This window comes from Apium graveolens, chromosome 2 (assembly GCF_009905375.1).
Source record: "Apium graveolens cultivar Ventura chromosome 2, ASM990537v1, whole genome shotgun sequence".
NCBI lineage: Eukaryota > Viridiplantae > Streptophyta > Magnoliopsida > Apiales > Apiaceae > Apium > Apium graveolens.
In genome coordinates, this window is record NC_133648.1 from 11203434 (window position 1) to 11275522 (window position 72089).

At 34.0% G+C, this 72089-nt stretch overlaps 5 protein-coding genes across 8 annotated transcripts; 3 read left to right on the plus strand and 2 right to left on the minus strand.

Annotated features, from left to right (window-relative positions):
• Window positions 1-9965: 9965 nt before the first annotated feature.
• LOC141706946 (homeotic protein knotted-1-like) lies at window positions 9966-14883 on the plus strand. Its single transcript, XM_074509851.1, has 5 exons — window positions 9966-10536; window positions 10685-10807; window positions 10913-11048; window positions 13974-14227; window positions 14450-14883. Exons 1-5 carry the CDS (start codon window positions 10201-10203, stop codon window positions 14651-14653), a joined length of 1053 nt encoding a protein of 350 aa, XP_074365952.1. The 5' UTR covers window positions 9966-10200; the 3' UTR covers window positions 14654-14883.
• Window positions 14598-20394, minus strand: LOC141706945 (endo-1,4-beta-xylanase 1-like). 2 transcript variants are annotated; one of them, XM_074509850.1, is made up of 8 exons: window positions 20265-20394; window positions 19169-19231; window positions 18284-18654; window positions 18048-18207; window positions 17528-17880; window positions 17107-17284; window positions 16475-17011; window positions 14598-16372 (listed from the first exon to the last, which is right to left on the minus strand). In XM_074509850.1, exons 2-8 carry the CDS (start codon window positions 19214-19216, stop codon window positions 15251-15253), a joined length of 2769 nt encoding a protein of 922 aa, XP_074365951.1. In that variant the 5' UTR covers window positions 19217-19231; window positions 20265-20394; the 3' UTR covers window positions 14598-15250. The 2 variants fall into 2 exon arrangements, with proteins under 2 accessions (XP_074365951.1, XP_074365950.1); XM_074509849.1 differs by lacking the exon at window positions 20265-20394 and adding an exon at window positions 19320-19453.
• LOC141685428 (endo-1,4-beta-xylanase 1-like) lies at window positions 19552-21792 on the minus strand. The gene is made up of 4 exons (XM_074490530.1): window positions 21735-21792; window positions 20717-21069; window positions 20265-20442; window positions 19552-19578 (listed from the first exon to the last, which is right to left on the minus strand). Exons 1-4 carry the CDS (start codon window positions 21783-21785, stop codon window positions 19552-19554), a joined length of 609 nt encoding a protein of 202 aa, XP_074346631.1. The 5' UTR covers window positions 21786-21792.
• Window positions 21793-28563: 6771 nt separating this feature from the next.
• On the plus strand, window positions 28564-33763 carry LOC141706947 (putative lipase C4A8.10). 3 transcript variants are annotated; one of them, XM_074509852.1, is made up of 10 exons: window positions 28568-28979; window positions 29543-29610; window positions 30294-30364; window positions 30520-30783; window positions 31827-31987; window positions 32085-32140; window positions 32483-32535; window positions 32607-32724; window positions 33276-33373; window positions 33505-33763. In XM_074509852.1, exons 1-10 carry the CDS (start codon window positions 28711-28713, stop codon window positions 33574-33576), a joined length of 1230 nt encoding a protein of 409 aa, XP_074365953.1. In that variant the 5' UTR covers window positions 28568-28710; the 3' UTR covers window positions 33577-33763. The 3 variants fall into 3 exon arrangements, 2 of the variants coding, with proteins under 2 accessions (XP_074365953.1, XP_074365955.1); XM_074509854.1 differs by having other exon boundaries at window positions 28823-28979; window positions 29536-29610; XR_012568935.1 differs by lacking the exon at window positions 33505-33763 and having other exon boundaries at window positions 28564-28979; window positions 32617-32724.
• Window positions 33764-34405: 642 nt separating this feature from the next.
• Window positions 34406-39012, plus strand: LOC141706948 (LOB domain-containing protein 23-like). The gene is made up of 3 exons (XM_074509855.1): window positions 34406-34589; window positions 35938-37595; window positions 38293-39012. The coding sequence occupies exons 2-3, from the start codon at window positions 37431-37433 to the stop codon at window positions 38527-38529; spliced, it is 402 nt and encodes a 133-aa protein (XP_074365956.1). The 5' UTR covers window positions 34406-34589; window positions 35938-37430; the 3' UTR covers window positions 38530-39012.
• The last annotated feature ends 33077 nt before the right edge of the window (window positions 39013-72089 follow it).

The window sequence follows — 72089 nt, forward strand, 5'->3', positions numbered from 1 at the left end:
CTTCTAGGTAGCTTGCTTTCTTGCAACAACGTCCTTGCTGTTTCTTGCAATGACCTATTCTTTCTTTCTACCACACCATTTTGTTGTAGGTCCTTGGAGCCGAGAATTCGTGTGATATTCCTCTTTCTTCACAATAAGTAATAAAGTCTTTTTGGAATTCACCACCTCGATCACTCCTTATACCTACAAGCTTTGTATTGAGCTTATTCTCAAGTAACTTAATTAGTTTCTCAAACTCAATAAAAGCAACATCTTTAGTACGAAGAAACAATACCCATGTAAAACGAGAATAATCATCAACAATTACAAAACCATATTACTTACCTCCAATACTTTTAAAAGCTTCTGAACCACATAAGTCTAAATGTAAAAGTTCTAAGGGTTTAGAAGTAGATACCATCTTCTTTGCTTTGTGAGTACTTCTAATTTTCTTGCCTAATTGGCATGCCGAACACACCTCTGTCTTGACATACTTGATTTTGGGTAACCCTCTGACTAGCTTCTTCTTTGAAAGCTTATTAAGCAAGTCCATGTGAGAATGACTTAATCTTAAATGCCAAACATAAGGATCCGTGTCTATTGCAGCAAGACAGCAAGCTATTTTCTGCAACTCAAAGTCCAAAATATATATATTTCCTTCCCTTCTAACAACTAGGGTGACTTTGTTAGTACCAATAGTAATAATACACTTCTCAATACCAAAATAAACCTTATGACCATCATCATATAATTGACTTATACTAAGCAGATTATATTTTAGACTTTTAACATATTGAACTTTATTAGTTGAAATGTGTTTATTACCTATTTTACCTTTTCCAAGGATTTAAAGAGTTTTGCTATCAACAATAGTCACTTTTCCACCCATTTTCATCTGAAGACTCAAGAATTGTGCTTTGTCTCCACTCATATGTCTAGTACATCCGCTATCCAAGATCCATTGAGTTGATTTGACTCGAGCGGCAAGACACATCTACAAAAAAAATAAAACAACTCAACCTTTTGGTACCCAAAGTTTGTTGGGTCCAACATGGTTAGTAGATAAAACATATAAAACATGTAAATCAGATTTCTTTATTTATTTTTTAAAAAAATCTGGGTGATTTAACTTTGCTAGCCTGATGATAGTAAGCTGTCTTTGTTCTGCCATTCTAACCATAGTAAGTTGTTTTCTGTTTATTTCCTCCATGATATGATTTCTGTCCATTCTGAACTCTGCAATGTTTTTCCAGATGCCCTTTCTTTCCACATATGTCGCATATCTTCCAAGGCATAGCATAATCATAGGGTATGTCATGTTTTCCTTCATATCTTAGAGCTTTGTCCTTCTTGTTGGCATTCATTCCAATTCCTTCTATGACCAATGGAATATTTGTCTTGTTCATCATTGATTTGAGACTCTCTTCTCCTTGAACAGAAGATCCCATGCCCATTTTCAGATCCTCAACTTCCTTTGTGAGCAAATCAATCTTTTCAGCTTGCTGACTTATGATTTCAGCTTGCTAAGATGGTTTTCTGCTTGATTTGTAGGTTCTGCATTGATTGATTCTTTGAGTTTGAACAGCTCCAAACATTCATTCCTTGCTTCAATCTCCTTCTTTAGCTCTGTGATCTCCATTAATTGAGTCTTGTTTCTTTTGAGGAGAATTTTGTTGAAGTTTCACATGACTGACTTTAGCTTGAAGATCCTTGATTTCAGCCTCTTTGTCAGCTTGTGTAGGTACCTTCTTGTCAATCCGAGTATCCACTTTGCTCATCAAATCTTGAACCATGGTCTTGAGATACTTATTCTTCTCTTTTATCTTGCTATTTTCATCTCTAAGAGAATAATATTCTCCCATAGATACATCCTTACATTCCTGCATGGTTAGTCGTTCCAAAACAATATTTTTAGAAGATAAAATATATTTACAAGAGTTAACCTCACTCTTATCTTCTTCTGAATCACTTTCTATGTAGCCACTTTCTGAATTTCCTCGAACAGAATCATCATCAAGTCCAACTAGGGCAAGATTAACCATGTCTCCACTTGAATCATCACTGGAAATTGAGTCATCATCACTTCAAGTCATTAGAGCTTTAGCTTTCTTCTTATCCTTGAAGAGAGTTTGTTGTTTTGACTTCAATTTGTAGCAGTCCCGCTTATAATGGCCTGGCTTTCCACTTTCAAAGCATGTCTGATCTTTGGAATCCTTGTTGGCCTTCTTGTTGTTGAAAAATCTGCCTTTATCTCTTTTCAACTTGTTCTTCTTCTCGATCATCTTTCTGATCTTCCTGGATATTAAAGTTAATTCTTCATCTGACTCATCTTCAGATTCCAATAAGCTGTCATTAGTGTGAAGAGCTAATTGCTTCATTTGAGCAACTGGAGCTTGCATAGAACTTAATTGGCTTTCCTTGATTTTTCCAATTCTGCAAAAACAGCCAATTGATCCATAATATCTATAGTTGGAGAGGATTCCAAAGATGTTACCTTTGGTTCATAGATAAATAGCACAACACTAAGTATCTTCATGCTAATTTCCTCTTGAGGGATATGTTTGCCAAGTTGCTTTAAGGCATTCAGATTTGTCTGGAATCTAGTTTGACTTTCTCGAAGAGTTTCTCCATCTCGAAGCTTGAAATTTCCAAACTCATTCATTAGTTTGCTCAATTTCACCTTCTTTAAGCTCTTGGATCCTTCGTGATACAATTCCAGAGTATCTCATATTTCTTTAGCTAATTTGCATGAAGAGACTTTATCACGTTCACTTGGACATAATCCATTCATGAGAGAATTCCTAGCCTTTCCATTGAAACTGTATTTGACTAGTTCAGCCTCCATGAGATCATCAATGTCTTTCACTTTACCTTCTTTCTCATTGAACTCAAATGGACCCTTCTGAACGACTCTCAATGTTAGTGGCTTTCTGGATAGGTAGACTTCCATGCGACCTTTCCACCAGTTATAGTTTTCTGTACCAAGCAAGAGAGGTGCTCGGTAATCCGAGGTTCCTTCGCGATATTTGTCAGCCATTTCGATCAAATACTATTCCTATTACAGAAAGATTAGTATACCAAAGCTCTGATACCAACTGAAAATACACCTAGATGTGGGTGAATATGTGATTATGGCTAACTAAGATTAGTTTTAAAATTTACCCGATAATAGCTTACTGAGATTTTATAAACAGTTTAATAATCTAACAATGATGGTAAGCTGAGATGACTAAATGCAGTGCAGAAAATAATATGCAAAAAAGTAATAAGAACACACAAAAATTTTAGCCAGGTTCGACCCATAATCCCCTATGATCTACGTCCTGGTCCCTTACCAACTTGGTAAGAGAATATATTATTGAATCACAATAAGTTTACAACTACAAGATACAATAATATATCTCCCTTTATCCCAACTGCTGATAATGCCTTGCTGAAACCCTGTTTCTGAACCTGCCCTCTAAGTACTATACTACCCCGTAGTACAAACTTCTCTAGCACTAGTTCACCAAACTCTTATTTCCCTTAGCCAACTATCCAGCAACTACACAATACAAATTGAAAAATACAAATCGAATAATAAAGAGATTACAAATCAAACTATAGACTCTCTAAGATATAACGTGTATATATAATTAAGAGCTCGAGAGTATTTTGGAATCAATAAAGTTCAGCGAGTTGTGAGTATTCTTGCTGCAATTAGTTGAACTTAAAAACTGCAAGAAACCTCATATATAAACATACACTAACGTTCAAAACAATCTCAACAACTTACAACGGTTAGAATCCAATTCTAACGTTTAAATTAGTTAGGATGGTTTTCAACGTTTATGTATCCGTTTGATAGAAGAGAGAAAGAAAGTTTAACGATCAGTAAAAGCCTCTTCTATTTTGTATGAGTATAAAACATTTTAATCAAGTTTGTAGTAGATAGAGTTTGAAGATAAAACAAACTCCTACAAATTAGGAACTGTTTTAAAGATTGAAAACATTTAAAATCTAAACTCTATTATATATAAAACACGTATAATATAATAGAGAAGTCCTTACAATTTACCAAAAGAAGTTCCTGAATTTTCTCCTTTAAAATCGACTTTCATGTTGATTCTGGACTGTCCATCTTGACTTGCTATTATTCTGAAAAATGTGATCATAACTTGCTGAAGTAGATCACTGTCTCATGACAGCTTGTTGTCATGATACTTAAACAACAATGTCATTAAGCTGATATATCCTGCAAACATTCTCAAATAACAACATAATGGCTTGCTGTGTTGTGATCATCAAAACTAAGGAGTTACATGACTTTTACAAATAAATATTTATGCACACCTAAAATTTATTTATATACATCTTTTATATGTTTTAGACTAAAATATCACTCACTTCTTATATTTGCTTACAAACGAAATTTTATTAATTTTTTGAATAACATTGATATTTATGTTAAAATACAAACATGAGTTATCTTTCTTAAATTATTTTTTGGATTTAAAATGCATAAAAAATTAAATTTGGTATAAATAATAGTTTAAAAATTAAACCTTAATTACAAAAAGAAATAATAAATACTAATTTTGTATTGAGAAAACTATCGTAACTGGAAATTATCAAAAAAAATGTTTTTTTTTAAGTTAGGTTTTTTCTATTTTGTAGTCTTCGAAAATCCAATTTGCGTCCTGGTGCAAATTCTTAAAAGAAGATTCATTTTTTATGGATCATAATTATTTTTGGTTGAAATTATTAGTATATATATTTTGTAATTAAAATTTAATGTTTAGACTTTTATTTACAAATAAATTTATGAAAAGAATAATTTAAGAGATAAAAGGCGGACTTGCACTTTATGATAAATTTCAATAATTTTTTTAAAATTAACAAATATTCATTTTTAATATCAAAAGGAGAATTGAAAGGCATTTTAGTCTAAAACATGCGAAGGGTGTGCCATAAAAAATACTTTCTCCATTTTAAAAAGTGGTTGAAACTCTTCTTTTTACATGTATTTTAAGACCAATAGTTAAGGTATTTAAAATAATATATTTTAATTTGTTTTATCCTATAATATATGAACTTTATATTTTTATAAAAATATGTAAAAAATACAATTTTTATAAGTACCTCGTACAAAGACATTGAAATGCGTAAAAAAATAAAAAATTTAATCATTTTAGAACAAAGAGAGTTAAATGTTTTATTTAAGAATATTTTTGGGATATAGAAATAGATAGCATTGCTGTTTTTTTACAGCCTGGACTATGACGATGAATTCAAACAGAAAAGAAAAACTTAAAGACTATCATTTCAATGCCTGACCAAACTATTCAAGAACCGAAACTAAGTTAAAAATTTAGTTATAATGAAAAATATCATATGAACCTTTTTATTTTAACTCACATATATGCAATGTACTTTAAAATAGTGCACACAATTAAAGTGTAAAAATATTTAAAAACTGAAAGCAGATTGGCTATAAAGATGTACGTGTGGTAAACGAATGCTTGAAATGAGTCCCTATCTTTAAGATATATACCTAAAACTCGTGCGATAAGGTTGTTTAAAATAATTGTTATTTTATTAGTTTAATTTTTACTATTTTGTTAATTATATATATTGGTTAAAAGAGTAAGCATGTTTGTTGAATATTTTTTTATTATATTATAATAACTATTTACAATAATTGAATTTTAAAAAAAATATGTTCATAACCTGAGGTTCTTAAAAATGTATACCCAGACCCGTTAAATTGTTTAAGTGTTAAATTGCAATATTTCATTTAAAATTATTTAGGTTATTGATAAGATTCAAATCATGGACTATTTTTTATAATGACTATTACTATTAAATCTAATAATAAATTTAATTTAAAAATTTAACAATTAGAATTTAAGCAACGAAACTACAACTGAGTTTCCCGGAAATTGAAGTTGTTTTTTATTAATGGTTTAACTTGAGAGATATTAGCGCGTTAGTGTTATATAATATATATCTTATTAGAAATTTCAGGTTCGGTGTCAACTTTAAAAAGGACAACGCGAATCGGGATATATATAATCTATATTAACTTAGGCGGTTACTGTTTTACTTAATAATGGAAGTGTGGGTTCATATCTAACTATATTCTCAGAACTTTTAGGATATAAATATTATTTTTAATATTATATAAATTTTTTTAAAAAAATATTTTGAATTAAAAATTTTAAGATATGAAATTTGTCATTTAGAAAATTTAATGATATGATTTGATAATTTTAATAATATATATTAGTGACACTCACATACACATATATGTTAGTGGCATCTTTTGAATAAGAGATATTTTATAAAAAATAATAATATTTTTTTAGAATTATAGGTATTTATACAAATGATAATTGTATTCTAGATTAAAAGATAAATCGAAGCGTAAATCAATAGTGCGCATAATTCTTATTTTGAATTTAGTCTTGTTTTTGCCCACATCAATTATACTTGTTATTTTTTTTTGGCCTAAAACTCCTACCAACTCCAACTAATTATATTCAGCATTAATTTTATTTCTTTAAACTCGAATATATAATATAATTTCATATTTTCCCTGATAAAAGTATGTTTTATTTTTTTAAGCTAGTTTAAATATGTTTTAATATTAATTATATTTTATCTTGCATTAATTGTATAATTTTTTTAATCCCTAGTGAATCATATATATTATTTTATTTTATTTCGACACTATTATACATAATGAAAAATTATCTCTAGAACGTTTTAATAAGATAGTATTGATATTATTAATATAAAAAATCCGTTATTATATAAACCCGTTAAGAAATTTTTTAGATAGGGCAGTTTGTAATCTTAGATCATCTAAGTTAGATGGTCCATCTTAGTGTTGGTGGGTTAATTCGTACGAATTTAAGAGTATTTCAATTTCATCGAAATATGTTTCCGATGTGCTTGATTTTCCAATTTGTGCTTGTTTGTATAGATTGATATCAAGGGTATGTGATATTTTATATTATACTATTTTTCTTGCTTTTCCAAAAAAAGCGTAATAGAAGAGGTAAATATACGAATGAGAGTTATTAATTGTTTGAATCTAAAGTGATATAAAAAATTTAATCGAATATAAATATTATAACATCTTAGAGCAGAGAAAAAACTAATAAGAAAAAAGATTTCACTGCAGATCAAGAATCGCAGATTTTATAATCAGCATATATTAAAAGGTCAAAACATGCGACAACAGCAATTTACATGAATTACAAACTATTATTTATGCCCATGTGGTTTTCCTTCGATATAAATTATATTTAGTAAAAATAGTATAATAATTAAGTGAATGTAATTAAGTAATTTCAGCAGGTACCGAGCGACCGCCTACCAAACTTTTAATATTTCGTCTATTATTATATAGTATAAATGGTGAAGGAAAAAAATAATATAAATATTCAAATCACCACTAATTATACATAACGATAAAATTGATTAGAACAATGTGTGATATTTGAATTTAATTTGAATTTATCTTCAAATGCATGCAAATCAATAATATTCTTCTCCTCTTATGTGATGCCTTGGACATTTGCCTTATTTTTTTTTTTATCGTAGGTAACCCGCAGCCGCTACCATTCGGATGCGCATTGGTAAACCCTACGGGTTCACGTAATAGCCTGCAAACCACGTGAATCAAGGTAAACCGCATTTAAGCGACAGGCTCCGACTCAGGAAGGACATTTGCCTTATTCACTTTAACTAAAGACGACTCCCTCCGTTCTGAGTACTCCCTCCGTTCTGCTGAGTTGTTAACATTTGAAATTAAGGTTGTATACATATTTTAAGACTCTTTTATCTAGTATAATTTCATAATTTATTTTTAAAATTTATTTATTGAATAAAACTTAAATATTTAATTTTTATTCCAACAAAATAATTTTTTAAATAATATATATAATTATACTAGATAAGAGTCTTAAATTACATATCTAACACTCTATTTCAAATGTTAATAATTCTTTAGAACGGAGGCTAACATTCATTTCAAACTATTGTACCTACTAGTAATCAGAAACTCTCTTTCATTTGCAGACGAGAAGAAGAAAGATCCAAAAACAAATTTGACAAAAATACATTGATCTGACTTGGAAATATATACGGGAATGATTAAGCAAATGGGTAAAGTTGGTTAATTTGTAGAGACTTGAGAGAGAAAGAGAGATGCATGCATGTGGTTTTACTGAAAAACGACTTAAATCAAAGAAGCAGAGGCCATTGAGTCATGAACTCATAGTTATTTGTCATTCATAGATGATCAGTTTATAGCACACTGTTAACCGTTGAAATTTCGTACATTTTCTTTCTCTGGAACCTACGTACCTGAACAGACGTATCACTTCTTCAACTATCTATCACTCTGTCTTTCACTCACATCACAATCACTCTTCTATTTACGTGATCATCACCTTTTTAATTCATTTATTGTTATTTATGGGAAAGATTAACCCTTATTTATTTTATTTTTGTTTTAAGTGGGGTATAATCGAGGCGAGCGGCTTGAGTTCGATTAAAATAGTACGGACTCGAGCTCGAATTCAAGTTCGATCGACACTTTAATTTCAAACTCGAAACTCGGCTCATAAACAGTTCGATAGGCTCGAAAACTCGAATTGATTTCAGCAAATACTAACAAAAACTCAAAATATTATAGGTTCAGCTTGAGTTCAATTCGATTATATAGAAAAATTTATAAATAAAATATTATATATTTATATTAATAAATATTTATAATAAAAAATATAAAAATAATATAGATTCGATAAGGCTCGCGAACCATACGAGCCGATTAATTTGAAGTTCGAGCTTGATTCAATTATTACCGAATCAAATTCGAATATTTAACTAGCTGAGTTCGAGCAGGTCACGAACGAGTCAAAGCCCCTAATTTTAACCATTTTTCATGTGGGTTTTTTACACATCCACTCACTAAATGCCTTTCATATCTTCCCCGCTACCTTTTGCTATCTTCCTTCATTTACATTCACCTATTTTATTCTATTTTCTCATCAAACACAATATTAGTATTTACGTGAATATTGGTTCGATTTAATCTCACTTTATGCTTTGTTTTTATTTTTGAGTCATTAAATTAGTTATTAAAGACACCTTCTAGTGATTAAAAAGATAATTAACAATTAATCATAAGAATTAATTAGAAAATTAATCGAATATAATTGAAATATAGTATAATATTAACTTATTAAATTTGATATTTTAATCCAAGAGATATATGCAAGAATTAAACGAATTATAAAAATCAAAATCGGAAGGTATGTTATAACAATTAATTAGACGACTATAAAATCGATTTTTTCTAAAATCACGACTAAAATTCGATTAATACGTCTATTGATCCATTTATTAGGACCAATGACTAATTGAGTCGGAGAGCATACCTCCGTGCGACATAGAGATATAACTAAATATCGTGCTTAAAACATGTTGCGTAAAGAATAAGACGTATGCATCCTTATCCTCATTTCAGAAAATGAAAAAAAAAGTTTGTGTGTACATTTAAAATACTTAAAATGTGAAAAGTATCATGCATAAAATATGAAAGAGCAAATATCAAACTTCAAACAAAAGAAAAATCTAATCAATTAATTTGAAAAGTATTCTAAATAAAAGTTTAGCTCATGATATTGTTCACACAACTTACTTAAATTTGTGTATAATGAATGATGAAGAGAGAGTTACTATAAATAAGCCCCAAGAACAAGGAGGACCAACGATAGAAGGCAAGAACAAACAGTGTTGACCCACAGAGTACAAATACGAGTAATATATATAGTAGTAGTAATTGTTCTCTACCTGTCACATTTATTCGGAATTTAATTCTATGTTGCTGCACCATACACATGTACATATACACAATAACAAAAGATAAATTCCAACTGGCTTAACACTACATGCCCTTTTTACATTATCACCAAAACTCATCAAACAATCTGCACATTGCTTTTATATATACCATCCAGTCTTAGTAATAAATAAATAATATCCACACACCTATTTCTTTATTCTTCAACAAAAGCAACTGTTTTTTTGTCACTCACGCAGCCTCCTCTACCGGAAAACCCCCTCATTTCTTGCATAAAATCATTCCTAAACACCCATATAATTAACAACCCTTTTGATTTTTTTTATTTAGCGCTATATGAAAAAATAAGAGTGAAATTATTATAAATGGAGGGATATAGAGAAAATAATAGCAAGATTACAATATCTGATAATTCAAGAGGAGGAGCTAGTAGTTTCTTGTACGGAATTGGAAACAGTAGTTCATCTTCTCATCATCAGGTTATGAATGGATTAAATTTCCAAAATGATGATGAATCAAATAGGTTTCATCAACATCATCATCCAATGGTGAAAATGGAAGCTGGTAGTAATAACTCTTTGCACCACAGATTTCAATACCCATACTCATATGAAGCTGCTGCAGCTGAAGCTATTAAAGCTAAGATCATTGCTCATCCTCAATATTCTAGTCTTCTTCAAGCTTACTTGGATTGTCAAAAGGTTTGTTTTATTATATTACTCGATCTAACTTCATAATTCAAAAGGCATGCGTGTATATTTAAATTTCTGTAATTGACCAGAACGGAAAAACTTCTTAATTAATTATACTTTTATAAGCTAGTATGTACTTATTTGGATATATAATTAGGTTGGAGCTCCGGCAGAAGTGATGGCAAAGCTCGCCACTATTCGGCAAGAGTTCGAAGCTAGGCAGCAAGCTTCAATAAGTTGTGGAGAAACATCTAAAGATCCGGAGCTTGATCAATTTATGGTGTGTTAATTTTTCTTATTTTTGTTCCTTCACTTGATAAGTTTATTTTGGATTTGATTCAATGAATCTTATTGGTAATATGTGTGTGCGTGTGTGTAATATTAGGAGGCTTATTACGACATGTTAGTGAAGTATCGTGAGGAGCTAACGAGACCATTACAAGAGGCTATGGAGTTCATGCAAAGGATAGAAACTCAGCTTAATATGCTTACAACTGGTCCACGTCAGATCTTTAACTCCGGTACTTTTCTCCTTCAACATATGTATATGTATAGCAAAGTTAAGATATTTATTATGATAACCAAAAACAATGAGAATTGATCTTGAAATGAGAATTGTTAGAACTTAAACTGTTTTATATACAAAAATAACCATTTTTTATATAAAATTCTGAAATTTTAGTCATTTATTCAAAAAACTTTAGATGGTTTTTTTGGTTGCCAGTATTCTCATCTTAATTTGGCTGCCATTGAATTATAGCCCTAAATGATTATGTATGTGTGTCTGTATATAGGGGTGGAAAGACAGAAGTTATTATAAGTTTGTGTTCCAGTGATTTGTGTATATTTGGGGGTATATGTTTGGTTTAAACTGGCAGTTGAAGTAAAGAAAACTGGGAGATAGATTGAAATGTAGGCCTGTCTGCTTCTATATTTGATTGATTGTCATTCATGTCATTCACCCGGAAACCCAAACTTTGACTGATAAAAATAAAATAAGCAGTGGCTTGACTGGAGTTTGTGTGTCTTTTTGAAGAAACTTTACATTTTCACACCAATTTTTTTTGAAACCCTAATCACAGCAAAAGGACATAATATAACTTATTATTAAAAAAATATACACACACCAAACAATTGTAGGGAATATAAGAAAAACAGAATCAATCTTTTAAGTACTAATCTCATTGATTAATGCTTCTCTAATCATCTGATACCCTCATTCTTAACTAGGGTTTTGTTCCCCTAGCTACTTAATTTAAAACACAGTCTTTTTGTCAGTCTACTTAATCTATGAAATACTACAGTTTGTACAGATTATGTCTTGTTGGGATACTGAATGGTGTGCAGTTATTTTTATTAGTTTCTTACATTCCCGAGTAGGCTTTGGTGCATAGTTTTTTGTACTGGTGCCGTGGAGTGAGTGGCTTTGAAAAATGAAGAAACATAGGATGCTGTTTCACATCAGACCTAGCACTTCTAGCCTGTGTACAACTTTTCCTGCTTTTATTTTCTTGTTTACTCCCTAACTTTTGGTTTTATTTTAATTTAAGTGCCAATTGTATTTACTTTCTGTCTTTTCACTGCAGTAATGAATAGGACTGGTTCATGCATACAGCATACACATACTGTAATTTGACAATTTCTGTGTGTTATCTCTAGCTGACCTGTAATGTTGATTTTAACTGAAGACTAAAGACCAAAGAGTACTTAAATTATTGTCTTAGCAGTTTATATGTTTCTTGGAATTCAATAGGAATACGAGTTCTGTAAGTGTTAGGAATACGCTACTATTTTTTCTAATGTGTGCCTAAATTACACACAATAGGCATATATAAACTTTCACAAGTGTCGTGTTTTTTGATTGTCTTCTAATTATTAAATTATGATCTCATGCATTCATACTAAAAATTCTTATTTACACATGATATGAATACGCTTGCTGGAGACAGTCCCCATTATGGTTTAGTATTCTGATTAATTTAATTAATATGATCAATTAATCATGAGGAAAATGTACATGCTTATTGGAAAAAGGTTCATGTTTATTTGATTAATTTTCTGTTTTCAGTGTGCAAGTTAATCATAATTTTATACTTTCACACCTGGTAAAAGATGTTGTGAAAATGCCAAGCTATATTCAGGCTTTTGCCTCAATTGCAACAATTGATTCCAGTCCTATCTATACAATGAGAGAGAAGTAGCTCACCCGCAGGTGGTACATATATAGGATACAATTTTGCCAAGTAAATTTCCACCTGGCCCAAGTAACAAAAGTTAAAAATAAGATAACATCCTTCTAAAAGAAAAAAGAATTTTGTGGTTGCTAAGAGAACTCCGTTGCTCGAATTTAAGGAACAAATGTCAAACAAACACAGAGAGTGTTTGAGTTAAAAATTAGCAATGTGTGAAACATGTTCTTGTTTTAGACACCGTTGTGCGAAAACCTTACAAAATTTGATAAAATTTAACGTTGGATAAGATAATTCTAGCAATGCTCGGACAAATTTCCAAATTCACATGATTTTGTAAAGGTGTTTGGGAATTATGCATAATTTTTTCTTAAACCTATTACGGATTGAAGTGGTTTGAAATCAAGTTCCATAAATACATTGTTTTCTTTCATTGAGAGAGACGAGTCCTTCACTAATGTAACAAACTGCTCATGTTTGTAGTGAATATAACACTTGATTACAAAAAATAGTTCACTTAAATCTTTACTGATTGGAGTTAATGGTAACTTGGAGAGTCCTAGGTCTTACACTTATGAAACAAGAAAAGTGCACCTTCCCTTACTTGAATTGACCCGTTGATGACGTTATATTTATTACTTGTTTGCGCTAGCTTGCTGAATATACTGAACTCAGCTTTCAATTACCTCGACCCCTGGAGGTTTGCTTTCTACCAATTAAGTTGAATGGTGATTTCTACCGAACGGATTTTGCTTAAACCACAAAGTTTGATTTTGATATACGCTAGTTCAATACTAGTCTAGTTGTTCTTGATGAGTTGTATGGTTCTTTTCATAGCCTGAAAGAGAGAGTTTAAGAATCTAATTAAACTTTACTTGTGCTTTGACTGATCATCTAGGTCCTTTGCTGTTCCTCGTTATATCTCAGGTTTGATAAACTTCTATAAATTTATTCTTGTTTGGCTCTTCCTCGGTTATACAGAAGTCAAGTGGAACACATGAGTGAGTCTTTTATGAAATTAGCCTGTATCGGTTAAAATGTCATATTCATGGTTATTTTTTCATGATTACGTGAACTGGAGTTGCATTTTACAGTTATTTTTACATATTTACATGAAGTGATAGCTATTTCTATGAAATTTGTATATTCTTCTTAGTCTGCTGTACTAATATAGTACATTGTAAATTTGTAATGCTTGTACTGAAGTGAAAGATATACTCTTGTTTCCAAAGGTCTTACTACTCTTTGTATAACTAGATGAGAAATGTGAAGTTATTGGTTCGTCGGAAGAGGATCAAGACAATAGCGGTGGAGAGACAGAACTTCCGCAGATTGATCCACGTGCTGAAGATAGGGAGCTGAAGAACCACCTCTTGAGAAAATATAGTGGTTACTTGAGTAGTCTCAAACAAGAACTCTCCAAGAAAAAGAAGAAAGGAAAACTACCCAAAGATGCCCGCCAGAAGTTACTAAGTTGGTGGGACTTGCACTACAAATGGCCCTATCCTTCTGTAAGTAAATTTTCTTAAACATATCTGCATGCTAATGTATGATACAGGACTAAGGTCCACGACAGATGATCGTTAGCAGGCTCCCTGTATTTACATAAAAAAAAGAGTATTGCTCCTTACCGCTGTTAATTAACAAGTGCGGTAAGGTAAAAGATAGCTTAGATTACTCAAGATATCTATGTAATTAAATGGAAGGTGTTTATTATATATGACGACATGCAGGAGACAGAGAAAGTAGCGTTGGCAGAATCAACAGGGTTGGACCAGAAACAGATAAATAATTGGTTCATCAATCAAAGAAAACGACACTGGAAGCCTTCGGAGGATATGCAATTCATGGTGATGGATGGACTTCATCCTCAAAATGCAGCTCTATACATGGAGGGACACTATGTTGGCGAAGGTCCTTATCGATTGGGACCGTGAATTATAAACGTGGCCCGGGGTTTAAAAGACAATAAGGAGTGATTGTTCAGCTGTCATAAGTCTATGAATACTATGGTTGTTGAGAGTTGGGTTATGTTTGTGGGACTGTTATGTATTTTTGGCTGAACAACTTTTGCTGTCAAAAGCTCTTGGAGTAAGTTGTAACATCGAACGGGTGTACTTGTATGATCATATTGTAATTTTTATATACATATTAATGTTAAATGAGAGATGGTAAGGAGCAATATTTTATTATCATACCATGAAAAGTTTATGCGGTATGTGTAATATATGAAAATTTTCTGTGATACGGTATATTGCAACAACTGATTGCTCAAATCAGCCTCCAAGGCCAAAGTAAAATTGGTAAATATACAGTACGACCGAGCATTCTGATTTCAACTGCATATTGATCATTATTCTGATTTCAACTGACAGAGAATGTCTTCTATCCTTTTTTTTTAATGTTACAATAAAACACCAACTTAAACCATTTATAATTACAACAAGAACCATGTAAACAATCAGCAAAAGACATCAACTGCACATATGTAGCACAATGTTCTGATTCCATAGCAATGCCACCACCAGGGAACGTTATAAATTGATTGATACTTCAATTGGAGACTCACCTTTATCGACAACAAATGTCTTGAGAATTTTCTTTCTTTGAGAGAAGTTGTGAAGTTCCACTTCATAGGTTCCCTGGAAGCCTCTGAATTTAAATTGTTGTTGTTCATCAATATGTCCATGTGCATTTGTTAGCCACTCTTGCTTAAGGTCAAGGTATCGTTTACCAGCTTCGTTGATATCGCCTTCTGCATTTACCAAATGTGAATTGTCTCGAGCCATAAAAAACTCCCAGAATCCCCACAACATTATTCCATCTACAGCTGGATGAGCAAAACATTCTCGAAGCATAACTTCTAAGTCATCGGCTCTGACATGCTCGTTGACGGAAGACACGTCTACTTCTGTGAACCAGATTGGAAGACCAAGAGTACCTAATGTGTCTAGAGCAGAACAAACAATAGGCCCAACTGGATTGTCTATATGTCCTTGAATTCCAATTCCTCCAACAGGTGCACCTTGTTCTTGCAAATCAAGAATTTGCTCAATGTACTTTTCTGGGGATGACCTAGTGTCACATCCATCCTCAATATGATAATCGTTTACAAATAGAGTAGGTGAAGGATCTAGTTGGCTGGCATTCTTAAACATGTTGGCCCGGATATCTTTACCTAATCGATCTTGATAAAATGATCCATGCAGCATCTCATTATTAACGTCATAGTGCTTGAACTTACCTTTGTAGCGGCTGAGAAGGCCTGTAAGACGATTTTGAACTGCAGTCAGTAAGTCGGTTTTGTTAAGAGCCTTCAACCAAGGCTGAACTGTGTTCTCAGCTTCCCAGAAGATGCAATGACCGCGGGTCTGAATATTGTTGGCATCACACAAGGTTAAAAGGTCATCAGCATCTTTGTAGTTCAATTTTCCCTGTTGTGACTCTGTCCAATACCACTTCAACTCATTTGCAAATACAGACCAGTTAAAATTTTTCGTGAAGAAGCTGACAAAATCTTCATTGTCTATGTTTGATCTGCTAATACATGTACCAAATGGGAAACTGTTATGAGTTTGTCTAACTTTTACAAAGGTCCCAAACAGCATGCTCGAATCTGATCCAGAGAATTTTAGAATGACATCACGTTTACGAGTCTGCAAACAAATAAAATGAAAATTATATCATTTCCTAAGAATGTTACTTCCATATCATTCAAATGATATTATAAAAAAGGATATTTATACTTAACAACATACCTGATCAGTTTGCCTTTTTAAGTGCCTAAACCTTGCTTGGCGGTCAACAGGAAAAATCTGTAGTCCAGCAACCATGAAGTCAATACCTGAAGCAGGGCCTTGAATGTAAACCATCACCTTAGCTGCCTCTTTCTCAATTCTAAAAGAACCACCAATTTCATGCCAACGAGCATCGTTAATCTCAGCTTGGCCGCCATTCACCCATTGGGTGTCCACACCAACTGCAACATTCACATTCTGAGGACCAGCTGCCTTGGAAACAATTCTAACCCAAGCAGACACTTGATATGTCAGATAGAGTTTAATTTTATCTGTGATCATTTGAGCAGGTCCCATCCAGGTTTGAGTTCGATTAGACACAAGTATGCAGCGACCACTTAATGGTGCATGCTGTCCTAGGCTATCTCTTGCCATTGGCGGAAGTACACGGGGTGAACCATTTGCAATGCTCAAGGTGCAATTACCCAGAGAAAACCATCCATTGCTGCCATCATTAAGGTTGCTGTTTGCAATTACATTTACCCCGTAATTTGGATTCTGCAATACAAATACAGAGTTTTGCAATAGATTAAACTTTGTGAGCTAAAATCCCTATGTGATTGAGCAATTCCTAATTCCCTAAATTCAACTACCTCTATAAGTGGTGCAGGTAATGGAGGGATCTTTTCTGCATGCTTCAAGGATAAACTGTTGAGCAGAATATCAGTGCCTGAAGGCGGACCTTCTAGATATACAACTACCTTTGATGGGTTGCTATTGAGAAGAAATTTACCCTGCAGCTGTACCCAATCTTTATCTGTTGCCTGCATACTTTAGGAAGAAAATTATCGAGCAGGTTAATAAGTAAATTTTGAGGGATGCGAAGGGAATTCACTGCAGAGCTACTGCATATGAATGAAGAAAGAATAATATCTGATGAAATGGTAAAGAAAGCTATCAAACAATGTAACTTAGATGTTGTGCATGTCCAATAAGTCAGTATTTCCAGCTACCATGTCTTTGTGCTAAATCAATTATATTACTAATAACATCGATGAGATAGAAAAAACTAACCTGGAAATGCCTATGTACTGCTCGCGGAGATCTGTTGTCTGGACCCACAATGTAGCCTGTACATTAGCGCTTGTAACATTGTTACCATATATCCGGACAACAGCAGATAACTCATAAACAAGCTTTCGCTGAACCCTTCCGGTTATATCCTGCTGAATTCCATTCCAGTTTTGGGTGCGTTCTGTTGCAGATGCGAAATGTTTTCCAGACATGGGTAAAACTTTTCCATCTGCCATGGAGTCGTGAACCAGAATTTTGCAGCCTCTTCCGGACCAATTATTAATACCATCATCAAATGTAGGATTCAATATTATGTTATCATTTTCAGCAGGAATATCTCCAGTGCCATTAATCTGTCAAATTGCATAATAAGTTTAACATCCAAAATTTTTATATAACACATCTTTTTTGTTTCAAACATTGACCACTACCTTCAAACCATTGAGAAATTAGACTTATCAATCCTTCATGCTCTTCGTACTTAAGCACAATGAACAATTAGATGTTACATTAAACTTACGCTGACATTGCCGGGTTTTGTACATGATATCACTACTGATTTTATGTGTAGGTCTATTCCAGGAGACGGCCCTTCCAAATAAAATACAACTCGGTTGGGCATAGTTGACAATGAAAATGTTCCTTCCAAATTCTCCCACCTTTCTTTACCAACCGAGGTTCTGCATGTAGTGAGACCATTAGGATAAGTTCATTCTTAAGATACAGAAAACACAAAATCAAAGGAGAAATCAGTACCTTGATATGAACGAATATTTTGTTGTTCCATCTTCGTGATCTAGCTTAAGTGTAGCCAATACATCAGCCAATCCCTGCACAGGCCCTGCTACTTTGACATTAGCAGAAACTGTATAAGTAGAACCAGGGGAAACTCTACTTGTGATGTCTTGTTCCAACCCTTGCCAACACTCCTCGCGATTAGAAACAACGGCATAATGACTGCCTGAATTTGCAAATGCTCCTTCACTGTGACCACAACTTGCAGAAGCTACAAAGCTTTTGCAGCAATTTGGATGCCACGATTGCAACCCTTCAGAGAAGTCATAATTTTGTATAATATTACCAGATAAATTGTTCTCGTGGCCCTCCATTGGACACTTTTCTGAATTCTGCTTGAAAAACAAAAGTTGAAGTGGACTTAGTTACATGATCAAGATGAAATAGACATGTTAACTTCAGGAACACCGAGGATAAATAATTAGTTAATAACACAAAATAGATACGTTCATGTCTAGAATTCAAACTTCGAAGTACTTGATAGAACAACATAGCGCTGATAACATTATTAGAGACAAGCAAATGAATCTCAAGACAAAGAAGGTGTATGATTACACATTTTTTTGAAACAAAGAGCTAGCGACCAACAAGCTGCATCACTAGCTCTTTCTAAAAGGCAAAATCAATCTGCTTAACAGATTCATAGCATTACTATGCAATACTTTTGGTGGACTTCTTTGGAAGCTACCTAGTTTTTGGTGCTAGAAAACCAAAAATGTTAAACACAAATGGCACAAAAGTGTTCATGCACGTTTTCTCGTGTTTGAAGTCACTTTAGCTGAGACATATTTGAGAGCAACCAGGATGAACCTTAAACTGCGAAACATGATTGAATTAAAATAGTACCTCAGAGTAACATGCATTCTGGACATTGCTTGCTGATGGGGTCTCCATAGTTTCTTTGGATTCCTACGACAAACAAAAACATTAGTCAAAGCATTTCTTGATTTACTGGAAACAACTCTACAAAAATACAAGATAGATTACCAAACAATACCTCTGAATATATTTTCTTTCGATTAGCCTTAGATACTGAGTTCATAAAGAAGCTTTTCAGTACCCTCCTCATTATATACAAGAAAATATCAATGAACTGTTGATTTAAAATATTAAAAGAATTACTTATGCAAAAAGCATGGACCAGAACCAACTAGAAATAAATTTCTAGTCCGGTAAATGAATTTTTAAAATTAAAATAGATGAGAGAGAGAGAGAGAGTTTCTGATTTCTTAAGCTTCAAATTTGATCCACTCTTTCTGGGCAATCCAAATTGTTAGATTGAGTAAAGATTAAAGCATTCACTTTTCTTTCTTTACTATATTGATTTGTTGGTTGATGTATTAACTTGGCCTTGCAGATTGGAAATGCTTGAAGTAAAATAGAAGGATAGCTAGTTGATTTTCTAATTATATGCTTTGTCTTAATTATGCTCATAACTTTATAAATATCATTTATTTTCAGAAGAAAAGTTTTGTCGAATCTTTTGCTTATTGGCATACAAGGAATATATAATAATCATAACATAGCACGTAATTCATACATAAATTGTCAAATAAAGAGGAGTATGATTAGCCTCTTTCTATATTTATTTATATAATACAACAGCATGTGTATAGAATTTTGGTTTGATTGCTGTTCAGTTGTAACTTGGACGTGATATTTGCATGCATAATAGAAACATTGTTATGTGCATTAAAACAAGAAAAAACAGAATGATTTAAAGCTTTTTGTTCGATTTTTTGGCAAGGAAAATTATATAATCATAGGCTATTGATCTAGACGATCGATAGGAGTTTGTTTACCAGATCAGTTTGGCTTTTTAAGAGACAAAACTTTTTTACCAGTAAACAAGAAAAGAGTAGCGCAATAGATTAAACTATAATTAGTGAAATTTGCACGGTAATGAAGCAAAAACAAGTACTGAATCCCTATATTTACTTACCTCTGTACCTGGTGCAGGTAATGGAAGGATCTTTTCTGCATGCTTCAGTGATAAACTATCGAGGAGAATATCAGTGCCTCTAGGTGGACCTTCTAGATAAACAACTACCTTTGATGGGTTGCAATTTAGAAGAAATTCACCCTGTAACTGTCCCCAATTTTTATCTGTTGCCTGCATACTAGAAGAAGAAGAAATGTAGAGTAGGTTATGTAAAGTAATGCTCGAGGGACTAGAGGGGAAGACACCGCGGAGCTACTGCCTATGAATGAAGAAAAAAGTTATATCTGACGAAATGAGGAAGGAAGCTATTAAACTATGAAACTCAGATGTTGTGCATTTCCAAATAAGTTAGTACTGCAACTACTGTATCTTTGAGCAAAATCAATAATATCATTAGTAACATTGTTAGCTCATTTTAGTTCTAAAAGCTGTATGAGATAGGAAAAACTAACTTGGCAATGCATATGTACTGCTCGTAGAGATCTGGTGTTTGGACCCACAACGTAGCCTGTACATTAGCGCTTGTAGCATTTTTACCATGTATCCGAACTACAGCAGATAACTGATAAGAAAGCTTTTGCTGAACCCGTCCGGTTATATCCTGCTGAATACCATTCCAACTTTCAGTGCGGTCTGTTGCAGATGCAAAATGTTTTCCAGACTTGGGTAAAACAGTTCCATCTGCTGTGGAGTCTTGAACAAGAATTTTGCAGCCTCTTCCGGACCAATTATTAACACCATCATTGAATGTAGGATTCAATATTATATTCTCATTTTCAGCAGGAACATCACCAGTGCCTTTAATCTGCACAAAAGTTCAATTGTACTCAAGATGAGATACAAATATTTATTGCACAAACACCAGGGATAATTAACTAGGAAACAAAAAAATATACAGAACAAATAGGATCATATCGAGAATTGGGAGTACTTTTTAAAACAACAAAATGCAGATAACATTACTAGGAACAAGCAAATGTATCTCAAGACACTTCCATTACTCCTTATTCCTTATTGTACTATATACTTCTTAACTTTCTACTTCAGCTTGAGGCTTGTTCTGCTAAATAAAAAAGGATCGAAAAGGCGTATGATTACATGTTTTTCATAAGAAAGGGCTAGTGGCCACTGGCTCTTTCAGAATTGCGAATCAATCCTCTCAGGCAGGGGCGGAACTAGGGGGACCGGAGAGAGCCCCGGTCCCTGCCAACGGTCAAACATTAACGGTCTAAATTTACAGAAATTTTAGTGTAAAATTTGAAAAAATAAGAAATAATTTAGTTCGGTCCCCCTTAAACTATATTTCTAGTTCCGCCCCTGCTCTCACAGAGTAATAACATTACTACTATACATGCCATGCTGGCCTACTGATGCTAGTTTTCTCATGTTTAAGGAATAGTCACTATGCATACATCTTTGAGAGCAAACCTTAAACTGAGTAAACACTTGAAAGGCTTAAAATTGCAGTACCTGAGAGTGACATGCATTTTGGACATTGCTCTTTGATGGAGTCGTCCCCATAGTTTCTTTAAATTCCTATGAGAATCAAAAACATAAGTCAAAGCAATTCTAGATGAACTTAAAACAACTCTGCAAAAAAGAAAAAAAGATCGATTATCAAATCATACCTCTAAATATTTATCTTTTAATTATGCTTTGAATAATGAGTTTATGAAGAAGCTGTCCCGTACCCTCCTCGTTTATATACAGAAAACTTCAGATTCCTCAAGCCTGTCTTTAAAATATGTTTATTATTAATTTATTGTTACTTTATAAATGTCATTTATTTTCACAAGAAATGTTATGTCTAAATTTATTTATTTACGTAATACATAAATTCCAAATAAAAAGAAGAGAATGTTTTGTTGCCTCTTTTTAACTTGATTTATGTAATAGTCCCATCTGCATGTGCAGAGAACTTTAAATTTTTTGTTGTAACTTGGACGTTGTGTGTGCTTACATGCTTTGTTGCACTTGGATGATTAGATATTGAGGGACTATCAGATTGAGTTAAGCAAATGCTAATAGATTAGGTGCTTTACAACATTTCAAATATTTCGTCTAATAAATACAATTTCCATAATTAAGCTCTTACAACTGACAAAAAGTAATCAAGGTAGCATGTATGAAAGTTATTGGGATAGCTAGCCTTGTAAACATCATCTTTAAACTACCAAGGAGTAGGTGCAAGTTTAATTCAAAAAGAAAGTATGCGAGTAGGCTGTATGTTAAGTATAAACTTTTTAAGAATTTATTTGTTAGTAACAATGTTTATTTATACTAAAATACTAAAATATAAAAAGGAAATTCTTCACGTACCCTCCTGTTTTTGGCTTTTCTAAGTTGTGTCATTTCTAATTTTTTTATTTTTTTTGAAATGCTAATTTATTGATAGATAAGAAAAGGAGTACAAAGAGAAGCGGGGAACACGGCATCGGTCAATCCTAACAAGACAAACAGATAAACTAGGATGGATCTAAAACAGAGAGACTCAACATGAAAAAACATCAAAGATAAATACTAAGGGAAGTTAAAATATAAACTTACTAGTTATCCACTTATTACCCAAACTTTAGTTAAAATATAAAGTTACCACACATGAAAGTCAAAAAACAATGATATTCCTTGAAAAAAAAATAATTTTGAAGTTTTCAACTATATTTGGATGATTGTATTTCTAATTATTATAGATTATAATAGTGTTGAAAATGCAAAAAAAAAAAAATTGAAGCATTAATGAGTTATTTACAGAGTAATTTATTTATAAATAAGATGGATTCCTTGTTTTCGGAACCATTTTTTTTATTTTTAGACTAAAATAGTGTGTAATTATTAAATTACTCTCGTCTCAACTTTTTCAAGAGTTTTTTTGTTGTGAACGAGGGGTAGTTTAGTCTTTTTCACTCTTTCGTTACTCCCAAAATAAGAAATTAGCTCTGAAAATAAAAAAAAAAAAAAATCATACTAAACTACCCCTCGTTATTTAAGTTAGGTGAGTCCAAAGATTTTTTAACATTAATGTTCGAAGGTCCCGTAATTACACAACTTTGTTAAAAATTTACTAATTTTATTCTTAAAATACACTATAGATGTACTCATATAACTTTCCAATTAGGGGTATTTTTCTCTAAAAAAATTAAAAAATATTTTGGGTATGTAAAATTGTGCAAGCATATAAGAGAAAGTACTAGTCCCCTCCAATTTTATTTTCTCTTTTGAACGTTGCTAGTAATTTTAGATATTTCAAAATTAGTAAAATTTTAAAATATAAAATTTAACCAAATTCATTCAAATTTATTACTTTCATCTGCAATACTTACTTTATACATTTAATATTAACTAACATAACTGGTTTGAAAAACCTCCCTTTCTTTTCAATTATAAACGATGGAATCGCACGAGTCATTTTCTAGATTTTTTTTGTACACCATACAAGTATATTAGTAAAATTATTGATCGTTTTTTTATCGACAAATATTGTATAATATCTAAAACATATCAAATACAAGTTGAGTATTTATCATTGTGTATGATTTTCATGTAAAATATTAATAACTTTCATAACGTTTTTAATATATCTCATTAATTATTATAAATATTTTCTTATTTGTGTCGTGTAATTTGTATTTACTAAATGAATACAAGCAGGTAGTCATTGTTCGTGTAAAAGGAAAAAATTGAAGTTAATACATCAAATATTATCAATATGTTTATAAAAAGAACTAAAAATTAACATATATTCAACTACCGTGGTAGAGTCGAGTAAATTTTTTGAGTTTTGGTCAAATAAACTCGGAGTAATGAGATATTTTATTACTTAAGTCATTACTAATTTACAATTACCTTGCTTAATTTAAAATGATTAGTAATGCATAATTAAAGTGGTCAGGACCTCCAATCGTAATATTCAACAAAGTAGAATTTACACTACAATTAATATAAGTTTGTTTTTTAAAAAAATGTTATTTTTTTATTTCAACGTTTATGTTGATTTAATATCATTGCTAATGTCATAATTCATTAACTAAATTTGATCTCGGCCGTGTACTTAGCTTTTAATCATCTCTATTACACAAAATTCATTTTATAAGATGTCACGTAATTATCAATTCATAAATTAAAATTGACATAATCTATTTAGTTTTTAACACGTTGAAAAAAACCTAAATTTAATTGATCATTCTTATTTTCAGAACATAAAAGACTTTTGTTATTTTCTTCTAGTATATATATCAATAACTCTGAAATACACCATTAAAATTGAATCTTCTAATATTGGTAAAGATAAAATCACATGTGTGTCTATGTATGTAAATTATTATTTATTATATTTTCGAGTAAATTATGTTGGTCTCGTTTATTTATATGTTAGATATCTTGATCATGTATATATCTAATTGTTATTGAGTAAATTACCCAAATAACATGTATTTATGATTATTCAAAAATTATAATTATCTAATAAATAAATTACAATTATCATATATCGTAGTCGTAGTAGCAGTGACAATCAAACAATATCTATTTTTACTCAACAGAGGACGTGACATCAAAATAATTCATATATCGTAAACACTAACTACTGATATTTTTTTTAAGAATTTGAATATAAATTTGTACTAATATCATCATTCAAATCATTTTGAAGTTTCTTTCATTTATGATTATAATATTTCTTTTAATAGTAACTTGATAACATTGTATATTATTTTTCTAAAATTAAATATTTTCAATTTAATAATTTTTTAAAAATATTAGTTGAACTTGTTAATCCTTTCAAAATATCAAATAATAATAGATTTTTTTTTATTTAGATAACATAACATGGATTAAATCAAATAGTATAATACATTATAGTTTTAACTTTTTTTAAAATGATTCAAAATAGTTGAACAATATTTTTCAACACTAAATATTTTTTTGTAAATTTATTATTACTAATTTTAAATATACTTTTTTCAAAATATTGAATTCTATAATTTTTCAAGTTTCTTATATATATATGAGTTAAGTTCTATTGAGTCCTTATTTTTAGTTGAGTACGGGGAGTTCATATATGTTCTGCAAGTAAAATAGTATAATATTTTTTGTAAAACTATTATAATGTGAATTATATTCTACAAATATCACTAATTTAATAAATATCTTGCAAATCTCATACATTTGACAAATTAAATATTGCAGAACATATGATTTTATAGAACATAGTCAGTTTGAAGAACATACGTATTCACGTTGTAGAACACGTAAATATTCAATTTGTTGAACATTAATAATATAACATCATAACACACATTTATATCATGTAGTTATTTGTTTAAGTTTTTTAAATTATTAGAAACATAAAACATCAACCATTAGATTGGATTGTAATATAAATTTAGGATTTTGGACTTCAGAAATCCACAAAAAATAGGAACTTTATGTATATGATTACTTATAATAACCATATCAAATTGAATAATATAAAATTTAGGATTTGTCTCACAAATATTTGAATATAAATACATTTTTAATTAAATAATACAATAAATAAACTATTTTTTTTATAAAAAACATCAAATGTCTTACCATTTTTCAAATAACATGTTAATGGAAATTATTAATTTTACTTTATAGTTGTAGTTTAATTTTTTCTAAAAATAATGAAAAAATAGGACTTTAGGAGCATCTCTTTATAAATTCACCATCATTGAATAATATTTTAATCCCTAATTTTTTAAAAGTGAAACATTAATAAATAAATCGATTTAGTATATCTTCGTAGTTTTAACAGAGTTTATGATATCTCATGTCAAATTTTGAAAATATTTAAATATTTGATCAAATTCTAGATGTAACAATGTAAAACCAGTTAGTTAGTAATTTTGATACATAATATCAATTGACTTGATCGTATAAAAATCTCAAAAATATTAATTTTTATTAATATAAGATATTATAAAATTTATCCTTATTGGTAAGATATTCTCGTCGAGCTCGTAATTTAAATTTATTAAACCTAGATAGTGATGATGTATTTTCGGCTGGGTCATGTAGTCAAATTTCGAGTATTTTTTCAAAATGGGTAAAATTCTGATTTTGAAGTTAGTAATTTTGATACATATTATCAATTAACTTGATTCTATAAAGATCTCAAAGATATTAATTTTTACCAACATAAGATATCACAAAACTTTTCTTTGTGGGTAAAATTTTCTAGTCGAACTCGTAATTTAAATTAAATCTAGGTAGCGACCTGGTATTTACGGGCATGTCATTTAGTTAAATTTCGAGTATTTTTTGAAAAATGGGTGAAGTTCTAATTTTAAATTCGAAATAAATCAAAATACGCTAATTATAACTTATCTAAATATGTAATACACATATATGTAATTTGTATAAGTGTACCTTTTTTCAACATATAAAAAAATTTATTATATGTACAATTTATTTTTTTATTAAAAAAATATATTAAAAATGTATGAGACATACTTTTCAAATTAAAAATTATTTAATAAATAAGGGAATGCTCCGTTTATATACTATGCTTAACTTTATATCTCAAATTCAATTGTTCAAAACTAACTCTACAAATATTTTAGTAATCATGTTTAAAGTTAAACATATTATGTGTCTGATAAAAATTTAAGTAACAGTGTGGTGTAGTGGTAAGGTGAGGTGATACTTTGTGAATGTAAAGACTCGGGTTAAATTTCTCCCATTGATCTAACCATTTTATCCATTTTTTGTACTTTTTCTCACTAAACTATTATTTTTCTTATCATTCGTGTCACGCTTATATTATTCAACGAGATGTAGGGAGTAATTTTTTTGAAGTTTTTTTTTTATTTTAATATCTTCTGAAAATATTTGCAAAAATACGGTTCAACCAAAATCGACCAGAGTTGCGTCAAATTTTTTTTATTTACATTTTCTTATCATTCGTGTCACACTTATATTATTCAACGAGATGTAGGGAGTAATTTTTTTGAAGTTTTTTTTTTTGATTTTAATATCTTCTGAAAATATTTGTAAAAATACGGTTGAACCAAAATCGACAAGAGTTGCGTCAATTTTTTTTATTTACATTTGAACTTATATCGAGTTGCAAAAAATTATCGAGTTTGCATTTAGTTATATCAAGTTGTAGTAAACCATATTTTTGTAAAAAAAGTTGAAAAATAGCATTTTTATAAAGAAAAAAGTATTTTAACAAATTTTCATTACATTTTTTTTGGGAATTTGACAAATATTCTGATTTTGGAAATTTATTTGCAACTCTATTACCTTACTTAAAATCTTGCAAATTTACTATTTTTTTAAACATATAAACAATTAAATTGCAAAAATACCATCTTCATCTTCTCATTGAATTTTTAAATCTCTGCCCCTTTCTCTCACTCTCCTGTCACTACCTCTCTCTCCTCCTCATTACACATCCTCCCCCCGCAATTTCATCAATGACCACCTCCTCCGCCACCACTTACCTCCGATAACCACCCCAAACCACCGCACTCAATTCACTCCCTTATAATTACACAACCTCAATTTCAAATCTCCGTATTCTCGCTACCGCTCTCCACATTCCATCGCCGCTACGATGAGCTCCAACAACACCTCGATTTTATCCAATCCACTATCCCTTCCAAATTACCCGACCCGTCTATAATCCCACCCGCTCCATTTACAAATAAAAATAAAGCCCCTAAATTACCCCGGGTGATGCTGGACTGGAACCTAAAATTAAAATTATAACAGATTTTCCTTCCACAATTGAAATTTCGAGTATTGAAAAATCGAAAGAAGTGATCGAATCGAAAGAAAATTTAATGGCGTGTTTGGATGGAAAAAAGATAAAATTGATTGTTAGATTGAAATTTTTGGTAAGTGAGTTTGATTGTTTTTAGTTGATTTTGGGTTTTTTTTTGACGTTTTTAGTTGATTTTATGTTTATTTTTGTGGTATTAGTATTGACCCCGCACGGGTATTCATTTTTCGATATTTGCAACCCCTGAACAACTTATTTTGCAATTTAATGTAATTTTCAACATATTTTTTCAAATTTGTATTTGTGGTTGCATATATGGTTACTAGTAGTTGTAGATATGGTTGTAAATGTAACCCCGTATTTTTATAAATATTTTTTCAAAGATAATATTTTTACAATTTGTTTAAAAAAATGACAGTATTTTTAAAAAAAGTTTGTAAAAGTTGGGGATTTATGAAAAGCGCTTTGGAAAGCCCTGTAATTGAAAACAGAAAGCTGTAGCCACGGTGGCAACAACTCATGTACAAGTAGAAAGTCTACTAATCATGCGCCGTCATGTCCCTTTATTACATACTCACACCCTCCAACTGTCCTTGCAGGCCCCAAACTCACACCCTCCAACTGTCCTTGCAGGCCCCAAACTAACAACCCATTCTTCCAATACACACAAAACATCCTTCATGTATATTTCACTTCATGGGTTTTGCAATGGAGTCTGATACAAAAAGTATAGAACAATTTGAAGTAATGGGTCAAGAGAATAAGAAGAAAAAACCCAAAAAGATCAAGTCTTTATCTTCATCTTCTTCATCCTTAATTGGGTGTTTTAAATCAGACCTTGGCTATCCAACTGTTGAAGAATCAGATGATCTTGGCAATTTTGATATTAAATCTGCACTTACAGATTCATTCTTGAATTCTAGCCCTACCCATCTTGTTGTTACTGTTAATGGTATCATTGGCAGGTTTGTTCATCAAGATTTTACTCTTATTGCAATTTCTGTTTTTTTTTGTTAAAGAAAGAAAGATTATTTGCATGGTATGTTTTGCAAGTTGCAATTTTTAAGTTTGTTATATGGGAATTGTGAGAAATTGATACTATGATTGCAATTTTAGGATTGTAGATATTGAATAGATGGTTTAGATGTTTAATTTTTTATGTGATGTAGTAGACCATATCTTAAAATGTGCTATTTTTATGTGCTTAAGCGGGCTGATTTAAGAAAAAGTTAGAGTTTGTTTCTTGATTATGTTGATGGTGATAAAGGTATAATCTTTTCTATATATGCAACTTAACATGATTATGGTTATGGAATATAGTTGTGATCATGCTTCCACCGAGGCTTCAACCATGTAGCTTTTATTCCCGAGAGAAGAGGGGTATCTGCTAGGCTATAAGCCAAAGAATGTCTAAAGACAGTGCTGCTCTTGATTAGATTTATAATTTATTGAGTTTACATTGTGCATTTTGGACATTTTCACTGGTTTACGAGTTGGTATTAAGTTGGCGTATGTTTTAAGTGTGCAGTGCTCATGATTGGAGATATGCTGCAAAGCAATTTTTGAGTCGGTACCCTGAGGATGTAATAGTTCACTGTAAGTTTTGCTTTGACGACCCTTGCGGTTTTTATTCGATTTATTAATGTTCTTGTAATAATTTTTCTTTAGATGTTATTTGGAAGTGGTGTAGCTGCGTAGGTGATTCATACAGTGTGCACTTGTACAACAATCGTTCCTTTAATCCCACTCGTGTTGAATGGCGATCATAATAAAATAACAAAGGTTTAAACAAGAATTTTAGTTATGATTGTACATGATGTGAATGTTGTCAGAGAAACAAGAGAAGTTGTATAATATGCTTTGAGTACGATTGCACAGCATTATCTATTGACTTGATACTGTATATGGACATGTTGCATAGGCTGTTACTTTTATTAGGGAAATTAAAGAGAGAATTTTAGTTTCTGATGGAATGCTTTTAACATTTAATCTGTTAACTACATAGCCGTCAGGTTTTGCTTTTTAGTGCTCTTCCAGTATTTATCCTTGCTTTAAACTAATTCAAGTTGAAATATTATGAAGTCAGTGTGTCGATGTTAGTGCTTCTTAATACTTTCTAACTTATTACTGACAAGATCTTATGTGAACAACTTAAAAGAATATTTTTAAGTACCTATAATTGGTGATAAGTTTTCTTCTGTTTTTCTCATTCGCTATTTTATTCCACATTAACCCCAATTTTTTTAACATAATTACATTTACCATATGTTTATGTCCAGGCAGCGAATGTAATTATTCAATGCTTACTTTTGATGGAATCGATGTAATGGGAAGCAGATTAGCCGATGAGGTGTGTACTGACGTTTGTAGGTGACTTTATTTTTGTTTCCTTACAAGTGAGACTAATATTTCTTTCATATAAATTAGTACTATATAAATAAAGTTTCGAAGTTTCTGTTCCATGATATGATGTCAGGCTATAATTTGAGTTTCTACTTTTCTCAGGTGGTATCTGTTGTAAAACGTTATCCTGACCTTCAAAAGATTTCTTTTATAGGCCACTCGCTTGGTGGCCTGATAGCTAGATATGCTATTGCAAAACTCTACTCGGAAGATTTCAAAAAGCCAACATCTCAAGATAACGGAGAACCAGATAGATTCGAAAAGCCGTTTAGGGATGAAAAAACTGAAGGGAAAATTGCTGGACTGGAGCCTGTAAACTTCATAACCTCTGCAACCCCACATCTTGGTTTGAGAGGGCATAAACAGGTGTTAATTGATACTCTTCATGGTTACCTCTTTATTTTCACTATATGGGGAGTCATTATTTTGTAGATTTTATTTTCTTATAAGTGAAGTTGTACGAATAATTTGTCGTGCATGTTGCTGAATTTTGTTAAATGAGGAGTTCCCTAAATTAACACCTAAATGAAGTTATTTCTTTTAAAAATAAACTTGTACTTTAATTTGTCATCCATGTCGCTGAATTTTGTTAAATATGGAGCTCTGCATATAATATGAGTTCGGTTGTTTAGCAGAAATTAAAAAGTACGAATTCAGACCAATGAAAAAGTCATGTTTGCTTCTTAAAACTTATTAGCAAGTAATATGGTAAGATAGTTCTGTACAGTTTATAACTGTCATAATAGTGACTCTGATCACAGTTGTCGGTTGTCAGCGACTAGCAATAATTTATTTTATATTTATAGAATGGACCTCTAAAGTTTTCCAATAAATTGCCACTTACATATGGACTCAAGTAATATGTATATAGAAAAACATGAAGTTCTTAATTCTTATTGGTAGCAGATTGCTATTGATTTTACTTGCACCACAAAACTATTCAGGAAAATTTGAACATGATGGCATATCATCATTTGCAGTCTGTGTCTTTTAAACATATTATAGGCAAATTTAAAAGCTTTTACACTAATTTGATGAAAATATAAGAAATCCACAGATTGCCATATCAATAGTGTAAAAATCTGTTAGGATATTCTACCAAAAATGACGTTAGTCTTTTCTATATCCATCACATCCAAGGTACTTAATTCCGACTGCTAAAAGGTTAAAACAGTTCTCGTACTTTCTATTCCACAGCCATGGTTATTAACACATGTAACTGAATGTGTGCTTCCCCTCTTTCTTTTGAAGTCTATACTACCTCTTTATTATTATATATTACAGGAAAAATTTACTGCCAGGATTTTCTCTCCCCCCCACCACCCCAAAAAAATAAGTTTTTTTTGTTATGCTTTACTGGCTTCTCCTGGTTGTTTTATTTGCAAAGTACAAACTCATTGCAATTCCAGGTTCCTTTGTTCTGTGGGATTCAGTACTTGGAGAAGTTAGCGCTGTATATATCATGGTTACTTGGAAGAACCGGGAAACACCAGTTTCTAGCTGATACAGAAGATGAAAAACCTCCTCTTCTGCTTCAGATGACCCAAGATTGTGAAGATCTTAAATTTATGTAAGCTCTCCTGGGAAATTTAATTGGGACCTGGAACCTTCTGCTTCACTGTTAACTGCGATTCTGGTCTTAATTTTAACCTTGCTTATCACTGCAGATCTGCTTTGCAGTCCTTCAAACACTGTGTTGCCTACTCAAATACATGTTATGATTGTATGTTTTCACACTTGAGCCTGTCCTACTTTTAACTTGTTTGACTAGCCTCTCACAAAACATATAAATGAAAGAATTTAGTTAGTTTCCATAATATATTTGCAAAATAAATGTCAAAGTTCTTATTGAGAAAGAATATGGTGCTTGTTTATAAAAAAAACCATTAAACGTTTATGTAAATTAAAACTTTCCGTTTTCTATCTAATTTCTGCGTGACTTGAGCGAGCATTATGTATATAGTTTTCTGATTTCTTAAGCTCAGACACGTTTAGAAAATAGAATGAACCCGCAAATCACTAAATCATGATCTCTTGATTGTTCATATAACATTTATGTTGACAGATGTTGTTGGATGGAGAACGTCGTCCATTCGCCGTCAAAATGAGCTCCCAAAGGTAATTTTAAAACATTTATTGGTGTTGGTTAAAGTCAGAAGTATCTCACTTACTTTGATTTTTACCATCAGCATCTTTCAGCAAATAACAGATACCCCCATATTGTAAATGAAGAAACTGCAAAGATAAATGGCTCTAATGTAGAACCACAAGTCAATGGTTCCATAACTGATGACATTGAACTGGAAGGTAAATACCTGGTTTATTGTTCGCCAATCTCTGACTTGCATGATTATGTTACAACATTTTTGTTGTTAAAATTCCTAAATTGGAACATTATCATGCACTTTTGTCTATTATGACAGCTTTAATCAGCAAAAAACATTTCTTAGCCATGATTAAGTATTGGAATCATCTGATAAATTTAATAAAATTTAGAAATCCCTCCCTTCCCCCCTTCGATGTTCCTTCTTTAATAGATAATTCCCTTCATTGTACTTACTCTGTAGTAAATTGTAATTGCAAGTTTGCAACATTCATAACTCCTTCCATTTCACATTTTGTGATAAGACTACCTGGCACAGTATAATATTTTTCTTGTCTAGTGCCTTCAACACAATACTTGGAAAAACTTAAAACACATGGTATCTCCAGTATTATATCAATGAACACCTTAATTCAGCTCGACTACCTGTTCACTAGATATTGCTTAAATTGCTTTTAATAGTTAGTTATCCTGATTTTATTTACTGTAACACATCTTGTGTATTAATTGTTTTGATCCGTGTTAACAAGTTCAGAGGCAATGATAGAAGGTCTAAACAAAGTAAGCTGGGAACGGGTTGACGTCAGCTTCAGTGGAAGTAAACAAAGATTTTTTGCTCACAGTACAATCCAGGCAAGTACCTTTCTTAACTTATGCCTTATCAATGCATCTTTGTAGAGTTTTACGCACTGACTTTGCTTGTCGAATAAAGAAGAATGGAATGCTACTACTATCTGTAACCTACCCCTTTTCTTGATTTTCAGGTGAAAACTCCATCTATTCATTCAGATGGAGCTGATGTTATACAACATATGGTTGACAAGTTTCTTTTATAAATTTATAAGTTTTAGCTTCAGAAATATTCAATTATTCATACCCGGGGAGAGAAGGAAGAAGATGCATCTAAAACTGACAGATGTAATATATATTGTGAAATGCAACATTGTGAAAAAGTAGTAGTAAAATTAGTTTGCAGTGTAATTTTGTATTTATCTGTTAATATTTTTATATTTTTCTATACAACATTTTTTTTTTGGAATTAAGTTATTGATGTTAAACATGGTTTACGAAAATATGAATTGGAATTCCTGTTGGGCGCAGCTCATGAAGGCCTACCGCTGGATTACAAATTTTCTTTATTTTGATTCATATGGACAATCAGGATATTCTCAACGGTGCTCTTCTAGTTTTGATTTTTCCAAATTGTACTGTTAATTTACAAAATTTTATTGGTTTTTGTATGAAATACATGACTAAAATCATATTAAATTGACTGTTACAGTTTTACTGTTTAAGAAACTAAATAATTTATAATGTTGTAAACCAGTAAAGTGAGAAATTAAGAAAAAGCACCCACCAATGAAGGCAAAGTATCAAAGTTTTACTTTGATTTTACCCTCTAACTGCCTAGTAAAGTAGAAGGATTCGCAAAATCACACTTTTACATTGTGGATCCTAAACAAAGAAAATAAGATATAGGTGGGTCAAAAATAATTTGGTGAAAGTGATGAACATAACATGGTAAGAGGCAAGTGAATCAAGAAGTTTGGAAAATATGTTAAGATGAAAGTTGATGGGGACTAACCGACAGACACAGGTCCAACATAAAATATAGTAGGATGACTACTCTTACACTCTTGAGTATTTATCATCTAACTACTTGTATGTTTAACACTCTACCTCATTTCCCACCTCTTCTTTTTTCCTTTCCTCACTCTCTACTGCCTCTGCTTCTGTTATTAATTCTTCATGTATGCTCTTTCTTTATTTATATCACAAACACACAACAAAAAAACACACTCTGCCTCTGACACAAGCTTCTTCATACATGCTTCCAATCTCTCTGCTGGTTAGTCTCTCTCTCTCTCTCTCACTCTCTCCATACATGCTTCCAATCTCTCTGCTGGTTAGTCTCTCTCTCTCTCTCTCTCTCTCTCTACACACACACACACACTCATGTTACATATTTATTAATGCATTAGATTTTTGAATTTATGGGAGGGGGGATTGATGGTTTGTACAATCATACTCATGACCTTTGCTGAGGGAAGTTGGCTTTGCCACTAGGCTATCAACCAATCATCGCGGGACTATGATAGTAAGACAAATATTGATTTATGACACTTGGAAGCTAACTTTTCTACCTTGTTTTTAAGTTGAGCAAAGAGTGTGATATGTAGGTCAGGCTCATTTTCTTAAAGATTTTTGATTATGCATATCATAATCATTTTTTTGTCGGCATAAGCATAACATGAGAATACTAACTCCAACTTTCGGCTCACAGTTCAATTTCTTGTTTGGCGTACAGAAGAAATTCTTTATCTGTTCAAGACTTTAAGTACATGAAGTTTTCTGATTTTAAGATGATGAATTACCTAATATATCAATACATATTGCATGGAGTATGTTGATGATCATCGTTCAAGATCTAGCTGACAAGTTTAGTTACCTTTAAGATTAGTAGTTGATTACACACCTATACTCTCCCCTACTAAAATTTTGATCTTAATCATCTACAACTACATTTATAGACATAGGACGGTGGCTAGAGAGAAGCCAACTCAATCGACAATCATCCACCGGACACTATATGTTACACAGACCTTCTATACGCTCTATTCAAAGTTCCCCTCTACTAATAGTCACCTTCATTGACTTGTTTTTTGATTTTAAATACGATTTGTTTGTGCATTTCGGTTAGCTATAGAAAGAGGTGGAAGTGATAATGAAAGATGAAGGCCAAACGCCAATAGATATCTGTTTCTAGGAAACAATGGGATTAGCATATGGTGTAGGATATAATTTATTCTTAAGTCATGTTAATGTTTGTGATTAAAAATTCTCCAGGCTCAAAAAATTATATAGGTTAGGAGTTCCCCGGAAAGAGCCTATCTACTCTTGGGAGTTGGGAGCAGGGGTAAGATCTTCCTACATCTTGTACCCATATATACCCTACTTCCGAGTGGGAGATAACGCGGTAATGTGGTTTGGTTCAGGATGTCCCTGCTGTGTGATTTCTGTAGTAGTCTCTTTTTTATTTGACGTATTTTTTTGCCTCCATGTGATTTTCTATCTCTGCTGTTTTAACACAATTTAGCCAATCATGAACAAATAACGCTGAATGTACTAAATGTCTATTTTAGACAGTTTATATATTTATGATCTCCACTGCTGTACTGAATGTGTACTTTGGCTAGTTTGCATGAAGTAATAATGCTGAAGCAATCACCCAGTAGGAATCAAAGGTCCAGACAGTTCAAGGTTAAACATGCTCTTCAGATTTGCTTACTGCTTGCCATTTGCATATGGCTGCTTTACCAAGCAAAGCAAACGTGTCACAAAAATTTAGCATCGGAGGAGAGCTCTAGGACTGGTAAGTTAAGTAATGCCTATGGGATATTCAAACTCGGGAGGAAGGGCTTGGATCCCCAACTGAAGGAGATCATCGCAGATATTAGAAGAAGTGAAAATGTTGGCATAGGTCAAGAGGATAAGCTCGGAAAGGGGGAGGGCAACATAACAGGAGTCGGGAATGATGGGATAGATGGACTAGATCAAGAGAAGGACGAAGAGGAAGAGCCAGAGCTTTTAGAGGATTTAATTGATGAAGATGATGACGAAGGCAAAGGAAGTATAGAAATCGATAGTGATAGTGAAGATGTAGATTTAATCAAATAATCAGCACCACTACACCACAGTAGAGTTGAAAGAAACTCTGAGGAGGCAGCAAAAGAAGAAACATTACATAACAATGATGCCATTAACAATACCAACTAGGCTACTTATAGTATAACTACTGGTACTCTTAGAGCAACTACTTGATGCTAGTGATAAGAGCAGGATCTAGAGAGACTGCGTACATCGGGACCTTCCCCAGCCCTGCTATGCGGGAGTCGGTTTTAGTAAAGTATGAGATACATATACGAGAATGCATAACGAAAGACCAACAAGAACATGTAGAGTTTTGGGTTTGATAATACAGAGCCTTGGACTTGTGCTGGTTTTGTTTGTGTGTAACAGTAGCAAGATATATATGAGCAGAATGAAATAAACATGTGTTGTGCTAACTCCTGTCCGAGCATACTATAATTTATTTGTTTTTGCCTTGCATATTTCTTTGTTTTTGCCAAATTAACAAACCCTCTTTCCCGTTTCCCGGATCCTAAATTCGATTCTCGCCCAACCAAATATTTGGTTGGAACATATATTCGAAATGACACATGTTAGAATTTTATTGGTTACCAAATCTAACAAACTTAAGTTAAATATAGCAGTCAATTTGGTTAGACATGAACATTTTTATATGATTAGGTAATTAACTCTACAGTTCCACTGAGACAGTACAATAATTGTGTCTTATTGCCAATGATTCCAGTTAATTTACAGCTGATGATGATTTGGTAAAGTAATAAAAAAATGTTACAAAAAAAATTTAAATTTTATTTATGCAAGACAAAGAGAGTCTCCAACAGTGGAAAGAGTTAAACATGGAAACCTGGAAATCAGTCTTCTGTTTGCCAACTTTCTCAGCACTCTAAATATGGAAGTTCTACTGTCAAATTTACCATTCAAAACTAGCCGTTGGTTTAAAATGTGATAACATTGATATATGTAATCTTATGCCTTCATATTTGTTGGATAACAATAAGATTTTGAAAATCTTTGAGAATCAGCTTATTAAAAGATTTTGATGACTTCAAAATCTACTCGTTCTCGGTGTGCAGCTTGCAAGTATCTAAGGAGGAGATGCTCACCAGATTGCATTTTTTCTCCTTATTTCCCTTCTGATAATCCTCAAAGATTTTCTTGTGTTCACAGACTCTATGGTGCCAGCAATGTTGGAAAGATGCTCCAGGTCTCTCTCTCTCTCTCTCTCTCTCTCTCTCTCTCTCTCTCTCTCTCTCTCTCTCTCTCTCTCTCTCTCTCTCTCTCTCTCTCTCTCTCTCTCTCTCTCTCTCTCTCTCTCTCTCTCTCTCTCTCTCTCTCTCTCTCTCTCTCTCTCTCTCTCTCTCTCTCTCTCTCTCTCTCTCTCTCTCTCTCTCTCTCTCACCCTCCCTCCCTCTCTCTGCCACACACTAATTATTGTCTGGGGATTTAGACATTTAGTCATTTCATTTATTTTATTCCCATGTATATATTGTATGTTAAGGCATTAGATAAGTGAAAGTGAGTGCAGATATTAACTTTCAATGTGTATTAAATGTTTGGAGTGCATAAATATGTCATTTAAGTTCCATTTCAGATTGAGAATCGTCACCCAACTATGTAATACAATTCCTAATTCAAGATCAAAATAATGAATTCAGTGTGCAAAGTTTTTGTAAGGTCTAGAAAAAATGATGTTGCGACTTGTACATCAGGTTGGGTTGTTTTGATTAAGACCAGAAATTTAGTGCACAACAAAGAAACTAAAATGCTAATTAGTAAGGCCCTCGCGCCCTTTATGGGAGGTTATTGATTTAAGACTGGTCGAAGGCAACGTAGGTGTGCGAGTGCTCAATAAGCAAAAACAAAATGCTAATGTCTGTGCGCTGCTTAATTTTATGTTTCAGAAACTCCCAGTTCATCTACGAGCAGAGGCTGCAAATTCGCTATACTTTGAGGCACACTCTCGACAGGAAGACCCTGTCTACGGTTGTGTTGGAATCATAACGAATTTGCACGAAGAAATACATGGTGTCGAGATTGAATTAGCCAGAATTCAAGCCCATATCGGGATACACCGTCAATCTAACAATTCAGAAGATGGTGAAACATCTCAATCTGGTCATGGTCCGCTGCAGCAGTAGCAGCATCAATAGTTTGGCATCACCAGTTCCTTCTAATGCATCATGGTTTTATTATATCAATTGATAGAACATTTGTATTTTGCGGAGAATGTGTAGTTTTTTTTTAATCAGCGTCTGCTCTGCATCTCATTAGTGATTAAGTTTTCAGTTTCAAACTTTCACGCCGTGCTAGTTTAATAATTATTACATCATTCACTTTGTTGCAACTGTAATCACAACCTGTTTATAATCCAAATCCGTAAGCAAACAGTTGAGCAAACTGGCCTGAACTACACTACGGCAAACTCATGATGCACATACCCGAACCAAATCATGATGCCTGCAATCTGCAAACTTGTTATGGTGAATCCACTACGGCAGCAAATGAGGACGAAAGCTTGTACAGATTGGTAGGCGCCCCAAGACGAAACAATGTGGAACCAACTCAGACCGAGACTTTGTCAATTTTATTCCAACCGAACATGTTCTCTGTTTTTAATCTTATTCCAGGTCTTTTCTTGCATCCACTTATAAGGATGGAGATGATCCTTTTAGAATTTTTGCACGCGTTTTGCATAATCAATGCCTCTTCAGCATACACGAGCAGATAAAACTTCTTGGCACAAAAGTGAGAAGTAAGTCTGTAAATATGTGCTCAGAATCTGGAACTATTACATACCTTGTAAATTACATTCAGAACCATATGTTACAATAGCTCATTTTCGAAGGTTTTCCGATACTTCCACTACAATGCCAATATATTTTCAAAACATGTCCTAGCAGGGATTGTGTAAATTATCGCATGACGCTGCATGAGCACCAGGAAATGAAGTTTCTGAGCAGGTCTATCAAGTAGAGGCTGTGAAGGAAGCTCCACAGATAATTAAAGAACAATGAACTTGACTGCAGTGAATTTCAGTTACAACAGATCATATCTGAAGAACCATGTTGATCAACGGAATTAAATTTACCATAACGAGTCAGCTAGGAACTTGAGACAATATTGAATCTAGTAGTTCCAATACGTGTATATGTCACGCAATTTATGTTTGGTGCATTTGTAATTTTCTTTTGAAGAAACGTTTGGTGCACTATTATACAAATAGTTCTAAGGCCTGTGTAAGAAAAGATGAACAGAGTCTACTTCAGGCTGTGGATTTGATGGAGGTTTGTCAAACAAATGCTCATTATTTCATCTTCCACGGCAATAGAATAAAAAACATAGTAAGGTTTATCTCGTGCACATTCTCGTAGCGTGTAATTTGTATATTTCTAATAATAATTTGGGATCCTTCTATATATCTCACACTTAAATTAAAATATGTCATATGTCATCTTATTTAGGAACTAGTATGAAAATCCTAGCATGAGAGTTAGGATCTACCTCTTGAGCAACCTGTAGCGCATATGTCATCATATTTTAAAAACTGTATTTCTTTGGAGGCACCTCATAATTAGCTCTCCTCGATCGATCAAGGGGCAAACTTCGATCGATCAAGGGGCAAACTGTGCTGATTCAATACTGGTAATGATGAAACTGGTGATTCTGATTCCGACCGTGATGGTTGAACTTCCGGTTGTGGTTCAATCTCATCTTGAGTGACTCCCTATCTCACCTGTTTCTCAACACCACCACTTTCTGAATGAGGTCCACGATTTATCAGATTACACGTTGTACTAACTGCTCCGGTCCAGAATCTTCTAGTTAGTTCAACATTAGAGAGCATGCACCTAACTCTTTCCAGAAGTATCTGATTCATGCATTCTGCTACACCATTCTATTTTGGTGTATCCCTGACTATATGATGCCTAGAAATCCCCTTATTGTTGCAGAATTCATTAAACTCAGACGAGTAAAATTTCGGGTCATTATTAGTTCGCAGCCTCTTAATCTTATTCCCTGTTTGATTATCTACTAACACCTCCACTATTTGAAAATCTTAAAGGCTTCACTTTCATGCTTTATAAAAAACACCCAAGTCATTCTTGAGAAATCATCAATCATTGACACAAAATATATGTGACCCCCTTAAGACTCCACTCGGGAAGGACCATAACAATCAGAATGGATGTAATCAAGTGTGCCTTTTGTTCTGTGTGTTGCTCGAGGAAACTTGTTGCCATTTAGCTTTCCGAAAACATAATGTTCACAAAATTCAAGACTTATGACCTTATGACCACAAAGAAGATCAACTTTTGACAGAATTTGCATCACCCTTTAACTCATGTGACTAAGCCTCATGTGCCACAAACTGGTCATATTTTCCTTTTTAATATTAGATGATGCAACAGCAACAGAATCTGTTAATGTAGAATCTTGAAGAAAATACAAGTTACAATGTTTAACACTTTTCATAATCACATCAGAACCCTTGCAGACATGGAGAACTCCACCTTCGCCTTTAAAACTGAAACCTTGTTTTCTAACACACTCAGAGATATCAGATTCGTCGTCATAAGTGGGACATGCCTTCAATGTGCAGAATTACCATTATGTGTCTGAAGTTTAATCAAGCCTATTCCAACCGTCTCACAAATAATACTGTTAGCCATATAATTTTTTCCACCGTCTACTTGCTCGTAGGTTGTGAACAACTCCTTGTGCGGACATATATGGTAAGATGCTCCAGATTTAAGAATCCACACATCAGAGTGATGCGTGTGATTAGCAGCAACCAGAGCAATATCTTCTTCAGAATTATCATTAGTTACAGCAGCAGTACCTACAGTAGTACCCGCCAATTTATCTCGTTGCTTTTTTTCTTGGGACAGTCAGATTTCCAGTGCCTCTTCTCTTTACATTAATTGCAGACATCATTAGATTTGAAACCTTAGGAGCTGGTTTATTGGATTTATTTTTCCCCGACTTTCCATGTCTTGTACTCCCGCTGGCTACCAACCCAACAACCTGATTATCTACACATGTACCAGCCGTCTTATGGCGTAACTCTCTAGAATGAAGAGAAGATCTAATCTCCTCTAGAGAAATAGTATCTTTACCAACGATAAACGATTGCACAAAATTCTCATATGATAATGGTAAAGAAACTAACAGAATTAAAACATCATCCTCATCTTGAACTCTAACATCAATATTACGCAATTCTAATAAAATTGTGTTTATCTAGGGATGACAATCGGTTTGGATAGGGTCGGGTATTGCACAATCCATATCCAAACCCGAAAATTTTATCCATACCCGAACCCGAAAAATACCCGAAAATGAATACCCGAACCCGATCCATCGGATTTCGGATCGGATTCAGGTATACCAGAAACCCGAACCTGAACCCGAACCCGAAATCTGAAAATTTGTATAATTATTGATATTGCAAGTGCTTGTGATCGAACACGTGACTTGCAGAGAAATAGTTTTAACGTGTCATCTTTAACCACTCCACCACGTCATTATTTGTGTTATTATATGTATAGCTAATAAAAAATCAACTCAATTGATACCTAATATTTTATATTTATTACTAAAAGATGTTATGTTAACCTTAAAAACCTTATCACCCATTTAAATGATTGAATAATTATATTTCATTAAACTTTATAATTAGTTAATATTTAACATAATTATAAAAATATATAATCTAAAAATTATATAATAATATGTATAATGTATAATACGGAATATATATATATTATAATATTATAATGTGTAATATATAAAATTCTAATATTATATATATAATTAATATATATAACTAATATATATATAATAATAATTTCGTTTTTTTCGGATTTGGGGTTCGAATTGGGTTCAGATAGAGTTTCGTATTTCGGATCGATATATCTAATATCCAAATCCAAATCCAAAAATTTTCGGGTTTAAAAATTAAATCCAAATCAAAATCCAAAAAATCGGGTTTCGGATTGGGTATCCGTCGGATCGGATTATTTTGCCATCCCTATATTTATCTGATCTAAGTGATCTCGAAGAGGCGTACCTTCTTGCATTCGCAGACTAAACAGACGTTGCTTCAGAAGCAACTTATTTGTTAAAGAATTTGTCATGTAGAGACTTTCAAGCTTCAACCATAAACCATACGCGGTATCCCCCTCCGCGATTTCAGTAATAATATCATTTGCAAGGCACAACAGAATTGTTGTGCGTGCATTTTCTTCGAGACTTGCCATCTCAGCGCTTTCAGAAGCACCCGATTTCTTGTTCAATGGCTCACATGGCCCTTGTTATTTTAACAAGACACGCATCTTGATCTGTCATAGACTGAAACTATTTCTCCCAGTAAATTTGTCGACCTTCACGTTAATACCGCCAGACATCCCAGACATCTTTCTCTTCGAATCGAAATTCAAACCCTAGAATTAGAACCAGGCTCTTGATACCAGTTTGTTGGGATTTGCTAAGCAGACCTAACTTCACATTAGTATGACATTGTCCGCTTTGGGCCAAATCCCCATGTATTTGTTTTTGGGTCACTCCCAAAAGTTCTCATACCAATGGAGTTATTTGACTGCTTAATTCTAGCAATCTTCCCCTCCCACAAATGATATGGGACAACTCCTAACAATCCCCCCTTCACACATCGGGCTCGACACTTGCCGAATATGCCTCGTGATTTTGTGATCTGCTCCCCTGGACCCATACTAGAATCCTTCTGGCTTTCTGACTCCCCCTAGGCTCATACTGGAAGGCCCGCCCGCCTTTTTCTTGACCCTGTACTGGGTATCCCATCTGCCTCATCCTAGGTCAATTCTGGGAGCCCATCTGAGATTGTTTAGGACCGTTTCAACCATAGCTCTAAATAGGCAGAAGAGAAAAGTTTTATTGATCTTGAAGATACAGATTACAACTTACATTTAGGTTATGCCGATACAGATTATAGAATACGGAATACATGTTTAGATTATGACCTAGAGGGTTTATATAGTACTCTCTAGGCGATTACCGAAAGAGAAAAATAGTCCCAAAATAGATTACCTTATAAAACCAGATTCAAGGCATATTCTAACACCATGTGTGGAGCTAGTTATGTGCACTTCGACTAATCCTCGAGAGAGATATGATATATGAGTGTCTATTGTAAGGTCCCGTAAGAGGGCTATTTTAAGCTAGAAAGGGGGTTGAATAGCTTAATTACCAATTTAAAAATTGTTGTGGCATTTTAAAAATATTTTATCCCTCTTTAAAACTTTACCGAGTGGTTATGCAGTTTATATGTGCGGAAAATAAAGTGCAAGGAAAGAAAATACTTCACGGTGATTTTATCCTGGTTCGCGATGGCTCAACCTCTAATAGATTCGCTCACCCCTACTCCAGTCCCCGAGCTCCTCTCCCGGACTCGGGATTTTCCCTTATAATAAACCCGCTCCTTTAGTAGGCGGAGAAGCCTTTACACCCTTTACAAGTATTTGTCTTGGTGCGTAACACAAGGGTCACCACCTCAAAATAAATGTATTACCTACACAACTTATCTTAGACAATAACTCCCCGCTATTTCTTCAAAGTTGCTGTAGAGCCTTTGTGTGGACTTGGCTTCCTTAGCTTTTGTCGGTCTTGGATCTTAGTGATCCGGTCTTGGGTCTTTCCTTTTCTTCACGGTGCGAAGACTACTAACTCCCCGTTAGTACGTCTAGGACTTGGGTCTTAGAACGAGAATCACCTCACTACAAAACTAATAAGACAATCCACGAAACAAACCAAGTATAGAAAAGATGGTTTGAACTAGTATGTTACTGTACAAGCCCAAAAATAGTATAATATTCAAATAAGAATATTAAACAAAATAAGAATACTTGACTTAAGATAATAAATAGAAGTCCAAGTATTTTTATGATTACTCCTTTATAGATTAAATAGATATGTGGAGTAATATGAGAAGTCTTTTATATTAAGCACTTATGGCTTATGACTTCTTTAATATTCTTCTTCTTTCGATTATATATTTATAGATCGAAGAATACTTTAATTACAACCTCGGAGTTGTAATTTTACCTTTAAGTATATCAACTTAAGGTTTTAAGGTATACTTGTATATTGACAATTATAAGGTCAAAGTATACTCTTTTAACTTCAAGCACGTTTATAAGATTTATGAGTCTTAGCCAAGATCCAATTAAATAAGTGCAAGTAATTGGCTTAAGATTATGCTTTCGAAGTTTGGACGAATAATTACGAGTATTTTATAGATGTTGTAGTATAACCCCACGGAACACTGAAAGATGTTAGAAGGGGCTTATACGATATGATATGACTCATAATTGTTTATATACACGATATGTGTTAGCCAAGATCCAATTAAATAGCGTAAATTAATTGGCTAACTCATGGATTTGATTCGTCCTTAATTTTAACGGATGATTACGAAGTGTTTATAGATCGAGTTATAATCCCCCGGAACACTAAAGATGTTAGAAGGGATTAAAACTTTGCTTCGTAATAATTTATGTGCACGAAATGGTTAGCCAAGATCCAATTAAATAAAGTGCAAGTAATTGGCTAACTCGTGAACCGTATTGATATTTGACAAATTACGAAGTGTTTATAGATCGAGTTATAATCCCCCGGAACACTAGAGAAGTTAGAAGGGATTAAACTTTACTTACTTGTGACGCCCTCAATCTCGGGGTTAGGAAATGAGGACCCACACACCTTTTATTCTAATAATTAAATATGCATAAACCCCGATTAACTACTAACAGGATCAAACATGATAAATTATGAGACAAGATTATAACTACCAATCATAAAATATAACTTACAACCCCAAAATATTATTAAATAAACATAATCGATTCCGACTGGGAACCGACAGATAACCCATTGTATCTTTACAACTTTCCCTCTAAGCGCTTGCTCACTCAGAAATACCACTACCTGCTCTGGCAACCGGAAGCCCTCAACACGATAGGGACCACCAGGTACGCTCTTACGAGCAGTGCGCCTAAGCCGGGCCATCTTCTTGCTTAACTGCCATGGTTAGATTAAAACAAAACATATGAGTATAAAACTCAGCAAGTAACTATAAAGCAGTTCTAAGATACGAAATCCACAATATACTTTACCAATCTCAGGGCATTCTACTTTATTTGATCTAGGTGGCAGATTTCCATCTTTTGGGTTAAGGAAGGGTTATGAAGGAAAAATATAAGGCTTTCAAGGAACAAGGCTCAACGCAGGGTGAAAGCCGACATTTATCATAAATCATTAAAGGATCAGATTAGACCTTTCAGGAAGAGGAAAGCAACAGTATTTCAATATATGGAATCAATCATATGATCAACAGATTAAAATCAGGGTTCTCGAGCTTTAAGCTTCATATTAACACAATCAACTCTTTTCAAAAAAATATAAACCATTTTTATTTTCAAGAATCAATTTACTGAACATAAAGTTTTAGCTCTCTTTTAAATAATCAATTAGAACCCTTGATTGGATCATTTTATCTTTCATTTCATTATAATACGGGTGATCAGCCCGTACCGACCTCCATCCGGTCTTTAAGGTACCAATCAGCATAATTTTAGCCTTAAGTTGGACTAGCCCCGCTAGCCTCTTACCATGACTGGACTAGTCCCACTAGCCTCTTACGTCCCAATCCAATCCATCAGGAATTCGTTTGGAAAAGCTTGAGTTTGGAAAAAGATAGGTTTTCTAAATTCATTTTATCATTACCAAGAATATGAAATCATTCGGACTCTTTCGAGTCGAAACTCATTCTTAAGTCAAATTCCAAGAAAACAAAGTTTAGGGAGTGATTCAAAGATAAGCAAGGAACAACTCTTAAGGTTTTTGAATCAAGGATAACAGGGTACTTAAATTAGAAGGATCAATATCTGTTTCAGGAATCAGTAGGAAATATGGTGATCAAGAAATAAGGTATCATTACAAGGGGTTCGCAAAGGTAATTATAGGGTTTATAACAGTTCATGGCTTAACAAATAAATTGAACAGAAAGGACGGGTTACCAGAGGGTTGAATCAGTAAGCTTATAAATAACAGTTTATCAAGATCAAAATGGGATATCTCAAATCATTAACAGTTCCATACTCTACATGGTATGAACAATAACCTTTCTATAACTTATTTTCACAAGTAATGAGAGTTACTTGCCTGAATTTGCTTTCCTGAAAGTTGAACTACTGCCACCTAGTATACCCTTTCCTTTCCTAGCCTGAATGCCCTCACGCTCCGAATCTACAATAAAAACCAAAATCTTAATCAGTTCTCAACTCTCGTTCCCAGAACGATCACTCAATGCGATAGCTCGATTATACCCTTGACTCGAGCATACGAATATAGCTCATACACATAAGCACATAGCATATCATAAGTCATATATTTTACTCTTAACCTTTACACCTTTAAAGACTCGACCATCTCTTATAAACATCCTTATCTCATTTCGAAGTCAAATCGTACTTTATATTAGTACACATAGCTCTTTTTACTAGAAATTCTTATATGAATAAATAAACGGCAAAATTTGCAATATCGACCCTAAAGTCATCTTTAAGCCAACACGACAACTACAAATCAATCATCCCCTTTCTTTTTATACTTTAATTCGAACCAAATATAGCAAATTAAGCAAAAATCTCACTTACAATCCTTAATTAATCTCTATGATCAAATCAAGCATTTAAATTAGAATTGACCCCTTTTAAGTACTATAAACCATTCGGCCTTAATCACAATCACAATCAAACCAAGACATGCATCATCAATTCCCCTTTTAAATCAACATGCAATCTCATTTCTTCCTAGTTAAACTTAAATTATGCCAAAATCAATTCACAAAAATCAATTTTCCTTCTTATTAGCACAAGGTCGAACCAAAACCTTCACCATGCAATCCCAAATTTGATTTCTCAAGCATCCAATCAAACATACAAGTCCAACTATCATAAAAATTCATTGTTATCAATTAACATACCTAAATCATAAAAGAAACATAACCCTCATTGATACATGCATGCAAACATTAAGTAATTTATCATCCAAACTCTCTAATTAATCATTAATTTCCAAGAATGAACATCAACAAGTCATATCCATTACTAAAATCATTTTTGATCTTCTAGAAACCAAGATACCATTCGGGTTTTTCAAGAAGCAACACATGAAAATGTTTTTCTTAATCCTTAAATCATAAATCATCCTAATATCAACCCATAATTACTTTAGTTAACAAAAATCAAATCAATAACTTCCAAAAACCAAAACCATTCGGGTTTTCAAAATTAACACATGCAATAATCAAAAGAACAAGTTTGATGTAGTAGAGTTCAGTGGTTACATCATTACTCACCACCGATTCACCGGAGTTCATCACCGGTGGCGGTGGCCTCACGGTGGTGCCCTCATTCGAGGGTGTTCAACCACGAAACCTCTGTTTTTCCATTAATTACTCAAAATAACTAACATGCACATCTTATATACCAATTATTTGCAAAGAATCATGCTTAAACAAGACGATTTCAATAATAACACCAAGAATCGAGAAGCTCTCGGGTAAACACACACAAACACACACATCGAGCTTTACATGCAAGGGGATATACACACATGCACACTCTAATAACTACTTATATGTGTTTAGCAAGAGATTTTGAAAAGGATTGGTGAGAGTTATCAAAGAAACAAGTAGTATACCAAGAGAGAAAAAGGATAGCCGAGAGAGAGAGAGAGTAGCCGAGAGAGAGTGAAAAAGAAAGAGAGAAGAGAGAATGGGGTGTACGGGAAAAAGAAAAGAAAAAGGGGGGGGGAAGGAGTTTATAAACAATCAGGGACAAGGGTAATTTAGTACTTTACTAATTCCCTTTTATTCTTATTTGATCCTTTCTTTTTACTCAAATACAATAAAAATCAAATATAAAATATATCTCTCTCGGAAAGTCAAAAATTATTGCAAATGACAATTTTACTACGTAGATCTCGAAATTATCTTTCCAACCATTACTCATAATAAACTTTTAAGTGAACGGTTGATTTTATATGATTTTCGCAAGTTCGTGCTAGTAATAGCAATTTAGCACATAAAAATCAATTTAAGATGCAACGACCAACAAATAAATCTGTCCACCATTTTTAAAAAGTCTCTAGGACTATTATGATAATAACAGAATAAATCCCATATTTTTATCTTACTCAGATAATTTTATGAAAAATGCGTGAAGGTTAAATAAACCTTTATTTAAATCAAATAATTCCTTTAAATTCATAAAAATGTCACAGAGCACATAGTCATGCACACAGACCAACAATCACACATATAGAACACATAACAACTCAGGTCTGATCATAGAATTTGTCCTTCTTTAATCTTTATCATTTTCTACGTGTACCGGGTCACGTTCAACCTGACGGCCCGACGCTCAGCGTTTCGATTACGCTTCTCATTAACATTATCGATCGACACGTCACTTAGGACGAAATACTTTATTTAAACATTTATTTCACTCAATCACACATATTCCACATTTTATATTCTTTAAATCCTTATTAGGACGGGTTCCGTTCTACCTGACGGCACGACAACACAGCTTAACTCCTAAGCTGACTCTTTAAATTGGAACGCTTTTACTTACGCTCCTATATTCTAATATACAGTAAAGACAATTTAATCAACACTTAATCACACATATTATAATCACATCACATAAATCATACTTTATTGACTTTATTACGTCGCAAAATTCTTAGTCGTCACAATCTACCCTCCTTAAAAGGATTCTGTCCCCAGAATCTAATCTAAGCAAATAGATGGGGATACTTTTCTTTCATTTCGCTTTCTAATTTCCAAGTCCATTCCTCAACTAGTGGATTTCTCCATAACACTCTAACTAGAGGTACAACTTTATTTCTAAGCGTCCTCTCTTTTCGGTCCAAAATTCGAACTGGCTATTCCACATAAGACAAATCTGGTTGGATTTCTACTGGTTCCAACTCGATCACATGGCTCACATCAGCATTATACTTCTTCAGAAGAGATACATGAAATACATTGTGCAGATGTTGCATTTGCGGTGGTAGCGCCAACTCATATGCCACCTTCCCAACTCGTCGCAATACTTCAAATGGTCCAATATACCTAGGACTCAATTTCCCTTTCTTTACGAATCGGGTTAAACCCTTCCAAGGAGATATCTTTAATAAGACTTTGTCTCCAGATTCGAATTTCACATCTTTTCGTTCTTGATTTGCGTACTTTGCTTGTCGATCTTGAGCTGCAATTAATCTCTTTCGAATCATTTCTACCTTTTCCTTCATTTATTGAACTAGCTCTGGGCCAATTAATTTGCGCTCACCAACTTCATCCCAATATATAGGGGACCTACATTTTCTTCCATACAACGCTTCATAAGGCGGCATGCCAATACTCGCGTGATAACTGTTGTTGTAGGAAAACTCAATCAACGGCAAATGATCGTCCCAATTTCCTTTGAAATCTATTGCACAGGTTCGCAACATATCTTCAATTGTCTTAATTGTCCTTTCACTTTGTCCGTCTGTCTACGGATGATATGCCGTACTCATTTTCAGCTTAGTTCCCAAATGATCATGGAATTGTCTCCAAAATCTCGAGTTGAACCTTGGATCTATATCAGATACGATAGATACAGGAACTTCATGACGCATCACAATCTCATCCAAATACAATTTGACCAACTTTTCCAATGAAAACCTTTCATTTATCGGCAAGAAATGTGCTGACTTTGTTAACCGATCGATTACAATCCAAATCGCATCATGATTTGACTTGGTTTTAGGTAATCCTACCACGAAATCCATCGCTATATGTTCCCATTTCCATTCTGGTATATCCAAATGCTGAAGCAATCCGCTTGGCCTCTGATGTTCCGCCTTGACTCTTTGGCACATATAACACTTACTTATCCATTCCGCAATTTCCTTCTTCATGTTTGGCCACCAATAACTTTCTTTTAAATCCTGGTACATTTTCGTACTTCTAGGGTGAATTGAAAATCTCGAGTTATGCGACTCTTGCAAAATCTCATGCTTTAGCTCCACAACATTAGGTATCCAAATACATGAGTTAACACGGTATATTCCCTTTCCATCCTTTTGAGCTTTAATTTCTTCTCCTGTCAACTTATCCTTTTCGCGATTCATCACTCGCTCTTGACAACATCGAATCTTTTCCAAAATTTCGGGTTGAAATGACATCGCATATATAGCTTCATCTCCAAATTCTGGAATCTGCACCTCTATTTCCATCTTTTCAAAATCCTTGATCAATTCTTCCGATGACATTAACATATTCAACCTTTCCTTGCGACTTAGAGCGTCTACTACCACATTTGCCTTTCCAGGATGATAGTTTATCGCACAATCATAATCTTTGATCAATTCCAACCACCTTCTTTGTCTCATATTCAATTCCTTCTGAGTAAAGATATACTTTAAACTCTTATGATCTGTATAAATCTCGCACTTTTCCCCGTATAAATAATGCCTCCAAATCTTAAAGGCAAACACAATTGCTGCGAATTCCAAATCATGCGTTGGATACTTTTGCTCGTGCGGCTTGAGTTGCCTTGACGCATATGCTATTACCTTCCCGTGTTGCATTAAGACACATCCAAGTCCTTTATACGAAGCATCACTGAATATCACAAATCCCCCCTTTTCATCTGGTAATACCAACACTGGGGCGGTTACCAACCTTTTCTTTAACTCTTGAAAACTTTCCTCGCACTTTTCCGTCCATACAAACTTCTCGTTCTTTCTTGTCAACTTTGTTAACGGAACGACAATCTTAGAGAAATCTTGCACAAACCTCCTGTAATATCCGGCTAATCCCAGAAAACTTCTGACTTCCGTAGGAGTCTTGGGTCTTTCCCAATTCATTACAGCTTCTATCTTGGCTGGGTCCACTTTGATTCCTTCTTTATTAACTACATGACCAAGAAATTGCACTTTCTTTAGCCAAAATTCACACTTCGAAAACTTAGCATACATCTTCTCTTTTCTCAGAATTTCCAAGGAAATCCTCAAATGCTCCTTATGATCTTCTTCCGTCTTGGAGTAAATCAGTATATCGTCAATAAACACAAGAACGAACTTATCCAAATATTGCTTGAACACTCTGTTCATAAGATCCATAAATGCGGCTGGCGCATTCGTCAAGCCAAATGCCATTACCAAAAACTCGTAATGTCCATATCTCGTTCGGAATGCTGTCTTGGGTATATCTTCCGCTTTAATCTTTAACTGATGATACCCAGATCTTAAATCAATCTTGGAGAAACACGAAGCTCCTTTTAGCTGATCAAACAAGTCATCGATCCGCGGTAGAGGGTATTTATTCTTAATCGTCAATTTATTCAATTCGCGATAATCAATGCACAACCTCATACTTCCATCCTTTTTCTTTACAAATAACACCGGTGCGTCCCACGGGGATACACTCGGTCGGATTACTCCTTTGTCCAACAATTCTTGCAACTGAGCTACCAATTCCTTCATCTCGACTGGCGCCATGCGATAGAGAGCTTTCATTACTGGTTTCGTTCCAGGAGCCAAATCAATCGTAAACTCAATCTCTCTGCCTGGAGGTAGTCCAGGCAATTCATCAGGAAAATCTCTTACTATCGGAATATCCTCGATTCTTACAGATTCTTTCTCCACATCCATGACATGAGCCAAATATACTTCACATCCTTGATATATTAATCTTCTCATCTCAATTGTTGTTAGGAATTTATTCTCTTGCCTCTTTCCTTTGAATACCACTTCTTCACCATCCTTGGTTCTTAACTTCACCTTCTTACTTTTACATTCTATTTGCGCTTCATGGTTTGACAACCAATCCATTCCTATTATAACCTCAAATTCTCTTAACTTAAAGGGAATTAAGTCAGCAGAAAAGTGCCGACCTTCTATAGCCACAACACAATCGGGACAAACTTTACTAGCAATAACTTTCTCTTGATTTGCTACCTCTATAATCAAACTAGGTTCCAGAGGGTACGCAACACAATTTAACTTGTCAAGAATATTTTCAGAAATAAAAGATCTAGTTGCTCCAGAATCCATCAATACTTTTACTTCTACTGAGTTAATAACAAGCATACCTACTACCACGTCCACATCTTGCACCACATCTTTCATTGTCATGTTAAAGGTTCTAGCTCTGGGTTGAGCTGATGGTGCTGGGAGAGACGGCGGTCCAGCAATCCTAAGAACATTGGCCTTCTGAACAGGCTCCTTGCAATTCTTGGCCATATGGCCCATTTTACCACACTTGAAACAAGCCAAATCAGACTTCCTCGCTCCACTTGGGCATTCTGAAGAGTAATGCCCCTTCTGGTTGCATTTAAAACACGTCACATCCAATTATTACACCTTCCCAGGTGTCTCTTTACACCATTCTTGCATTCTTGAATCTGGGGTCTGCTATCCTTCCCCGGTTGTCCTGCTTTCTGGAAACGGTTCTTATGAGCTCTATTAACGGGTTTAAACTTCTGAAGCTTTTGGTTCTGACCTCCACCATTCTTGCCAAACTTTCCTCTAAACTTTGAACTCCCTTGCTCTTGCTCCGAGCTTTCGAATTTCCTTTTTCTTCCTTCATTTTCTCTCCTCGCAACTTCATGCTCACCTTCCACTATCATTGCCTTTTGAACCAAGGCAGCATAATTCTTGATCTCCAACAATGCTACTTGACTCCTAATCCACGGCTTAAGTCCCTGTTGGAACCTCTTAGCCTTCTTTGCCTCCGTATTCACATATTCAGGTACGAATCTAGACAACTCCGAGAACTTCACTTAATACTCCGCTACTGACATATCCTCTTGTCTAAGGTCCATAAATTTCATTTCCAATTGATCTTGCATATAGCTCGACAAATACTTTTCCATAAACATCTCAGTGAACTTCTCCCATGTTAAGTCCTTACCTTCTAACAATGCTTTCGAAGACTCCCACCAGAAACTTGCTTCATCTTTAAGGTAATAACTCGCATACTGAGCTTTCTTGTCGTCCTTAACTTCTGCTAACTCAAAAGCTTTTTCCATTTCTCTCAACCACGACTGCGCTTTGATTGGGTCTGGAAAACCTAAGAATTCTGGGGGATGTACAGATTGAAAGTGTTTGAAGTTTCTAACTTTAGGGGCCACAGGTTGTTGCAAAAGCTGAGCAAGTCTGCTCATCATGGTGGTTTCTGGGTTTACTTTTGGGTCTTGGGTTGGAATTTCTTCTTCTTGGTGATCTGGTGAGTTGGCCATTTCTTACAAACCTAATTGAGTAATTATTTAGCAATATGATAGCATGGCATATATAACAACATTTTCTATAAAATCTCCCTTGCGGGTTTTAAGCTTTTCCCAATTTTTTTTTGTACATGCAATCCTATTACTACATAATTCTCATATCAGTGTTATTTTATCATGGCACAGAATAGGGTATTACGAATTTTAAACATGGTTGTATGGAAACATGATATTGAGAACAATTTATGGGATATCTAGGGTGCACAATGGAAAATAAGACAATGGATTTATTTAAACAAAGGGTACATAAAGAAAAGTCTGGCTATCACAAGTTCTGAAATAAGGTACAATAATATAGCAGGGTTAAACAGAGGAAAAACTGGAAAATATCCCCTATCTACCCCTAACTTCTAACAACTACTACTACAACATAGTTCTGAAATACAACAAGATAAATGAAAAAGGGATCCCGACATCTGACCAAGTATCCCAAAGCCTACCGGCGCTGAAAAACAACAATCTACAGGCTCAACCAACAGTCCCGTCTAATCATCCAGAATCTCTCTCAACACAACCAACATCCAGCGAATGATCTTATGCAACCTCCGAGCCTCAGCATCAGTATCACTAGTGGATGGTCCCTCATCCAATCTCCTCCTGGCAACCTGCTCCACTAACTGAATCCTATCTCTCCACTCCCCCATCACTATTGAAGTCCTCTGCCTAGAGTCTCGAATCAGCCTATCCACCAAAGCTCCCAACTCAGGAATGCGGGAGTAAACAAAGTCTCGGTCCTGGGCTAACTTGCCACCAACACTGACAGGTACAGTCTTAGGCATCTCAGACTCTGGCTCAGGGGCAGGGGTCTCTGAATCTGGCCTCAATGGTGAAATCTACATAGGGATCTCATTACTCTCAGAAGGGTCCTCCTCTGGGTATGAACTAACATACACAGGTTCCTCTGGAGAGGGTGGAATGGGGTCCACTGGGGGTACCAGTCAAACTAATCTCTGAATCTGAGCCACTACCACTACTGAGATCCTGAGAGAGAACACAAAACAACAACCAAGAAATAATGTTAGGGTTAAATAAAGCTTCCAGCTAACTCACACCCTAACTCTAGTTTCCACTCTAACAGATACACACTTTCCTTAGACTATACCTAATAGTCTAACTCAACTCTATATGAGTCGAACTCTCTTGCGATATAGATATATACCCAAAATACCCTTTTTATTCCTAACTTGTCTCTGGAACTAGATCATGTAGCTCTGATACCAACTTATGACGCCCTCAATCTCAGGGTTAGGAAATGAGGACCCACACACCTTTTATTCTAATAATTAAATATGCATAAACCCCGAATAACTACTAACATGATCAAATAGGATAAAGTATGAGACAAGATTACAACTACCAATCATAAAATATAACTTACAACCCCAAAATATTATTAAATAAACATAATCGATTCCGGCTGGGAACCGACAGATAACCCATTGTGTCTTTACAACTTTCCCTCTAAGCGCTTGCTCACTCAGAAATACCACTACCTGCTCTGGCAACCGGAAGCCCTCAACACGATAGGGACCACCAAGTACGCTCTTACGAGCAGTGCGCCTAAGCCCGACCATCTTCTTGCTTAACTGCCATGGTTAGATTAAAACAAAACATATGAGTATAAAACTCAACAAGTAACTATAAAGCAGTTCTACGATACGAAATCCACAATATACTTTACCAATCTCAGGGCATTCTACTTTATTTGATCTAGGTGGAATATTTCCATCTTTTGGGTTAAGGAAGGGTTATGAAGGAAAAATGTAAGGCTTTCAAGGAATAAGGCTCAACGCAGGGTGAAAGCCGACATTTATCACAAATCTTTAAAGGATCAGATTAGACCTTTCAGGAAGAGGAAAGCAACAGTATTTCAATATATGGAATCAATCATATGATCAACAGATTAAAATCAGGGTTCTCGAGCTTTAAGCTTCACATTAACACAATCAACTCTTTTCAAAACAATATAAACCATTTTCATTTTCAAGAATCAATTTACTGAACAGAAAGTTTCAGTTCTCTTTTAAATAATCAATTAGAACCCTTGATTGGATCATTTTATCTTTCATTTCATTATAATACGGGTGATCATCCCGTACCAACCTCCATCCGGTCTTTAAGGTACCAATCGGCATAATTTCAGCCTTAAGTTGGACTAGCCCCGCTAGCCTCGTACCATGACTGGACTAGTCCCACTAGCCTCTTACGTCCCAATCCAATCCATCAGGAATTTGTTTGGAAAACCTTGAGTTTGGAAAAAGATAGGTTTTCTAAATTCATTTTATCATTACCAAGAATATGAAATCATTCGGACTCTTTCGAGTCGAAACTCATTCTTAAGTCAAATTCCAAGAAAACAAAGTTTAGGGAGTGATTCAAAGATAAGTAAGGAACAACTCTTAAGGTTTTTGAATCAAGGATAATAGGATACTTAAATTAAAAGGATCAATATCTGTTTCAGGAATCAGTAGGAAATATGGTGATCAAGAAATAAGGTATCATTATAAGGGGTTCGCAAAGGTAATTATAGGGTTTATAACAGTTCATGGCTTAACAAATAACTTGAACAGAAAGGACGGGTTACCAAAGGGTTGAATCAGTAAGCTTATAAATAACAGTTTATCAAAATCAAAACGGGATATCTCAAATAATTAACAGTTCCATACTCTACATGGTATGAACAATAACCTCTCTATAACTTATTTTCACAAGTAATGAGAGTTACTTGCCTGAATTTGCTTTCCAAAAAGTTGAACTACTGCCACCTAGTATACCCTTTCCTTTCCTAGCCTGAATGCCCTCACGTTCCGAATCTACAATAAAACCAAAATCTTAATCAGTTCTCAACTCTCGTTCCCAGAACGATCACTCAATACGATAGCTCGATTACACCCTTGACTCGAGCATACGAATATAGCTTATACACATAAGCACATAGCATATCACACGTCACATATTTTACTCTTAACCTTTACACCTTTAAAGACTCGACCATCGCTTATAAAACATCCTTATCTAATTTCAAAGTCAAATCATACTTTATATTAGTACACATAGCTCTTTTTACTAGAAATTCTTATATGAATAAACAAACGTCAAAACTTGCAATATCGACCCTAAAGTCATCTTTAAGCCAACACGACAACTACAAATCAATCATCCCCTTTTTTTTATACTTTAATTCGAACCAAATATAGCAAATTAAGCAAATATCTCACTTACAATCCTTAATTAATCTCTATGATCAAATCAAGCATATAAATTAGAATTGACCCCTTGTAAGTGCTATAAACCATTCAGCCTTAATCACAATCATAATCAAACCAAGACATGCATCATCAATTCCCCTTTTAAATCAACATGCAATCTCATTTCTTCCTAGTTAAACTTAAATTATGCCAAAATCAAGTCATAAAAATCAATTTTCCTTCTTATTAGCACAAGGTTGAACCAAAACCTTCACCATGCAATCCCAAATTTGATTTCTCAAGCATCCAATCAAACATACAAGTCCAACTATCATAAAAATTCATTATTATCAATTAACATACCTAAATCACAAAAGAAACATAACCCTCATTGATACATGCATGCAAACATTAAGTAATTTATCATCCAAACTCTCTAATTAATCATTAATTTCCAAGAATGAACATCAACAAGTCATATCCATTTCTAAAATCATTTTTGATCTTCTAAAAACCAAGATCCCACTCGGGTTTTTCAAGAAGCAACACATGCAAATGTTTTTCTTAATCCTTAAATCATAAATCATCCTAATATCAACCCATAATCACTTTAGTTAATAAAAATCAAATTAATAACTTCAAAAAACCAAAACCATTCGGGTTTTCAAAATTAATACATGCAATAATCAAAAGAACAAGTTTGATGTAGTAGAGTTCAGTGGTTACATCATTACTCACCACCGGTTCACCGGAGTTTATCACCGGTGGCGGTGGCCTCACGGTGGTGCCCTCATTCGAGGGTGTCCAACCACGAAACCTCCGTTTTCCATTAATTACTCAAAACAACTACCATGCACATCTTATATACCAATCATTTTCAAAGAATCATGCTTAAACAAGACGATTTCAATAATAACACCAAGAATCGAGAAGCTCTCGGGTAAACACACACAAACACACATATCGAGCTTTGCATGCAAGGGGATATACACACATGCACACTCTAATAACTACTTATATGTGTTTAACAATAGATTTTGAGAAGGATTGGTGAGAGTTATCAAAGAAACAAGTAGTATACCAAGAGAGAAAAATGAGAGCCGAGAGAGAGAGAGAGAGTAGCCGAGAGAGAGTGAAAAAGAAAGAGAGAATGGGGTGCACGGGAAAAAGAAAAGAAAAGGGGGGGGGGGAAGGAGTTTATAAACAATCAGGGACAAGGGCAATTTAGTACTTTACTAATTCCCTTTTATGCTTATTTGATCCTTTCTTTTTACTCAAATACAATAAAAATCAAATATAAAATTTATCTCTCTCGGAAAGTCAAAAGTTATTTCAAATGATAATTTTACTACGTAGATCTCGAAATTAGCTTTCCAACCATTACCCATAATAAACTTTTGAGCGAACGGTTGATTTTATATAATTTTCGCAAGTTCGTGCTAGTAATAGCAATTTAGCACATAAAAATCAATTTAAGATGCAACGACCAACAAATAAATTTGTCCACCATTTTTAAAAAGTCTCTAGGACTATTATGATAATAACAGAACAAATCCCATGTTTTTATCTTACTCAAATAATTTTATAAAAAATGCGTGAAGGTTAAATAAAACTTTATTTAAATGAAATAATTCTTTTATATTTATTAAAATGTCACAGAGCACATAGTCATGCACACAGACCAGCAATCACACATATACGAACACATAACAACTCAGGTCTGATCAGAGAATTTGTCCTTCTTTAATCTTTATCCTTTTCTACGCGTACCGGGTCACGTTCAACCTGACAGCCCGACGCTCAGCGTTTCGATTACGCTTCTCATTAACATTATCAACCGACACGTCACTTAGGATGAAATACTTTATTTAAATATTTATTTCACTCAATCACACATATTCCACATTTTATATTCTTTAAATCCTTATTAGGACGGGTTCCGTTCTACCTGACGGCCCGACAACACAGCTTAACTCCTAAGCTGACTCTTTAAATTGGAACGCTTTTACTTACGCTTCTATATTCTAATATACAGTAAAGACAATTTAATCAATACTTAATCACACATAATTATAATCACATCATATAAAGCATACTTTATTGACTTAATTACGTCGGAAATTTATCAGTCGTCACATTCGTAATATTTTATGTGCACGAATAATGTTAGCCAAGATCCAATAATAAAAATAATTGGCTAACTCGTGAACTTGGGTCAAATATAATCTCCCCTTTGGAGATAAAGTACTTTTGTTTATAGATCTTTTTTTTGAGAGGATTTATATGAAGATCAAGTACTTATTCGAATTCCGAGTTCGAATCTTAGTTCTCTTGAGAACTTTGTTTATAAGAGATCTTGTATTAGAGCTTAAGATGAAGTAGAGAAATTAAGTACAAAGCTCAAATAAAAAGAACTCAAATAAGAAGCTAAAACTAACCACTTTTGAAAAATGGTGGAAAAAGTTCGCCGGAAAAACTCGCCGGAGGTTTGGCCGGATTTTGACACTTTGGTCGAACTTGAGCTGCCCTTCGGGAGGCCGGGAAGTGGTAGTGGATGAGCTCACTTGGTGGGATAAATCTTGGTTGGGTGAAGCTAAGCTTGAGTTTCAAAAATCTTGTATATATGTAAGTATATAGAAGAGAGAGAAGGCTTTTGAGAAGAAGTGTGTGTATAGAATTTGAAAGAGATGAAGAGAAGCATTTCTTGAAAAAATTCCAGCAACTTTGTGGCTCTTTAGATTAAAGAAAATGGGTTGGGGTGGGGGTTTATTTATAGGAGAAGTTGGGTGGATTGAATGGTTGAGATTTGAGAAGGAATGAATGGTGGATGGAGTGTATCACATGGATTGATGACATGGCAAGTAGGTTGTGTTTCTTTGCAAGTGGAAAGGAAGCACAAGCTAGTATCCATTCAAATCTCAGCTGATATATATATATATTAAATATATATTTTCTTTTTCTTTTAATCATTCTTTAATCACTTTAATTAAGGATTAAACACCATTAATTATGACCACCTTAAAAAATCCTAAATAAATACCATAAAAATATGATAAATACTTAAATAATATAAAATTATGTCTGCAAGTTTTGGTCAACTTTAGTAAATAGTAACTAGGTCAAACGTGGTCAACTGTGGGACCAACTGCCTCGATTTTTGTGGGCGGACAAAAATTCTCTGAATGCTACAAAATTTTTACCATACTTAGAAAATACCATTTAAATGATCCATACCAAATTTCAAGTCATTCTAGCATGTGGAAGTATTTTATCTAAAAACGAAACTGTTCTGTTAGCCTTTATTCCGAATAAAAATATCGTTGGTCTTGAAATAAAGGAGATGGATCTTTTGACCAAAGTTTTGACTTGTCTAAATACTTAAAATATATTTTCTAATATATAAAATATATTTGGATGATAGCAAATGTGTTTGAGTATTTTTGAATAATTTTCTCCGAGAAATGCTGATTTTACGAAACGGGAGAAAATTATTGTAAGTATTCATAAATGAGTTGCAGAACTGGATATTAATATTCCAACCTTGAATATTAATAAGCTTTGAATAAAAACTCTTTTGATATATGTAGAGATATATTTTGGAGTGAAGAGTTAAATATTTTTGATATAGCATGAGATCTCTAAAGAGTATTTCTGCAATATTCCTTATTCGAGCTTGTTGCTATATTCCTGTTGCAATACATATCTAAGAAATATCATATCTTGATATTTCTTCTTTGATCATATTGCCTTAGAGATATATTCCATAAAGATATAGTTTTAATATTTTGTAAGAATGGAATATCTCTTTTATCTGTTTAAAAGACATGATTTTGCTAGTTTGACTTTTTGACTCTGATTTGATTCACTTAAATTCATGTCCTAATGGAGAGGATCTACGTGTTCTTAATTTTATGTTTAATCATACAAATTCCAAAATAAATAATATATCGAAGATATTCTTTCAATCTTCCCCTTTTTGGTATTTTCCAAACAAAGATAAAATTAATAGTGTGTGCTTCCCCTTGGTGTATGCATGAATTTTTGAAAAATATTTTGCACATAAAGCATTTATGTACTTAGAGATTAAATCTCTTTCTTGAAATCCTGCAAAATACTTTGTTAGATGTATCATACAATAATAGAAGCACAGATAGATCCTTTTATATTAAAAAGATAGCAATTTTCTAAAAATCAGAAATTAGGGGTCCAAATCTCTTATACTTGTTCAAATTGATCATAATTTCTCTTCCCCTTTTGTTTGGTATATGCCAAAAAGATTGTATATTTAAGAGGAAGAGTTGTATCTAAAAGTATTGACTAGGTAAGCATGGCAATTTGATCATAGATCTAGTCAAGTACATGTATTTTGATCAAGTAGGAATTAGATGCAAGATGTTGTTGATCTATTTTTGCATGTATTGAAAGAAAACAATTGATGTAATACTGTTGAGATATAGTCAGTTTAGCAAATCAAAATGGAAGAAATGTTTTAACCATGCATGGTTTGATTTAAAAGATAGGATGTAATGTTCAATAGCCAATACTAATTATATCTATTAGTAGTTGATCCCTTTTCAATTTGATTACCAAAGATTGTAGTCAAAACAGTTTTTATAAGAATAATTTCATGATCGTATGATTTAGCCGCCTGTTTGAACTTATATTTAAAGATAAGTTAATTAAGATTTAGCAAGTTTATTTCATTTTGACAGATTGCATGTAACTTTAGACAACTTGTACTAAGCCAATTTTATTCTTTATCAGTCTGAAGTATATCTTGATGCATAAGAACAAGGCCTTAGTGTTTTACAATCTAGAATACATAATTCTACAATCTCAAATTACAAGAACTGTCACTAATACAAACTAGTCTTTTTGGTACAAAATTTAATACTAATACAATCTTTGTCTATGCTAGGTCTAAGTAACAGACTACACAGTTTGAGATCTAATACAGTCTAGTTGAGGACATTACATTTAACAAGGTCTAATACAAACTAAAATTCTATCTTGAATGGATTCAATATTACAACAGCAGCTAAGCACAGTTTTTACAAAGCTGACCAACTAATACAATCTAGTATGACTGATTGACTAACCAGAGACTTTACTTAACACATCAGACTAATAGTGAAATTGAGAACAAGGTGCACATACCTTTAGAATGGTAACTGGGATGGTTTGTGCATTGAGTAGTGTGAATAATATAGATAAAATATATAAAGGAAAATGTTCTTCTCACCTTTTATACCTTTAAAATGAACGTTCCTGGAATGCATTGAACTGGACTTTGTCAAATTCTATATATATTGGTAGATTCTCAGAGATGTGCATTTCCTGAAAATTAGTTTGACATAGAAAGCAATTACCAGCAATTTACATAACTGTTAGCTGTATCTGAATAAAGTACTGGAGTATCTGCAAGAACATAAATGTTCTTTTCAATTAATGTGGTTTACTGTTTGAATACAAGTGATTATATATCAGATCTAAATCCTTCATTAGAAATAGACTTCACTAACTTATATTTTTATACCAGAAAACATAGAAATGTTTAAAGTCAGATTTGGCTTTGATCCTGCATAGAATGGTTAGTGAGTTTAAGAGGAAACTTGTAGTATAATAATGATAGAGTATGTAACATCAGAAGTAACAGAATGCAGAGTATATTACATTGAACAAAAATGTTCATATCAATCAGTGTGGTTCACTGATTAAATAGAACAAAGTTCTGCACCTGTGTTAAGAGATTACAAAGCCTAAGGAGTGCATACACTCCATCAAATCCAAACACAGTTAAAAAACAATTCAAGATTACAACCAACACAAAGTCTGATAAGTTACAAATACATCAGATAATAGCAAAATAGGTACATAACAGCAAGTACCAGCACAACATCACAGGGCATACTTCATCACATAGAAGAATCAGGTAAGTTAACCAATCACATTTCCAGCAGCATCACAGATATGAACCAAATCAGGCAAATTATCAATCAGTTGACCTTTAGCACCCACATTAACCTCTTCTAACTCATGAATCATAGCAGTGTTATCATGCATAGGGACTTGAAAAGAATTAACAACATCTTGATCAGTCATGCAAGGAGTTCCTAGAGTAGATACAACCAAATGCTCTAAATATGTAATCCTACGTTTACAAGAGGCAGTGAGACTCTCTAATTCTCCTACTTTTTCCTTAATCTCATTGTTCTCTTCCTTAACCCTCTTAAGTTCAAGTTTTAACTCATGAAACATGGTTTTGACAGACTCAAACTTAGACAAAAACACATCTTCCTCTCTTATAAACTGAGGAATAACTGTGGGAGTTGCTTCTTGAGGCTCACAGTGCATCAGGGGCACTTGTGGCCTAATGTGTTCATTAGTGATTTGAGAATCAGCAAGATTAGAAAATGCTTCAGGCATGTTAATGTTGCAAAGTGCAAAGAAAGATGAGATTAGCATACCATAAGACATATAATCTACAAAATATGTATTGATCATGTTTAGAAGAATAACATAAGATATACTGAAGTAGATTTTGTTTGTACATAAAAGATACATGATTTTCATATCAAAGAAATCAAAGTACTTACTTTGATTTGGTTTTGGCATAACATTTTCCCTAATGATTAGAGCAAGATGCTGAAATGTGCCAGTGAAGTGTTTGAAATGAATACCACAATTAACATCACATAGACCATCAGGAATGTCAGATTTACAAAAAAGTGCCAAGCATTAGTTCAAATTCAGATTTGTTAAAAACAAATAGAGAGAAGATATCCTCACAAGGCAACTCACACAAATGCAAAGGTAAATGCAATGCCCTATTAATGCTTTTGTTATCAACACAAATGACCTTTTTGTTGACTGATGTAGTGAAATGTAGTATGCCATCTACCCCTTTTATGATATTCATGTTACAATAGAACTCTCCCATGAGGTGTGTGCAGTAGTGCTTACCTAAGTTATACATGAGACCATCCCACCTAGCCCTTCTAATTATGAACTCTACTTCACCCTTCACATCAACACAAGTGCAAGGTTGGACATTTTTGACAAGTTCAAGAAACTTTTTGGAGTTTGAAGGGTTTGATAGTTTTGGTGGAGGGGGCTTTGGTGTGTTCATAGAGGTGTTTGGATTTTGTCTTAGATTGGCCTTTCTGGTGTAAACTTTGGCTTGTAAAGGTTTAGGAGGTCTAGGATTAGGGGATTTAGGGTTTTCATTTGGGTTCATGTTGCAAGTGAAGTGGAGTTTATGCAACTAGTGGGTGTGTTAATGCAACATACAAGATATGCATATATATATAACCATTTAACACAGATGCAGAGAGAAAAGATTTTAAAAATTAAGATTTTTAAAAATTGTTTACTGTTCATGAACAGTGAAAAACATTTAATGCATGCATGGTTGTGTTACATAAAAGTCCAAGTTCTTTATGAATAGATACTAGGATGATGCATATGAATGAGTGATATAATGTTGCACATATACATAGATGCATGGATTAGTACAGCGGAGAATAAAGAATGTATAATTTCTTTGTCTTTGTGTCAACTTTAGAAAATAGCACAGTACATAAGTACAAGTTTTGGAAACTGTGTAACATAAAGTTGATACCATAGCTTACTCTATTACACAGGGACTGTACTTTCAGTGCAGGAGCATTTAAGGATGAGCTGTGTGTGAAGTGAGTTTGAAAGAAGAACTGATTTTTAATGCAAATAAAATATGTTACATTTATTTCTCAAGAAACTATATTATTAATGAGATGCAACCAAGGGAATGTCATGCACATTAAACACAGAACATGGCATACATAATCAGTTTTCATTTAATTCATCAAGCATTCAAGGCAATACAACACTCAGATCATTTATATCAGATATAATACTTTAAATGCAGTTAGTTAAAAAAATGTCACCTAATTGTTCTAAGTGGCCATTAATCACAGCAGTGATCCAGATACAGGGATGCTCAAGGCTCCCCTGCCAGGTCTTACTGTGAGGGTTGGTGTGTGAGTGTATTATTTTATTTTTATTAAACAAACCAGTCTTCAATATACCTTATCTGATTTTTTATAACTGCTTAAGCACAAACAAACACAGAATAGTAAACATTGTTGCACTATAAGTCCATGGATTATATATATTCAAGAAAACATGATGCACAGACTCAGTACACTTATCAATTAGACAAGTAGAGATTGGAGACAATAAGACATTTTTTATCCAGATTCAATGTATTCAGCTTAAGACTGCAATCAGGACAACTTGCACAGTCATTTGGTCACACATTTAAACAGACTTAACATTTCAATAATCTTAGATCAATTAGGTAGATTAAAAATAGACTAATGCTAAGCAGTATGCTCACAGAGAGTGATAATTATCATGTAAGTAGTTCAATATAACCAAGAGAATCAAGTGTTAGCATGTTCAGGGTCTATTTTACACAGATTTTATCACTTAAAGAGATAACAGACCAGGTTCAATGTTTTAATCTTGATTATACATTTGGTTCTTGACAGAGAATGAAGGCAAAAGTCTTTTTTCTTTTTAAAGGAAAGTGATAGTAGAGAACTTGTTAAGACAGAACTGTGATTTATCAATCCAAGACATATTACTTTTTAAAGTACTATTAAAAAATAATGTATATTAGATGTGTCAAAAACTCAAATAATATAATTTAATGACACACAGATCACAAGCACATATACATATAGTTCTACAAAGGTTAATCAAGTACTCAGAGCACAGATATATATAATTGTTATTTTGCAAAGCTCAATCGGATAATTAGATCACAAGAATAAACAGTTGTGTTAAAAACTTAATCTAACATGATTTATATATAGGTAACTTCATCATTAGACAGATAAGAATTCATGAAATACACTAATTTCTTACTTCAAACAACCATTAAGATACAGTTTAGATTAACAAAATTTCTTGACTAAACAACACAGCTAACAGGTAATCTTCATACCAACAGACAATCACAAATTCAAAGTTTATCACAAATCTTACTAGATAAACATTAATCCAACAGATAATCACAAATTCACAGTTAATCACAATTTCACCAGATAACACAAATCCAATAGATAATCACAAATCCACCAGATTAACATAAATCCAATCGATAATCACAAGTTCACCAGATTAACATAAATCCAAATGATAATCCCAACTTTATTCCTTTAATTCGATCAAACACAGAATAGAATCAATTCGCAGTTTCATCGAAAATATATCACAGGACATTCATCTCACAAAGATACAAATTAATCAGATAATAATTGATTTGACTTTCAGTCAAGTCCCTCAACAAACAAAATCAATCAAATTAGACTGAAAGGATTACAGATTTCTTACCTGAGCCTAGAGTCTGGCCTGACTCATAGGATTTACCTGGTTAACTCAGTCGCGGACTGAGTCAACTTCCGTTTTACCTTATTCCGTCGCATGCAGCCTTCGAATCTTCTTTTCCGAGAGGATATTGCACTTACCAGTCTTCTCCTGTCATCAAACTTTGAAAATACGTTAGATTTTCATTGAATCAATGAATCAAAAACACAAATGAGTGTATATATATGAAATCAATCGATTTAATGTTTGATTTGATGATTCTCGTTCAATTTATATAGAAATCGTCAATTTTTATCATCTAAATCGAATTGATTTACCAACCCAACCAACTGTCTTCATCATATCTTTTAGAAATATGATGATTATATATATAAGCATAATATCTATAAGAATTCATCAAGGATTTGAAGGGGAAAATGAAGAAATCAATCTAGGGTTCTTTGAAAGAGGCGAAGAGAAGAAGAGAGGCGAGAGAGAGTTTAGATATTAGGTTTAAGAAATAAACTGAGAGCATGCACTGTACAAACAGTGTATCGTTTATATATTTTATGGGATGGACGACTAAGATTAATTAGGGTTAATGATGAATGGCCAGGATTATATGGTTTTAATAGAAATTGGGTTTGTAAATAAATGGGTTGGGCCTTGTTATTTAGAAAATCTGGGCTGATTGAGAATAAATAGATAATCTTTTAAAACATATATGAGCCAGATATATATTTGATTTGGGCCAGTTATAAGAAAATGAATATTGATGGATTATTATATATTCATCCTAATATAATTTATTTTTAAAATATTTAAATATATATAAATATCACAGAAATATATATACTTAAATAACATATATTTATAGATATATCTCAAAAAAAAATGAGACTAGATATATATATATATATATATATATATATATATTTAAGAACAAAATAAATATATATATAAAGAAATATATATATATATATATATATAAATAAATAACTGAAAATAACAATCAGTTTATATAGGAAAGACTTCTAAATATTTATGAATCTCATGGAATAATAAATATTCACTCGATTAAGTTTATTTTCCCGGTTAATCTGGGCTATTTAAGTTATCTTAACCCGATCAATAAATTTCTTTATTGATAAATCTGAGTTTCAGATAAACTTAATAACTTGATCGGGAGAATATCCTTATCGTTGAGACTTCTTTATAATTCTCAATTGTTCTTTATATAAACCATTATTTCATAAATTCCAACATTCCTAAATCCAAGCGGAGTTTAGTGAATCTTTTGGAATTTAATGGTTTTGTGAATATGTCAGCGAGATTGATCTCAGTATCAATATGAGTCATTTTTATATCACCTTTATTGACATGATCACATAAAAAATGATGTCTCACATCTATATGTTTAGATCTAGAATGTAATACAGGATTCTTGCTAAGATTAATAGCACTCGTATTATCACATAAGATTAAGATTCCATCAAATTTTATATTATAGTCAGCTAGCGTTTGCTTCATCCACAGAATTTGAGCACAACACTTCGCAGCTGCTATATACTCAGCCTCAATTGTTGAGATGGATACAGAATTTTGTTTCTTTGAAAACCAAGAAACTAAACATCCACCGAGAAACTGACAAGTACCATTAGTACTTTTTCTGTCGACTAAATGCCCGACATAGTCCGAATCAGCAAAACATACTAAGTCAAATGGTATTCCTTTTGGATACCAAAGACCAACATCAGTGGTTCCTTTAAGATATCTCAATATCCTTTTTACCGTGGATAAATGAGATTCTTTCGGTGCTACTTGAAACCTAGCACACTTACAAACACTATACTGAATATCGGGACGACTTGCAGTTATATAGAGCAAGCTATCGATCATTCCTCGATATTTCTTTGTGTCTACGAGAATTCCTTTTGGATCTTCCATTAATTTATCGGATGTAGACATAGGAGTAGAGATGGTGATAGGGATAAATAAATTATGATAGTATAATTAAATACTGCAAGGTGTGGGCTGCTAGGCCCAATAAAAAGATATATGATACTCAGACCAGAAAGGTTAAGCCTGATAGACCAGATCAGGCCTGATGGAATAAAGAAGGCCCAAAAGCCCTGATTATTAATTAATTTCATAATTAATTAATAAGGGAAAAATCAGCTATTGAGAAGAGTCCCGATAAGGATATAAATCCTTATAGATTAGCCTCAAGGTCACCTAAAAGGATAAGGAATCAGTTTCCTACTATCTAGGACTCCAAAGTCCATTCTAATTATGAGACTTGCCCACCAAGTCTCCTATACCAAGTCCAATTCAAGGACTCCCAACATCTATATAAGGGGCCTCACCCCACAAATCAGAACTACGTTTTTTTGGCTTGATTCTCTAATTCACAGAGATACGTAGGCATCTCGTAAAGGCAGAGTTGAGCTACGAAACACGAGAGCAGCCATTAAAGGCCTTGAGCTCCCGAATCTTGGTAATAAATACAACAAATAATAACCTTAGTTTTTTATCCATAACATTTGGCGCCGTCTGTGGGAATAGGAACAACAACCATGGCGAGAACACGGAGAACAACTAGCGCTCTGGAGGAGGGAACACCATCAGGGACAACTCAGGTGATTTCGTCAACCGTGGAGATTCCTCCCCACTCAACTTATGCATCTACTCAAGCGAAAACCCAGATAAGGGCAACTCAATCTCAGCCACAAGGGACGACTCCCCCGACTATTCAAGGTACGAATCCTCAAGTTCAACAAGTACATATACCTGTGAATTCTCGACCCGTCGGGTATGAATATTCAACTGTTGTTACCACTAACCCCCCTTATGGGATGCCCCTTTACCCCGAGGTTGGAGGAAGTGGATATGCTGGGCGAAGTGAAGCACGAGGGCAATCACCCCCTTATATACGAGGTTTTGCTCCTATCCCCGAGGATCGGGAATTTTCTGGTCCTTACACTGAGAGAGATTCCGAATCTTCGGATGATGAAGTGGCCCCAAGAAGGAGACGTCCAGGCAAGGAGCCGATGGCCGATGGAAGGCAACGCCCTCGAAGCACTCAAGGGGCGAATCCCCAGGAAGTGCAGGAAAGGATAAGGGCTCATGAGGCTGAGATCCAAAGGCTGAGGCGTGACTTGGAAGCTCACCAGGCCACCAGACCCCAGATGCCTCCTAGGGGGAGAAATCCTCCTCCTGTCATAGACCTGGATGGTCCGGTACGAAAAAGGGCTGTCTTTCCAAGAACTGATCCAAGCAATCTCCTTCCCCTTGGAGACCCTGATGATCCAACTCCACCCTTCACAGAAGAAATAATGAATGCCCATATCTCAAGGAAATTCAAGATGCCCACTATTAAAGCCTATGATGGCACCGGAGACCCCGCTAACCATGTCAGGACATTCTCTAATGCACTGCTGCTGCAACCCGTGAATGACGCTATTAAATGCCGGGCCTTCCCTCAAACCCTGTCGGGTATGGCTCAAAGATGGTACAGTCGCTTACCCCCAAATTCTATTGGATCGTTCAGAGAATTAAGTCAGGCTTTTATTAAGCAATTCATCAGTGGAAGAGTCCATGAGAAAAGTTCAGCATCTCTTATGAGTCTTGTGCAGGGAGCTAAGGAATCCTTGAGAGATTATCTGAATCGTTTCACAAAGGAGGCTTTAAAAGTCCCGGACCTTGATGATAAGGTAGCCATGATAGCACTGCAACAAGGAACTAGGGACGAGTTTTTTAAGATGTCCTTGGCCAAACGTCCCCCTGAAAGCATGTTGCAGCTCCAAGAGAGGGCAGGGAAGTATATCAAGGTTGAAGAAAGTATGAGGAAGACCGTAGTAAGTAATGAGCCCACTGGAGGCAAGAAGCGGAAAACTGATTTAGAATATATTGCAAAAGACAAATATCCTAGGACCGAACAAAACCCTGATTCAACCCCCAAGAGGGGAGGACCTGGGCAAAAGTTCACTGAATACGCTAAGCTGAATGCTCCTAGAAGTCAGATTTTGATGGAGATTGAGAAAGACAGAGATATTCGCTGGCCTAAGCCCTTGAAGGCTGATCCCGCCAAGCTAGATAAGGGCAAGTATTGCAGGTTTCACAAAGATGTTGGCCATGACACCGATAAGTGTAGGCAATTGAAAGATGAAATTGAGTTTTTGATTCGAAAAGGAAGATTGAACAAGTATACTGGAGATGGAGGGGACAAAAATAATAATGGAAGGAAGAACTTTGAAGATCGTAGGAGGGACCAAGACGATCAGGGGCGGAATCCCCAACCTAGAGGGCCGGTTATAAATGCAATTTTTGGAGGACCGCGACGCCCTCGAGGGCCTGTGATAAACACGATCTTTGGAGGTCCAACTGCTGCTGGATTGTCCAAAAATTCCAGAAAGGCATATACTAGGGAGGTTATGCATATTGTTGGAGAAGCCCCGAAGAGGGCCAGGACAGAAGTAGCATTGGCTTTTGATGATTCTGACCTAGAGGGTGTGAAGTTTCCCCATGACGACCCGCTGGTCATAACACCGATAATAGGAAATAGCCCGGTTAAGAGGGTCCTTGTGGATAATGGTGCTTCTGTGGATATCTTGCTCCACGACACCTTTCTAAGAATGGGGTATAACGACTCCCAGTTGACACCAACCGACATGCCGATATATGGATTTGCTGGAGTAGAATGTCCTGTGGAAGGGATAATCAAATTGCCGACCACCATAGGTACGGAACCAAGGCAAGCAACGCAGATGCTGGATTTCGTGGTGGTAAAGGCTAGTTCAACTTATAATGCTATCATGGGGAGAACAGGGATACATGCCTTCAAGGCCGTCCCCTCTTCCTATCATTCAGTCATGAAGTTTCCCACCCGAAACGGGATTGGAGAAGAGAGAGGAGATCAAAAAATGGCTAGAAGCTGTTATGTTGCCTCTTTGAGGGCAGATGGAGTCGGGGGGCAAGTTCTTCCTATTGAAGATATGGATGTTCGAGAAAATGATGAGAATAGAGGAAGGCCAGCAGAAGAATTGGTTTCGGTTCCTTTAGACCCCGAGAATCCTGAGAGGATGACTTTCATTGGAGCCACATTAGAGGAGCCCCTTAGAGGGAAGTTAGTGAAATTTTTGCAAGAAAATAGTGATGTGTTTGCATGGTCAACAACTGATATGCCAGGCATAGACCCGGAGTTAATTACTCACAAGCTAAACGTGGATCCAAGCCGGAAGACAGTGAAAGAAAAGAAAAGAAATTTTGCCCCGGAAAGACAAGAGGCTATAAAACAGGAAGTGGAAAAGCTCTTAGAGGCTGGTTTCATTGAGGAGATTCAATTTCCGGAGTGGTTAGCAAACCCTGTAATGGTGAAGAAGGCTAATGGAAAGTGGAGGATGTGTATAGACTTCACTGATCTGAATGATGCATGCCCCAAAGACTGTTTTCCGCTGCCTAGAATTGATACTTTGATTGATGCCACTGCTGAACATGAGATGCTGAGTTTCATGGATGGATTTAGCGGATATAACCAGATCAAAATGCATAAGGATGACATTCCAAAGGTATCATTTATCACTGACTTTGGTGTTTATTGTTATCTTGTTTTGGTGTTTGGTCTCAAGAATGCAGGAGCCACCTATCAAAGGTTGGTGAATAGAATTTTTAAGGATCTTATTGGTAAGACTATGGAAGTCTATGTTGATGACATGTTAGTCAAGAGTCTAGTAAAGACTGATCATATAGCCCATTTAAGGGAAGCTTTTGAGGTCCTGAGGT

Bases quoted from the DNA above. Each gene is read 5' to 3' on its own strand.
- LOC141706946 (XM_074509851.1), top strand. From the start codon at position 10,201: ATGGAGGGATATAGAGAAAATAATAGCAAGATTACAATATCTGATAAT. The intron at 10,537-10,684 runs GTTTGTTTTATT...ATATATAATTAG, and splicing joins CTTACTTGGATTGTCAAAAG to GTTGGAGCTCCGGCAGAAGT. The intron at 11,049-13,973 runs GTACTTTTCTCC...TTGTATAACTAG, and splicing joins ACGTCAGATCTTTAACTCCG to ATGAGAAATGTGAAGTTATT.
- LOC141706945 (XM_074509849.1), bottom strand. From the start codon at position 19,391: ATGAGGAGGGTACTGAAAAGCTTCTTTATGAACTCAGTATCTAAGGCT. The intron at 18,655-19,168 runs GTACTATTTTAA...TTTTTCAAGCAG, and splicing joins AGAATGCATGTTACTCTGAG to AATTCAGAAAAGTGTCCAAT. The intron at 17,881-18,047 runs GTAAGTTTAATG...GCAATTTGACAG, and splicing joins CAAAACCCGGCAATGTCAGC to ATTAATGGCACTGGAGATAT.
- LOC141685428 (XM_074490530.1), bottom strand. From the start codon at position 21,785: ATGGGGACGACTCCATCAAAGAGCAATGTCCAAAATGCATGTCACTCT. The intron at 21,070-21,734 runs GTACTGCAATTT...ACTTTTGTGCAG, and splicing joins AAAATGCATGTCACTCTCAG to ATTAAAGGCACTGGTGATGT. The intron at 19,579-20,264 runs GTAAGTAAATAT...TGGATTGCCCAG, and splicing joins TACCTGCACCAGGTACAGAG to AAAGAGTGGATCAAATTTGA.
- LOC141706947 (XM_074509852.1), top strand. From the start codon at position 28,711: ATGGGTTTTGCAATGGAGTCTGATACAAAAAGTATAGAACAATTTGAA. The intron at 31,988-32,084 runs GTAAGCTCTCCT...TTATCACTGCAG, and splicing joins TGTGAAGATCTTAAATTTAT to ATCTGCTTTGCAGTCCTTCA. The intron at 32,725-33,275 runs GTAAATACCTGG...TAACAAGTTCAG, and splicing joins TGATGACATTGAACTGGAAG to AGGCAATGATAGAAGGTCTA.
- LOC141706948 (XM_074509855.1), top strand. From the start codon at position 37,431: ATGACTTCAAAATCTACTCGTTCTCGGTGTGCAGCTTGCAAGTATCTA. The intron at 37,596-38,292 runs GTCTCTCTCTCT...TTTATGTTTCAG, and splicing joins ATGTTGGAAAGATGCTCCAG to AAACTCCCAGTTCATCTACG.